The sequence below is a fragment of the Rissa tridactyla genome, chromosome 15 (genome assembly GCF_028500815.1).
Source record: "Rissa tridactyla isolate bRisTri1 chromosome 15, bRisTri1.patW.cur.20221130, whole genome shotgun sequence".
NCBI lineage: Eukaryota > Metazoa > Chordata > Aves > Charadriiformes > Laridae > Rissa > Rissa tridactyla.
In genome coordinates, this window is record NC_071480.1 from 10,936,053 (window position 1) to 11,008,141 (window position 72,089).

Genomic DNA, 72,089 nt, shown 5'->3' on the forward strand with positions numbered 1-72,089 from the left:
CCCTTCGCTCCCCCTCTGCAGGGCAAGGCAGCGGAGGAGACCAACAACAAAAACAGAGAAAAATCTGTCGCCTGTTGGGCACAAAACTGCTTTTGCTTTCTAGTGAAAAGGCAGCAGAGCATCCTCATAAGCACATAGCAACTGGTCAAACAGGCCAGAGCGTGGATGCCTGAGGCTTGCTGGTAATTGTAATAACAAGTCCAGGGGCCACATTTGCATTTGTCCTGGAAAGCCTTTCCAACTGGGATTGCTCAGGGGAGTGAAACACTGATGTTCCACAGTGTCGTATTCAGTTTGTAGCATTTGTAACTCTTCGGCAATCCCAGCCTTTACAGCATGGCCTATCAACGACACCAAATCAGAAAGACAGTCTTTTGTGCCTCTTCTGCACTGCCTCCAAGGCCCTTTTGGCTACTGGAGAGCCAGCACATCAGGACAAGGCTTCTTATGCTGTGTGAAAGAGCTTAGGAGGGGCTGCAGGTGATCATTACCTCCTGAGACCTGTGCCAGCTGCACGCACACCACTTCCCTGCTCACGGCTAGTGCTAAGCCAAACAAAAGCACTCAGGCTACCAGAGGAGTTCGGTCACCTGTCTGACTTTGCAGAAGAGAAGAATTCACAGATTCAGTGCCAGCTCTGTGCCTGTCACCTCCCAGCAGAGACTTGTGACTGTGTGTGACCTGATGCAGCTGCAGAAGGGCCATCTAAGGGCTCACAAAGCTGAAGTCCGAGGCGCAAAGTTCAAGGCAGAGGTCCTGTATGGACAGTGTGTGTGGTCAAGCCCTGCATTCCTCTGGGGAGAAGCAGAGGAGGAGAGCAGGGCTGCACCATGAGCTCTTCGGACTGGATTTGCAAGAGGAAATAAGCTCACTTTGGCAACAACTACATTTTGGGCCACCCACTGGCATCCCTCGTCAGGTAGCTGCGCTCCCTTCCTGTAGCACAGTGACTGACGTGGGCACCTGAGATCAAGGCCATCAAAGCTCTCTGCTCTCAAGACCTATGTCACAGTGACCGCATCTCTGTTCGCTGAAGTCAATGGGAGTCTGGCGACAGGCCTGATTCATCTCCCTCCTACATCAATATTTTATCTTTTAGGTCCATTGACTTTTATGAAATTAGAGCTGTCAGGCTCTGCATGTCCACGAGGGCATGGCTGGGCCAAAAGAAAAGGGGGTAGCAACACTTGGGCATGATAGAAACTGAAACCTCAGGAAAGACTGTGTCTGCCTTGTACGCTTAGCAAGTTAGCAGAATATTAATGACGCATCGCTCATAATAGAGTAAGTGCTTCTGGATGCTTGGATGACTTTGGCAAGGGGCACTTTGAGAAGGATAAAACTGCATTTTTCATTGCTGAGAATCTTCCTCCAGTAATAAGATGTGCCCCATGGGATGCCGGTAACACATTGGCATTGTCTGCAGAGAGTAGCAGGGGCCGGGGGTCTTACATTGCTGAACCGTATACGCAAAATGCTTACCCCTGAATATCGCATTAGTCCAGGCCCAGGATTTACAAACACAGGGACGGCCACAGGTGGGCTGTCCTCCAATTAGTCCATGAATCTAGAAAGAAAAAAAAAATTAAGTAATTTTGTATTCTTTCCTTTGCATATAAAACATCATTAAAATAATTAGAAAAACGGAGGCATTGTATCAGTAACTGACAAATTAAGAATTTGGTCACGGTTGTTCAGGAACCCAGAGCCTTCTTGCAATACCAATAATGATTATTTATAGCCTACTATGCAAGGAAATTAGTCCAGACAAACTTAATGATTATAATGTAATAGTGTCATCCCGAGGGAGAAGTCTAGTGCAAGGTGAAGGCAGTCGATATCTCACACCATTTTATTGTCTCGAGTTACAAACTTTATTGTAAGTACTGTTGTGTATTTTGTACAGAATGTCTCGGTTCCTCTATAACAAATACCCATTTTTATTCCTGCTGAATTTCATTGAAGTTACCCCTGATTTATACTTGAGATCAGCGGCAGATCCCTCTTACTGCTTTACTTATAAATCTCTTAGCTGCCTATTCACAAGGATGTGCAGCTTCGCAAAGGAATGAGTCGAGAGAATGAGCTGGGTGGCAGACTAGCTATTAGTTTTGATGATATTACCATAGCATCTGGAGAAGTTACATGCAGTATGCGCACAAGGTGTGAGACATTCTCTGCTCTTGAAAAGAGCTAACAAAGGAAATACACAGAGGGTGGGAGGTAAGGAAGAGCTACAGAAAAGAGAAGTAGCTGTGCCATGTCGCACGGCAGGTAACGGAGAGAGGCAGGAGCAGACCCCCGTCTCTCAGCCCTCTCCAGCCTCACACTGCCTGTGGGTCCTTTCTATTTCTGCACGTGGATGTGATGCGTCTCTAACTAGAAGCTCAGTCCAGAAAAAGAAAATATTTCTTTAATTATTTGTCAAGAGAACTAGCTTTCTGCTAGTTGTGCAAACAAATTCTTTCCTGTGATTAACACCTGTGTCCCATGCTAAAGATGTCCGTCTCTGCATGGATCAAATCCTAATAAAGCAAACCTCTCTTCTTAGAAAAGGACATGTTTTCCATTCTTTCTGCTAACATTCCTCCTCACAATTGCCCTTGTTTAGCCCTATGATAATTTTATGATGCAGTCCCAACATAACTCACAGTACTTCCCATTATTGTGTGCCACAAGTGTTTACAGAGCCATTTTTGTGGTAGATACCAGCCTTTAGACATTCCACATTTCCTGTTTCACTGGAGCCAATCACACACTGTTCAGTACTGAAATGCAAGTCCTTCGTTAATTTATACACAATGAAGTGCTTCAGTCATTGCAATGATAACATAATGGAGAACAGCCCATTAGCAAAAACTGGCTATCTAGTATGGACAAATTATTTTCTTTTCATGTTTCCATCAAAATTAAGAGCCATTAATAATCTTTCCAAAAAACCCCCAACAATCTACCCCAATCCCAAACTGCCTTTACACTTTTCCACTAGTACCAAGAATGTCCGTATGGGATACCTGGGCCCATCTTATTTTCTCTCACAGCCAGGAAGCCTCTCATACACTGAGAAGAACAGTTTCCACTGCCACAGGGAACTTCACAACTGGTCCAACTCCACTAATACTCTCTTTATACAACCAGAATATAATAGCCTAGTTTTAACAAAAAGAAAGCAAGATTAAATTCAATATATTCTGAAGGAGGGAAAATTCCTAGCAACAGCTGAAAGGGAAGTGGAATTCATAAATGTCTCTTTCATCTTTATCAAATTACTATTCAGTGCAGTTACATTTGTTAATAACAACATCCCTTAAACCACATTGTGAAAATCCATTAGCAAGAAACGCTTTAAAATGTTCAACAGGCTGTAACAGATGATTTATCAAAAGCTAAAACAATTAAATACTATAAGCAGAGTGGGCATTTTTATGGGCTATGGAGCTTGCCAGAGGGCCGCTATGATATATTCAGAAATGGACTGTTTGCATGGCGTAACAACTTTTTTCTTTAACTCAATCATCTACATTAGCAAGGGGTAATGCAAGATAATAGTATTCTTTGAGTTTTTCTTCGTCTCATTTCCGCATGTACTCACCCCTAAAAATGCTGATGCTCATTCCAGAGCCCTCCCCGGTGGCATTTGCAACCCGCGGGGGGACCAGCCCGCGCTCTCCGAGGGACCGAGTGCGATCGCAGCTGGCCGAGGGACCGCGCTCAGCCCCCGCTCCCACAACCGCTAGCGGGCAGAGCCCTTTCAGGAGTTAACTATCCCCAGGAGGGTCAGCCTTACCGAGACCGGCCTGGGGGCAATCGCCGCATTGTTTTCTCTTTCAGCACACCCAGCATTTGCCCTGGAAGTTCACGTATTCCCCTCTCTCATTTCTTCACTTGGTTTTTTAAAACACGCTTTAAACGTCGATCGCTGTCGAGTAATCGCTATGAAAGTACTAGGTACTGAGACTAAATTCAGATGAGGGATTTTGTCACTACCTTCACGCAACAAATAGGCAGTCTTGACTATTGTGCCTGCCCTGCACCACCAAAGGGTCGGTCCGGTCCTGGGGGGGCCGTTCCGGCAGGACCCCCTGCGGCTCCTTCTCTCAGCCGCTTCCAGTTTGCGGCAGAGAACAATAGTGGCACGGGCGGCTCGGCACCGCTCCGCGCCCGGTCCCCGGCCGTGACCGCATCCATCGCAGCCTCCCGCTGCACCAGCGTAAGGAGGTTTCTCAAGACATTTTCTGTGTTGCTGCAGAAGGCAAAGCCTAAATCAGGGACTAGAGGCAGCAGCCGGCGAGGGGGAGGGGGTCGGAGATGCGATCGCAGCTGCGGGGGGGAGGGAAACTGCAGCTCTGGGGTCCGGGTGCCCCGCTGGGGCTGCACACGGGGTGGCCCGGGGCTGTGTTAGGTTTTGCTCACTTGCTGACAGGTCAGCCCGTGCAGGTTCTCCTTCCAGATTTGATCATTCCCTAAATCTGTAAAAAGATGCCCAAGGCAGGGGTCAGATGGTTTCTGAGGCAGACACGCACAGCGCAGCCGAATTCCCTCTGGAGTGAAAAGCTCTTTGCACCTTTAAGCCGTTAGGTTTTACGCACCCTGGCCCCAAGGCAGACCGGTGCCGCAGATGAGCTGCACTCCCTGTTCATTTGCTCCCCCAGCACCTTCCACTTAGGAGGGCAAAACGGTGGCAGAACAGATCAGTGACAGAATGCATCTTCTGTAATGGCACAGGAGCCAATCTGTTAGATTATTTTCTGTCCCAGCTGAGATTGTAGCTCTGCCCTTAGTTTTGACTGAGCACAACTATAAAACACATTTTTACATGGGCCAAAGCACAGAGATCTGCAGCTACAGATGCCTGGTGCTCAGCTGGTGATGTGCAGCACGCAGGGGAAAAAGGAAGTTAGAAACCAAGTACACGTTCCCACCCCACCACATCCCTGCTGCAGAGCTTACGGCTTTCAGGCTTGGGCAGAGCAAAAGGCTAAAATTTCTCGGGTGTAATGACAGACTGTGTGGCACGAAACATTGAAAACTGTGTCAGTGCTTGAGCTGGTGGGTTCAACTCGTCCAGCCAGATGAAAGCAGTCCAGACTAATGCTGGTGAGACAATACTTGGCATCTCACAGACACAATCATTCTTGGCTGTAACATCCCCGTCCTGGTTCGTTTTCTGTTTTCTCTGTTGTTGACCTCCAGTGATGGAGGAAAGGGGCTGGACGCGGAGAGGAAAAAGAGAAGGCAGTGGATGGTGCTGTGAGCAGGAGAGGGGCCTGTAGGGACGGGAAAGAGAGGGAACAGCTGTGGGGCTGGGAGGGAAACGGAGACAGGGGAATGAAACAGATACGCTTCCCCTTTGGGAGGATGGGCTGAGCCAGTCTGAACAAAAAAGGCCTAAAATGAAAGGGAGGAAACCAGAGAAGAGAAGAAAGATGGAACAAGGGAGATCACAGAGAACAACAGGAAGCAGTGCTAAGAGGACCGAGATGAAGGCTGGGGCTTGCTGGGGAAAAGCAAACAGAGAAAAAAACTTCAGGAATATTGTGCAAAAGACAGAGAGAATAAAAAAAAAAAGCCCTATAAAAGTGCCAGCTACCCAGCTGCTGTAAGTGAAACTCCAGTACACTTACGTCAACACCACACCACTGATCGGCACCAGGGGAGGAGGTTTGGGGTTGTTTTTTAATTGCATGGAAAGGCTTTCAGCGATGCAGAACATGAACTCCAGCTTCCACTGAAGTCAAAGGGGTTTAGAGGTGCTTACAGCCCCAGAAAAACAAGACCCAGCTTGATAAAGCCCATGAGACCAGAGGCCACGTTACAACTTGGAGAACAAACAGCCTTTCACCTTGTCTGACTTCCACCCCGAGCCCCAAGTGATAAGAGCAGCCTGTGCAGGGAGGGGGCACACGGCAGCCTCGGCACCCAGAGCAGGGTCACTGCCCCAGCTCTGCCCCACCTGCTCCACAGCAGCCATCCGCTTCCTTTTCCCTGATGAGCAGTGAGGCCCTTGATTTACATACCTAAACCTGAGTAGGGGTAAGAGGCATCCGCTTTGCTGGTTGAAGTGAAATGTTTGGCTTATTGGCATGGCTTGTTTAATTTGGCTCTTAGGGCTCAGTGGTGTTATTAGAGAAAGCAATAAAAAAGCATTAAATACTAGGAACTACACTAAAACAACATGGAGCATGCAATGCAAACCAAAAAAAGCAAGGAGGTTGAGTATGGAGACTGCCATTCCCTCCTTCAATCATCCTCTTCTACATGAATATGGAGAGTGTTCCAGTGATGTTTGGAGGGGTGGAGAGCCCTGTGGTCACGGCATGTCTGGGAAGTGTCAGATCTGTATCTGAGGTTGGCTCCTTCCCCCAGTGCCAGGGTGGCTGCTGAGGTCAGAAGTGGGGGCAGATATTCAGCTCTGCCGCAAGCTGCCAATTCAGCAGAACTGAGCTCCCAAAACTGAAGGCTCTGTCAGAGTCTTGCTTCAGTGCAATCCCCCCCAGAGGCAACAAGTGTCCATCCTCAGCTATATCTCCCTCCAATCTACATAAACCATCATTAAAAAGATATGTGTGCTCCACTGTGCACCTGAAGTGTTCTTCCTCTCCAGGTTTGCGGATCACGTGCCTTCTGCTGCCAAGCCCATGAATCACAGCAGCTGCAGAGATGGATGCTGAGCTATGCATAAGGAGCAAACACCAGCAATGGACCTGTGATTAATGGGGTGAAATCCTCTTGGCAGCTGGTCACCAGTGGTGTTCCTCAGGGCTCAGTTTTGGGGCCAGTTTTGTTTAATATCTTTATCAATGATCTAGATGAGGGGATTGAGGGCACCCTCAGTAAGTCCACAGATGACACCAAACTAGGTGGGAGTGTTGATCTGCTTGAGGGTAGGAAGGCTCTACAGAGGGACCGGGACAGGCTGGATCGATGGGCCAAGGTCAACTGTATGAGGTTTAATAAGGCCAAGTGCCGGGTCCTGCATTTCGGTCACAACAATCCCAAGCAACGCTACAGGCTGGGGGCAGAGTGGCTGGAAAGCTACCCAGCAGAAAAGGACCTGGGGGTGCTGGTGGAGCCATCTTAACATGAGCCAGCCGTGTGCCCAGGTGGCCACGAAGGCCAACAGCATTCTGGCTTGTATCAGGAATAGTGTGGCCAGCAGGAGCAGGGAAGTGATGGTGTCTCTGTACTTGGCACTGGTGAGGCCTCACCTCGAGTGCTGTGTCCAGTTCTGGGCCCCTCTGTACAAGAGGGACATTGAAGTGCTGGAGCGTGTCCAGAGGAGAGCCACCAGGCTGGTGAGGGGTCTGGAGACCAGGTCATATGAGGAGAGGCTGAGGGAGCTGGGCATGTTTAGCTTGGAGAAGAGGAGGCTGAGGGGAGACCTCACTGCCCTCTACAGCTACCTGAAAGGAGGGTGTAGAGAGGTGGGGGTTGGCCTCTTCTCCCAGGTGAAAAATGACAGGACCAGAGGAAATGGTCTGAAGCTGCAGCAGGGGAGGTTTAGATTAGATATTAGGAAGAATTACTTTACTGCAAGAGTGGTCAGGCACTGGAACAGCTGCCCAGGGAGGGGGTTGAGTCACCATCCCCAGAGGTATATAAGAAACGTGTAGATGTGGCACTTCAGGGCATGCTCTAGTGGCAGAGATTGTAGGTTTGGGGTTTTTTTTTTGGGTTTTTTTTTTTTGTGTGTGTATGGTTGGACTCGATGATCTCAAAGGTCCTCTCCAACCATGAAGATTCTATGATTCCATCACTCCAGTGGCAGCAGCTGGGACTTGTGTCAGCCTCCCAGGCTGCAAATATTGACCAGATTGTCACAGGTGTTGAACTTAATTGGTCATCTTGAAATCCTAATTCACCTCAGCTGCTATGGTTCATTAGATGCACTGCAGCTCTTCTACTGCTTGCTCATGGCTTCTACTGCAAAAGATGTTCTTCCATCTCCGCAGTCCTTAGCAAACCTGGAGGCCCATTTCACACAAGTGCCTTTCCTCAACTTGCAACTAGTCGCACCCCAAACAATCGCGTGCCGTAGCAGCCCACCCATCAGCTGCACAGTCTTAAAGCATCTGGGTTCATCTCACGGCTCTGGAGGTAATGCCCAAGGGCCTTGCTGCCAGGTCCGCTTGTTCCCTAGGGATGGCTCCCCATGTAAGTCAGACAACAGTTAAAGCACAGTTTCGACTGGTTTTGGCCAACCACAGGCAGCCTGGCCATGCTCTTAGTGCTGTCTGCCAAAGATCACCAGCACTGCTGAGTTGTTGCATGCAGCAACATGGAAGATGTCATCCCCTTTATCACTCCAGCTAGTGGTTCTAGAAAGATTTTTAACTGCTGCAATCAGCTCCTACACGTCCTTGCTGAGCTCCTTCCAGACTGAATTCTTACACTTGCCAGGCTTTTGACAAGACATCATTTTCCTTTGACCACATAATAAGGGGCAGATATGCCCCATCACAGGGAGGGACTGAGAGATCTCAGAAATGACCCGTCTGTCACCTGCCCAGGCCAGTGCTCACTGCTCTCCCCAGCTTTTGCAGCTCAGTCAGATTTCTTGGCTTCTGCTTTGGCCTTGAGATAGGACTCCTGGGGCCCTGGGATCATTAATTTGCCCGTTTTGTTAACTGATTTGAGCCACAGCTGTATCCTTGCATTTCTTCTGCACCATGAAAACCACAACTCCACGTTATGCCTGGGCAAACGGCGAGGTGATTATTGTAAAGCCTGGATTTCCTAAGGAAACGAAGCTTCACGTGTGATCACAGTGTGTGTGTGTGAGTAGTTCCTGAACATGTCAGACAATTTCAACGAGATGGAGAGGAGGATTTCTCAAAGCTCTGAAGCTCCCAGAGGTGCACTGGAGATGACAGATGAAGGTTACAGACACTATTAGTATCCCCTGAGGGAAAGGCTGCAGTGAGTGCTCCCTCCACATGAGACAGCAGAGACGCCACAAGGGTGAACGCTGTTCATTAGACCTGCTGACCATGAAATTAATAATGTCCGTGTGCCTGATCACCTCCTCTTGCCACTCACTTCCCCTGCCCATCTGGAGCTGGACGCTGCGCAGCAGTTACCTTGACGGCTTTCCTCGCTCGCCTGCCCGTCACCCCGAGGCCTCACTCTCTGTCTGAGGGTACCCGTCTTACCGCAAAACGGGGGACGGAGGAAACAGCGAGAGGACTGAGGCGCAAGATGACGGGAGCTGCAGCGGGGCAACAGCTGTCCCTCGGCACATCCATTGTTCCTGTTCAGAGAAGCAGCTTTAAGAAAGTGGTGTAAATTACAGGAATGGGATCATTGGCTTGAACAATGTCAGCACGTCCCTTCGAGGGCATTCACTCCCCAACACCATGAAACGACAAGTTATTATTTAACAGCAGACCTCACACAGAGGAATGTTTTTCTGTATTCATGACCTCTAACAAGTATAGCAATTGTTTACTATACTCTGAGCAATCCAGCAGTAGCTATAATGTGATAATTATAGAGAAACCTTCCTAAAAATATATTTCTGATGCATCAGCAAAAACTCAGCAGGCCCCTCCAGCTGGCATTGAACATGTGAGTTAAGCCCAATTTGAGAATCGGATCGTGCACTACATGTTGTGCAGCTGTGCACAGAGGCCGGCGAGGAGCTCAGGAGCAGATGCCTTGCAGCGACGGAGGGAAGAGCAAGAAGTAGCATCGAAGCAGACAGGGCAGGAGCCACAGATTCTTTTCGCAATGGTTAACAACAATGGAAAACATCAGGCCCATTTTCAAGATGGATAAACTGAGGTTCTGGAAATCAGGACACCAGTGTTTTCTAATCTGGCTACCGACTTGTTGGTGTCTGGTTTTAGAGGTTCGGTCTGAGTCCCGTCTGTGTTGGGATTTTTCATGGAGTGAGATGAATAATTATTATTATTTTATTTCATCCCTAGACACTAGAATAGCATCTGGAGGTTCCTGCAAGAATCAGCTCTTCTCTGTGCTCAGTGTTAGCAAACTCCAGCTGATGTTCTTTGAGGACGGACCTACAAGGGCTTCAGATGCTGCTACCTTGTAGCAGAGCCACCAAAAAGTCACCCTTCTGCCACTGCTATTCCGAGCCCCGAGGCTGACCTAACCCCATCGCTGCTATTTCAGCTAATCAGACTGTGAAGGAGAATGCCAGGGCACAGGTGTTTGTTTTCTTCTTCCAACACTGCTGCAGCCCAGCACTTCCCTGGAGACAAACTGGATTCTTCAGAGACTCGGAGGTACCTTGGTAGCCCCTAAACGCTCCGCTGCCTCGATCTCCTCACCTGCAAAAAGGCCAAGATGAAAAACCCTAAACCTAGGGCTGCGTTCAGGTTTGGAAAACATTTTTAGCACCTTGAAAGAAGGTTTCTGTGGAAGCCCAAACTGTAATTTATTGCTTCAATTAAAGAAGTGTGTGTTTTACAATCCACAGTCTGTTTACACTTGTACTTCTTATAGCTATCTCTCTAAAAAGAACTCAGCTCTGGTAGCTCATGGATTTGGCACAGCTTGTCGAATAAGCAGGCTCACCAACCTTTCCACGACACACAGTGCTTCTGTGTAACTTTGCAGGCTGTGTTTGACTTGTCTGAACTTGAACAGTCACCACTGATTGATTGGCTTCTAAAAATATCCACCCGCCATGGTTCGAAGTCCAGAGAGCTCTTGTTGATTTAGATGGAGACCTTCTTGCTGGTCAGAGGCTGAGACAGACATCTGACACCCGGGTGCTGCTCCCTCGGCTCTGCTCTCTGCCTCCTGCCCAGCGAGGGACCGGCAGAGACACCCTGCGCCAGGCAGCTCCCGCACTCGGCAGAGCCCTGCTCCGCCACGCTTGGCACCTCTGGGGACCGAGGAGCAGAGCGAATGGCAGGATGAAAGCAGCCCTACGGCTCCCTTTCCCTCCTCCAGCCCCATTTCCAGACTCCCACGCAGCTATTGGTGATAAGTGGCATGAACTGTGGCTACCATGAGCCCAGGAGGTGCTGTAAGTGCCGCCACAGTGATGGGAGAGCTCTGAGAGCCAGGTACGCAGCTGCTGCGAGAGGAGAGCATGGATGGCAGCACACCCGGGAGAAAGCTGCAGACACATGATTATTGCCACGGCAGCCACCAGGAGGAAAGCCAGACTACGATCTCTATGGGAGGCAATGGAAGCCTTGTTGTTTTATAAACCTGCCACTACTGGCCATTAAGCACGCTGCACTGCAGCTCCTAGACCCCACCATCAAGCCAGCTTTAGGAGAGAACTCCATCGCAGGCCGTAGGGCCAGGGTTCCCTCCTTAGGGACTGTGCTGTTTGCACCCCCAGCTACGCACCCCCAGGTTACTACAGCTGAAGCCCCAAAATGTGTTTTGGAAAGGGAAAGGCACGCAGGGGCGGGGGGAGCCACAGTTCGAGGAGAGGAGCCCAAGCGGCTGAAACCTTCCACAGAGGCAAAAGGCAGAAAGGCAGACAGCACGGACGCAGGCAGTCAGGAGCAAAGCAGGGTCTGCTCATTCCAGCAGAGATGCATTGATCCCGGCGTGCGGGGTGCTGGTAAGGAAAGCAGCACCACTGGGTTTGCAGAAGATGTAAAACCGAGACAGACTCTCCACACCACCATCAGCAGGTCTCGGGCCAGGCTGATCACTGACCTGCTGACGTGGAAGCTGACAAAGACAAAGCAGAGCGCAGCCCAATATATACACGGGATGTTGCCACGTTACTGAATGCATCTTAACACAGCGGGATCTTTTCTGAATGATGTATTATAGCTGAGCTAAAACCTAAATAATAAAGCCTACTTTTGGCTTCCTGGAAGATCACAGCTAGACAGATGCCTATGGAATACCAGGCTAATGGAAGAAATTAATGGCATTCTGGGAGTATGAGGGACTGGAGATGATCACTGCAGCCAGACTCCACTTTCACAGCTTCACATGCCACCCCTTTTGTATATGGGTTACACAATAGGACCCTGGCCCCGCTGTCCTGGTGCAAGGTCTTGCAGAACCCAGTTGCTCTGAGGCCCAGAGCCCTCCTTGTTCCAGCATAAGTGTATTCCATGACAGTTTATAATCATTCTGTCGACTAAAGATTTCCTTTCATTTAAATAATATTCTTCCTTCTATTGCACCCACAGAAAGCAATGCCCTCACTTCAGCTCTGCTACGTTGAACGACCCACGGTCCTTGTAAACGTCACCCGTTGTTCCAGTCACCTTCTGAGTTCCGCTTGAGATCTACCCTTCCCAAAGATGGATGATGAGAACCGACCGTGACTTTCCAGACGAAGGTTCAGCTGTTCCTTGCACAGTGGCAGGAGCGCTTCCTCATCTTTTCTGGAAAGATCTCGCCCGATAAACCCTATGATCTCATTTGGCTTTTGTGTTTAGTTTTAAAAGGGGTATAAAGAAGGCTCTCCAGTATTTCACTTCATTTTATTTTAGTGTTTGTTATCTGGAAAGAAGAGGGCAGTTAAACTGCCTTTTTAATTAAATTCCTTTAAATCTTTGAAAACAATAAAGAAAGAAAGATAGCAAACAAAGTAAGGCAGAAGAATTACCATGTGTATGAGCAGAGGTATTTTTTCCCGTAACACATTTATATATAAATCTCTTTTCCAAAAACTTGCAACATTTCTCAGTTGCTCAGTCTGTCTCCTGGGTAACTTGACACCTCACAAGAGGAGCCTTGTGCCTCTGCTCTTTAGTGGGACATGAGTCTTGGGAACTCTATTGAATTCTCCTCTAAATAAAAAGTATTCCTAATTTGTTGAAGGTGAGAAGAGCTTTCAGCACGGCATCCTCCTCTCCTTGCTTCTCTCCATCGTCACACAGTTCATGAAAAGAAAAGCCTCGGAGCAGCAATAGCTTCATAAAACCCGGGGGTTTGAGCTGTGGTCCCTTCAGGCACACAGACTCTTTCTACAGGTCTGTGAAACGCTCCTAAGAATTTACATGAGCAAGGAGATAGTAAATAGGCTTAGATTTGCTGTAAAAGGGTTCAAACCTGCAGTGTCAAATGTTTAGAGCTCCATAAATTAAAAATAAGGTTGGAAAACACTGGCTTAGCTAAAATAATCTGACAAAGGTCCTCTGGCATCAGCACAGCATCTACAGGATGAGATCTCACTGCTTACACTGGATGCGGGAGAAAGCGTGTCTGTCTGAAGTTTCAGACCCCGTAATTCAATCAAATCCATGGTGCAACGGTTCTGACCGTAACAAAGACATTTGAGCACAGAGCTGCATCCCGACTGCGCCCCATACATAGAGCGGTGGGAGCATTAGCCCCAAGAGTTCAGGGCGAGATCAGGGCAGCTGGAAGCACCAAGCTTGTCATCTGCCACTGCTGTGGCTGGCGACGAGCGGTGCAGAGTGGATGTAAAACACTGTAGGTTATCGTCTCTTAAACTCCCAGGGCACTTTAAAAAAATCACGACATTAAGGCTGGAACGTGTTTGCCGTTTTCGTTGGAACTGGGGAATCGGGAGGATGTTGGTGTGGAAGTTGCTCTCAGCCCCAGGCGCTGCAGTGCCCTCTGATACGGTTTGTACTGCAGCAACACCTCAAAGCTCTCTCCAGAACTAGGCCGCTGTGGTAGGGGGTGCTGTGCAAGCACAGAGCACTTTTAATGCACGTTCAGCCTATTGAAAGTACAGATTTCAGAAATGTGAGACTGCTGGGTATTGAGGACCACTTCACTGCCTACCAAATGCCTCTCGAACATTGCCTGCTACTTGCCCTTTAGTAATATCTACTTCATCTTCTCTACCACTTGCCTAATTTCTTTTTTGTTATTGTTGTTTTATTCCTTTTTTTTTTTTTTTAAATAAGAAGACAATGCTTTCTGTGTCTCCTTCCTCAGACACCACCACTCTCCCAGGGACCTCTCAAACACCAAGGCCAGAAACCAAGGCCAGGAATTGTAGGTTGCAGTTAATCTAAAATTGGTGACTTGTCAATTTTAATAGTTTTAATTTCCCAACTGTCTGCTTGGGTTACATACATAAAACTTTTAAATAATATGCCTTCTCTCTCTCCCCACATAGAAAACCACTGTGTTTCTCTGTCCTCCTTACAGTATGTGACCTTTAGCTGCTCTCCCTTGCTTATCAAGTCAAGGAATTCATTCAGCTTCTCAGCAGCTCCAAACACTTACTCTCCATTCACATCCCTCTAAAGGCCCCACCAGCTCCTCGCTCAGTTTAGAAAGATTTATGTGTATGTGCCCCTTCATATCCTTCCTCCTTAGGCTTTGATTTACCATCCTGGCTTCCTTATCACTCTATAGCACTTCCTACATGTTTGTCTTTATAGCTTCTCATTTTCCCTCTTTGAAATCACCAATGAGTTGTGTTTCCTTAACGGCAGTGGGAAAAATTCACCCGGCAAAGAGGCCTTTGCAAGGAACTGTGCAAACCTGAGCTCCAGTGGAACAGAAATGGCATTTGCTACTGACGCTGGCCTTAAGCACAGGAAGGACTTTCAACCCGTATCAAACTTTCTTGCGCAGTTCTCAGACCCTGGCCTGCTTTTACATTTCCTGTGCATTCATTAAAGGAAAGCTTTGTGCCTTCCAGAAGGCATGAGGAAATACGACTTTTTTCACCTATTTTCTTAGTGCCTCCCTCCACAAAGAGCTATTCCAACCCAGCGCCACTTTCTCTAGCAGAGACAGTGCTGCAGCTGCAAAACTTTGCTCTTCACTTTTTTCCCTCCTGGGGTTTGTGATCAATTCGTTACACAATTTGTGTTACCCCATTAAAGAAACGGGACTAAAGGAGAAATGCAAGGTCGTGCTGGAGAGGGCTCTGGCTGGGGTGACCACCACCCTAAGGATCCCCATTAGGGTCTCCTGGAGTCACAGAGGAACCGACCTGGAGGAAAACGATGGATCAAAGAAAGCTGCAGACCCCGCTCTGCTCAGCTGCTCGGTGGACGGACCTGAGGTTTGTGTTCTTGATCTTTTAACTCAGCCTTTGAAGTTATTTTCACATTTATTCTCCTACTCCTAACTACTCCCCTCTGCAGGGATTAAAGTAAAATAACTCACAAATGTTTACGATCATGATTACACCTGTTCCTAGAAGAATTTCACAGTCAATTGAGTCACATTATTCTTTTCATATTGGCCTTTCCTGCCCTGGTATCCAGATTCGCCAAACATGTGAACCAAGTGAGAGCCTTGGAGGTTATGATTTCAGAGTATTCTTTAAAGTGCTTTAAACTCAAATCCTCCCCAAATACAGACACGCAAGCCAGGCAGGTAATGCAATGGCTTTAGCTAGCTGAACTGCAAAAAAAAAGGGGGGGAAAGATGTTTTCTATAAACGTTGCCTCTGTAAAGGACTGGGATGTGTACGGTCAAGAAATCAGGCCAGCTGCTATAAATGTTGCAGAATCCTGGATTAGATCAATTTTACCCAAATTAAGGCATCGCTACTTTAGATCGCACAACTTTGATCCCTTGAGGGGGAACTTCAGTTACCAGTGTGAGTTAATACTGATCTGGGTATGACCGGTACTCAGGCATGCAAGATGTTGGGCAGAAAATCAGGGGAAAATTTTAAGCTTTCTTTGGCATTTATTCAGCCTGAATTTCCCAATAGAAAAACAAAGGATCGGCACTTATGGGTGAAATTCCCCCATGACACAATAAGGCTTGCCTATTAAATAGGAGTTAAGGCACGCACAGTCAGGCCATTTGGAAGTAGACTCTATAAAGTCTAGCTAGAAGCAGGAATAGGAAATAGAGCCGTATTCCTTCACAGGAGGCTGTTGAGAGTCCCCTACTCCCACCAAAATCACCTGGAAATCCCAGGTGCTGTACGGAGATTTGTAAAATATTCCTGGACAGAGTTCAATTTTACGTAAGATCACTGCCTATCAACTTTCAGCCCCTTTTCTCCTGTAACCTACTTCAGCTGTTAGCGCCAAGCAGCAATAAAACTGTATCCATGTTCACTCAGAAATTATCTTGAAACGCCTTCGTGCACAGGGAAATAGTTTCACATCCTGGACACCACATTTCACATGGGAACATCTTTCAGATTTCCAGCGCAGAACAATTTTTCCAATAGGAAAAATGAAGTCGTGTAGTAAAGGCTAATCTAATCTAATATTTATGTTTGCAAGGATCCCCATCACTTTTGAGTGCCCATGAAATAAACATGGCTGATAAAAAATTTTACAGCCTTACTGCATGAAAGAGCTGCCAGCAACGGCACTAAAACGCTTTGCCACAGAGACTGGGATACCACCGTGATATCCTCCTCTAGTTATATGGGAAACACAGCTTATCTCTTCCATTGGGATACAGTAACTTCCAGCAAAACGTTCAATAGTTATAGCTGTGTCCTAAAAGTCTAATTGCACAACACAGTAAAAATAGATGCAACACTAGCACTTACAAAAAGTGTTCTGCAATGTCAAACAACACTGCCAAAAAAACACAATGGCAGGCCTTGGTCCTACAAAGCGCCACGTCTAGGCACTCTGCTTTTTCACACATTTGGAATAGCTTTTCTAGAATCAGTGAAGCTATCCATAGCAGGCAAGGGCCTTTGGCAGGATCAGGGAACTCCTTTACTTGCTCCACCGGTGGAAAATTAGATCTGCTCACTCCTATATATATAACCTCTTTCAAATAATATTGCGTTACCTACAAGTAACTAAAATTAGAATAACAAATAAATTACTTTGTAGCTGAGCTGATAAAATGTGACTGGTTACATATGATTTAATCCTAGAACTAAGATTAAAGACTACTTCAAACAAAGCCTTTGCCCAATATGTCATATAAAATTCTGTTTGGTTTCAGCAGAGCTGAGAATGACTTTAACAACCTTGTTAATCACAGATTAAGAATGGAAAAAGATCCTATTTGGCACCAGGTGTGCCATTAATAACAACTGGGGATGCAGGGGAGCTGCAGAAATGACCTAGCCCCAACGCCAAGGAGAAGCTCCGAGCGCTGGAGCTGTGCCACGTCCGAGTGCAGCAGCCCAGACACGGCAGGACAGAGCGGGCAGAGCAGCCTGCAGGGACGGGAGCTCTGAGCGCTGCCTCACCGCCCCTTCTCAGCTCGCTTCTGTCTGAATTCCTGTAAGCCTATGCTCGATCCACTTGAAAAGCCAGCAAATATCCCTGGGAATCCAGAATTTCCTAAATAAGTGTTTTGTAGCCCTAATGAAGTCCCCTCCCTTTTTTGATGGTTTTTGTGCTTGATGAAACACAACATGAAGCTAATGTTCCTCAGACCACCCTTCCCTCGGCAAGGGCACCACAAGCATTTCTTTAAGCACCCAGTTAAGTCCTTGTCCATCTCTGGGCTACACTCAGCACCTGAGAGGCACCGGCAGAGGCTGAGCACGGCAAAGCTTCCCGTGCTGGCACAGCCAGTGGAGCTCCCGGCTCTCGAGAGCACAGACACCCACCCCTGCGCTCCCCAAGGCCGGGCTCAGGGCCAGGCACCTGGGCACTTCTCACGACAGCCGCCGTCTGCCAGCATCTCGCCTGGGCATTCACGTACCTTCTGCCCCACCTCTTTCCAAGGAACTCCTCTGCAGTGCTCCACAGTACTGGTATGGCCATGTGCCGCCCTCCACCTCTCCTTCCCCAAAACATTTTTCTGCTGGGATGGAAAATCATCTGCTCATGGTTTATGCAGTGTCTGGTCCATGAGAGACTTGCGGGCACTGACACCAAACCAGATGTGATGTAGAAGTGTGCTTGAGTAGGAAGAAGGTCCAGGCCTGCAGGACCCTGAGTTATTGAGTGAAGGCCCGCAAGGTCCTTTCCACTCATCCAAGGCAGCACCCCAGGATCTCCCAGCCCCACCAAACTGCACAGGGGCAGAAGAGAAAATCTGTTCCACATTAAATGTATCTAAAAATCACTTTTAAGGACAACTATAAAAGCTTTGCCTGAGCAGCCCTCCTCATCTTCACCTCCCATGCAGCCTCAAGCTCCCACAAAATGGATCAGAGGGACAGTCTGGTTAAAACAGCCACCCCATGGGTAAATACTGGGCAATGACAAGCTTTCCCACCAGCAATCTGCTAGAGCAACCTTGCAAGCCCATCTGTCACGTTTCGGTTCTTGCTCTGCAAAAACAAGGTCTATATGGGTGGCACACGGTACGTTAGGGTGGTGCCCAAGTATTTAGTCGCCGTTGCCAGCCATAGCTCATTTCCAGCACGCACACAACACCGAAGCCAGCACAGGTAACCTGACCAATTCCGAGTGAATTATCTCCCAGTTGCTTGTTGTAGGAAAGGCAGAAAATACAGGGAGGATGGACATTTCTTTTCCTGTGATTTTTCTCAGTGATGTTTGCCATAGATCTCTTAGAGGTAAAAAGAAGAAGAAAAGATCTGGAATCCTCCCTTCTGCTATGCAGAAGATAAGCTGTGATGCAGCATGAAAGTCCTTCTGAGTTTTTCCTAGTTCCCATTACCACAGTGCCCAAATATCCCATTGTGAAACAAAGTCTCCCCCAGCGAGGTGCAGTGCCAACGCACAAGAAACATCAGGGGGTTTACAAAAGAGAAGAGCAATCCTGGCGCCTGATATTCTGAAAATGCTGTGCAGCCGACCTTTGAAAAGCAATTCCGAAATCTCTCTCATCAAAACAGAGGCTCCTAAAATCACTTCTCGGATTTTATAACGTTGGTCAGATCTCTGCCCTGACAGTTGTGCAGTGGAATTCAAGTTTATGATCCATACTCCATAGCCTTTAGTTGCTGCAATTTAATGCATGCTTAAGACCCAAGCAATTGCAGAGAGCATGCACAGAATTCCCTTCCCGCTTATACTGCATGTGGTTTACATTGTTTAGTTTTTATTGTATATTCCATGCTTTTAGTGCCTTGTGTTTCTATAGCATCTCCCAGGTGAGGGGCTCAATATACTTCAGAAATGTAAATGAAGCTGAGGAATACCACCAAGACTGGCAGAACCCCCTGTTCTGTAACTACTTTGGCAACTTTCAGTTGTCTTTTAACTACCAAGTGGTGCCTTTCTGCTCTTGCATGAAGCCCATGTTCTTCTGCAAAAGGCTGCCAAACTGGTGCAGGACCAGACTAGTTTATCCCTGCAGTTCCTCTGGAGGCGCTGGGTAAGTGACTCTGAGGTTTCTATCCTTTTCAGAGCGTAGAGCCAGGGCCTGCATGTACCCAGTTCCTCGGAAAGCTCTGGAAAGGGGCAGAGTTGAAAAATCCACTGCTGTGCAGCCAGCCCCGATCCAGCCCTTCTTCCCCTGCAAGTCCAGAGGGCTTTACCAGCGTGCGACTGCCAGGACCACAAAAAAAGGAAATTGTCCTGAAGGTGCTGTGATACAGTAAGAGTCTGCGAGCCAGGACTGAGTGTGCTGACAATGATATTTTCTTTGCACAGAGCTGCCACGTGGTCAGCTCCTGGCCATTCTCCTGGATACTTCTTTTTTTCTGGTACAAGTTGTGCCTGGCAGAAGTCGAGGACTTTATGCATTTGCCCAGGATTCCTAGATATCCGGCAGCCAGGTTGGGAGTCCCAGTTGCTGGACTTCTGGCAATCCTTGATTTGTCACATAGACAGGGGTCAACTCTACAACACACATGTGGCCTTGGAGATTTGAGCCTGCTCTGTGCTTCTACAATAATCCCAGTGTCTGAGATTACCGTGCATGTGCGGATCAGCTGCTCAGAACACACACACCGGATGCTTCCTGGAAATGAATTCACTGCGCCAATAAACAGATTTCTGCAAGACTAATTACCTCAACTTGACTTTTAGCAAGTCTTCTTGTGCCTCAGTGTGTCAGTGGGATGCTGTCATAAATCTATGAAGTTCTGCAAAAGCCTAGGACAGATATCATTTCAGTTGAATTAAAAAGGTCACCCAGGAGCAGCAGAATAACACAACCAACTCAATCACACGAGGTATTTGTCACATCTTGTTCCTGTGTGTTGTTCTCAAATATGACTCTCTCTGGATTCTTATTGGGCTATCACGCTTCTAACCATGCCCCCGGTACTCAGACGTATGTTCAGCTCCGGTTAAATTTGACTATTTGTTGTGTTATACAACTGAGCTTTACTCAGGTTATCTTTTGATTGACTCCTCCACTGTTCCCCTCCCAACGTATTTATCTGAGGCCAATGACAGCCAGCAAATACTTACTAGAACTCTTGTCTTTGGCAGCGCATTCTGGCAGTAAGTGTTTTCAGGCAGTTTGAGAAGTGGGTGTCACTTACATTAGCTCACTCTAAAATCTTGACTCACCCTTCATGCATATAATCCCTCCTGCAAATTCTAGGCCATGGATTTTAATAGAGTTTCCAAAGTAGGTGTGAGGGCCGCTGGCTGTGCTAATTTAGTTCCTATTGATTTATCTTGTCTCCTTTCACGGCAGCAAATTGTAACTGCTTCCTTTGCTTCGCTTGATGTTTGCTCCCTGCATGACAAGTCTCTAGCGTTGATGGAATGTGTTAGTGAAAAGCGCCGTGATGTCTGTTTTCAATATCATGGAGACAGAGCCATCATCTAGTGACAGTCCCACTCCGGGAGAGCTGCCTCATTCAACCTCTGCTCAGAGGGGAACGCTGGGCCCTGTGATGTGAAGGCTCCATAGTAAAAGACACAAACCAATCTCCACAAGAGATGAAATAAGCCTGTCTTTAGGATTGCAGGCAAAACTAAACTACTGATCCATCGCAGCCTTTTACATCCCCTGCAGCAGAAGCTAAAGTGGTTACTACCATGAATTTCTTTCTTTGAAGTCAAAATCGGTTTTTGCAGGCTCCTTTTGGTCAGCAGCAGAACGCACCCTCCAGCAAGCGTCCTGCTGCACACCTTAGTCCTTTATGGATTCTACTTTAAAGTTTAAAATCCAATCTTACTTTCAGTTAGAAGTGGCTAAAAACTAGTAGCTCTTGTTTTGTCTCTAGTTGAGCTCCTGTTTCTACAACCGGAATGGACGTGCTCTTTTGAGGTTGCTGCAGTTTTAGAGGGGTGAAAGGAGAGCCTGACACTCCGGTTCACCCTGAGCCACCACCTTCCCCCAAGGCTTCAATCAAGACCTGTCAGGTAACACTCACTCCTGGTTAGCCGGTGGCGAGTCCTTATGCGTTTATTCCCTGCAGACCTCTGTGTGGCAGATGGAGGCAACTCTGCGACTGTGCAAAAAGGAAGAAGTGGTACTCAGCAAAGTATGTGCTGCGCTGTGTCCGGCAGCCACCGAGTCCATGCAGAAGCTGAGGACTCCACATCAGAACCCTGTGGCCCATCCACTGGTTTGAGTGACAGAGCTCGATTGGCAGGAATATGTGGCCAGAAGCTGGGAGGCAGATGGAAGAACCGGATCTCCCTCTTCCAGCAGCAGCAACCTATAATGTGGTTCTAACCACATCAAGAAATCACGCTTGAATTTCTCTTCTCAGGAGTCCTTTAGGCACCAACCTCCAAACCTGCTCAGGGGTGGAGAGGAACCCAGGTGTCTAATTCACTCTCAGTGCTGGGGCAAAGAAGTGGAAGTCCATGGTATAGCAATGGGATTCAGGAAAACTGACGCTACATTAGTGTGAATAAAGGCATCTCAGTCTACCTTTTCAGGTGCACATTTAATTCGGTCTTGCTCCAGTCCTGAGCTCTCTCTGACTCACATGAGAAAGGCCTGTGTTCAGTCGCTTTTAATTCTCATTCATGACTTGGGTACTAATCACTAATTTTTTGCAAATATAGCATGAAGTATTCCCCCTAGGGAAGGGGACATTTAGATGGAGCCTACAAAGATCATACATTTTCTCTTTGGTTATAATTATGTATTACCTTAGTGTTGTTTTTTAATGAACAAAACAAGTGACTTAATCTTTATAATTACACATTTGAAAAAAAATAAAAATTGTTATAGATGCCTTTTGCAGCATACGGTGCCTCCTGCACTGGGAATCCCAGCATGCGCCTCTGAAACAGATACGCTGGGACTGGCATTTGCCAGACTCAAATCCACAAACTTCTGGTTGTGCCAGTTTGTGAATTACAGACCTGACGTCTGCAAATGACTGGTTTTCAAAGTGAAGGCAGCCATCATTTCAAAGGCTGAGAAATAAATATATCATAAATCAGCATATGTGGATTTTATTTATAAAGATCTAATTAAATTTTGTTCTGTAATTTCAATATGCACTGTGCACACAGAGTGTATATTTTTTTTCTTTCTCTTTTGGTCATAAATAGAAGCGATATACCTTATAATTCTCTTCCTCCATAATGTGCCTGGGTTTTGTGCTGGTAAAGTAACATCTTAGCCTTTTGTAGTCTGTTACAGTGCACTATAGAATTTTTATTGTATGTTACAGTCTGGTTTGGATATCATCCAACAAAGCGATCTGCTTCCTTTTAAAAAATAAAATAAAATACTGCATTTTTCATAACGTGTATAAAGCCACGCAGAAATCCAAGCATGGAAAATAAACACAGCGCTGCCAACACCAAGCACTTAGCAGTCCTGTCCTAGGCCACAAAATCACGAGTTTGCCTTACAAATCTTGATATTTCAAAGAAACGTAATTTGGGGTTTCCTCTATTTGCCCTTCTTCCTTTTAAAACTTTTTGGTTGTTTTCAAGCTGTTCTGTACAATCCCCAAAGTTGACCATTTACCTTCAGTTTTAAGGATGCTGAAACTCTCACGTAATTACAGGACCTGAGGAAACAGAGCTTTGAAAAACAACTGTAGCAAAATGCGTGGTAAAATTGCAAAAGCTGGTGATGCTGGAGGCTGAAATCCACTACCTGGCATAGGGCTGACACATCCCCATCCCCATTAACCCTCACCACTGAGAAGTTCAGAGAAATAAGCGGGAGCCAAGACTGCCCTGAACACGTGCAGCAGTTGCTTGTCTCTACTTCCCTTTGAAAAATCCAACTTTTCGGCTTACTGTTTGACAGGCTTTCTGCTACCAAACCAAATTGCATCCCCAGGCTGAAAAGAGTATTTCAAAATAAAAGGAAATATTTGTTTCAACCTAAAATATAATTACTTTTTGCAGAGTTTTGTATTTGTGCTTTTTTTCCAGGTAACACTGAAAAAAAGGCGTTACTGATCAATCCAAAAAAGGCACTACTGCCCCCCAGTTTTTCTGCACAGCTCTTACTCTGAAAGCTGCTGTTCTCACTGCTCTTGCGGTGCTTCCAGTCCCGACAGCAAGCCTCACCACGCGGATCCATGTGCTGGTTCAGCTCTCATGGACAAAGACGTCCATGCACTTGCTTAAAGGGAAGGAAATGGCCTGATGTCCCTGTGTGCTCGACTGAGCCATGCTGTGTGGCTGGAAGTCACCATGGGATCGGAGCCACACAAGGGGATTCTGTGCTGTCGTGGTTTTGTGTACAAGAGTCACACGGAGTTACCACACTTCTACAGGAGACTTCCTAGTTATTGTGTTTGTTAAAGGGCAGAAAGGGGCAACATACCCTCTGCCGCGGCACTGCACCGGCTCCTGCAGGGACGGCAGCTTGCAAAGGGCTGGGCTGGATTCCCATCCACCATCTGCGTCCAAATCCTTAAAGTTCATGGGATGGGCCTCCGTATGAAATGCTCGGGCTTCCCTGGTAAAACAAAGGTATTTCATTGTAGTCAACAGGGCCAGACAAACAAGCTTGAAATGATGGATCATCTGTCTTCTTCAGCCCAACCTCAGGCAGGACTCAAAGGCAACGCGCTAACAAACGCGGCTGCCAAGTGCCTTGCCTTGGCTCTGCCTGAGGTGTGTGGAGCCAGTTTTCACAGGCGCTAAGAGAAACGCTAAATCCCGTGCAGAGCAGGGCACATGGCTCACCACTCCAGGCAAGGCTGCTTTCAGTTTTCTGAGGCACTCGTGAACTCATTTTAACACCAAGATTTGAGCACAAGATCTCTTCCATGATTTACCAGGGATAGGAAACGCACTCTGGTCCGTCTCACCCTCTCGTCACTTCCAGGACCAACACAAAGGAAAGGGATGAGGAGACCAAACCTGCAATCCTTGAGCCCTTCAATACTGGGATCATGGGAAGGTTTCTGGAGAGGGAAGGGAAGGCAGGACTGTACATTTATTCTAATTCAGACAAAGGGCCAACTCTGAACTCATTTCGCTTTTCTCTATCCCGTTCACTTAATGCTGCTGTTGTTGGTTTTCCTGCTGTGCACAGGGATGCAGCCAGGGGCGCAACCTCCACGTGGCCTGGCGTGTCCGTCACAGCACCTACACACCGGCACATGCCTATCACACACGTCCCCAGCCAGGTGCGTGACACAAGAGTGTGTCAGATCACACCCAAGCACAGCCCGTGTCACTCTGCAGCTCATTTCTGCTCGGAAGTTGCCTCGGTGTGCGAGGCAGTGGTGTCTTCACCAAAGCATCCAATACATAGCTGTGGATTGGGCACCTGGAAACCAATTTTCAAGACCCAGTCATGCAAACTATGCACACAAGGAGCCTTTCCTCACATAAGCAACCCCAACAGCACACGCAGGAGCGCCTGGCTCCAAGCACAGATCCATTTTCAGATGACTTGTTATGAAGTACATTAATTAAAGGGCATCTTTCACTGCAGCATTTGTTGCCAGTAGATGGACTGTGTGCAGCAGAGATATGCTTCCAGTGTTGACATGTAAGGGTAGCATCGCTTCAGCAGTGATAGGAAGGTGTTGATGGGATAAAGCCCACCCTCCTGGTAACTCCATCTCTAATCGTAGCAGGCCATGAGCTGGCCAGGCGGTTGGTTTTCTCTCTTCCGCAGTCCCAACATTAACACTAAGCAAGTGCCTGAAGACCCCAGCGGGACTGCAAAGACCTCACTCTGTGCTGGGTGCTGTTCATAAGGTGAAAGGCAAACCTTATGTGCAAGCTAACCAGCAAAAAGCAGTTTGAGAAAGAGATGGAGGGTCAGATCCCTTTCAGATGCCTGATTCCTACTGACAAATCACCTGGAGTTTGAAGGATGCACATTCACGTGCAAGCTTGGGGCCTCAATGCCTTTGTGGAGCGGCTCACACTGACCTCCCTGAGATCGCACAGCGTGGTGCAGCCAAGCAGGGAAAATCAGGCCTGCTTCCTCACCCTCTTCATCAAATTACACTGGTGTGAGCCAGACAGGTTCACCTTGGCAAGTCGGAGGCAGGCCAGTGGAGCGTTTTAGCAGTTAACAGCACAGCTGCCATGTCCACAACCATCACAAGGGACCCCGCTGGTCCCACAGGGCGCTGTGCCCGGTTCCCATCAGCTGACGAAGGCCTTTTGCTCCAAGAGGAAAAAAAAGTAGCATGATTCTCTGTGAATTTCAGTGGTTCCTTAAATATCCCCTCACATCTACATCAGGTCACACCATTAGTCAGTTTGACACATAAAAGGGCTGTTTCGCAAGGCAGCGCTATGTGCCATACAGATGTGATCAATCACACAAAGCAAATAACCAGCTCCAACAAGTACCCAGTTCCAAAAAGGGCAAATGCCACCCCTGTGCCAGCAGCAAGCCCATGAGCCTTCCCACCCACACGGGACAGAGTCTTCAAAGCAGATCACAGGATCTTGTGAGAGATGGGTCTTGTGAACGTGATCCTAATGCCACGTCCCCAAACACTGAGTGTCCTACGCAGGAATGATTTCTGTCCTGAAAAAACAAGACAAGTTCTGCCCAAATTTTAGGCCAAAGCAGGTCAGCCAAGCTGCAAGGCTCCAGAAGCTGTCCTAATATTCACCTGCACTCATGAGGCACTCATGAAGTCATAACGTTCACTTGTACATGGTGGCTAAAGACCTGAAGAAGGCGTCAGCTCCCCCTGCCATAGTCGAGCTCTCATGCTGTAGCATGCAGTGTACAAGGGAATAGTTTGGGGCCAACGTGAAGTGAAGAACTGTTCAGAATGTCTTGCTGAAATAGCTCCTGAACTCTATGAGGATTTTGTAAGCAGCACTGTAAACAGTTCTCTACTAGGCTTTAGCCCCCAGCTTGTAAGGGCAAACCCACAATTAAAACAGACTGCGAAAACAGGGAAAATAGCAACACAAAGCGCCACAAACCTCCTGAGAGGAGAAATTCTTCATCCTGTGTCTGGGCAAAGACTGAATGCAGATGTAATGGCAGAGGCTTCCGCAGCTTCTTCTGCAAGGTTCCCCACTGGGTCCCCGGCGGCAGGAGGGCAGCCCTCCGCGGGAGCCTGTCCTGCGGTGCCTGGGGCCAGAGACAGTGGCAGGGCAGGCAGGACAGCCTGCGGATCTGCCCCGGGGGCAGCCAGGGAGGGGCCTTCCAGATCAAGGCTTGTTTCTACAAACTCCCCCTGTGCTGTGTGGGCCGTGCCCAGGTCCCAGCCGAGGGTAGGTGTCTCAGGCCAGGGCTCAGATCTGATCGGGGTGGGTGGGACACAAACCTCCCAAGGTATTTCCAGCCTTACACCAGCCAGCACTCGCCTTTCTCTCCCAACATGTGAGAGGTTCGACTTGTATCCTCATAACCTCTGCTCTAAACAAAGTAGCAAAGCCATTAAGTAAGACAAAAGCAAATGAAAAAATCTGGATGGTGAAAGAGCCCATGTGTGGGGAAAACACACTATTGACCCAATAGGGCAGGGAGCAAAAATTTCAGCTAAAATTGTAGCTTGGGACAGCCTGGATCGACATGGCCCGTGGCAACACATTTAGACTCCTGTGCCACAAAAGCTCCTTTTCTGCAAGGCACCACAGAGCAATATGTGCAGTAAGACGTCTGGCAATACCCAGTATGAGGATGGCAAGGGTAAATCCTCTCCGGGGAGGAGCCAAGCGCTCCAGAAGCACTCAGCCAGGGTAGAAATAGAGCTATGGCACTCTCCATAAAGAGCTCTCTTGCTAATTGAGCAAGCAAAGGCTTTTTGGAAGAAAAACAAATATATCTGCAGACAGGCTAAAACAATAAAGGAAAATTTAAAAGGCTGAACAAAGGGACCGGCAAGTGAGCGACAGGAGTTCAAATCTCAGAAGCAGCTGCCTGCAAGCGGGCAGCGCAGGCTGCGAAAACTCGCTGCCTCCATCCTCCCGGCCGGCCGAGGCCCTTCACCCGCCACGCTGGGGGAAGAGGAGCCGCAGCAAGAGCTTGCAAAATCGAAAAGATTTTTCAAATAGCAGTAAATTATCAAAGCCAGAATCTGCATCTGGGATTTAAAAAAAGCATTGAAGCTACGCACTGTCCTTGGGGAGGAGCCGAACGCCAGGGAAAGCCAAAGCTGTCGGGTCTGAGCTGTAAAGAGAAGCACAAGGGGGACCTGGGGACAAGAGGTGGCCATGAAAGCACCCACAAGCACAGCAGGGGGCTCGAGCCCCCACTTGTCCCTGCCTTTGGGAGCAGGAAATATTACGTAGCTTCATAGAATCATAGAATCATCTAGGTTGGAAGAGGCCTTTAAGATCAAGTTCAACCATCGACCTAATACTGACAAAACCACCACCAAAACATGTTCCTCAGCGCCACATCTACCCATCTTTTAAACACTTCCAGGCATGGCGATTCCACCACTTCCCTGGGCAGCCTGTTCCAATGTTTCATAACCCTTTCAGTGAAGAAATGTTTCCTACTATCCAGTCTAAACCTCCCCTGGTGCAACTTGAGGCCATTTCTTCTTGTTCTATCACTCGTTAGTTGGGAGAAGAGACCGACCCCCACCTCTCTACAACCTCCTTTCAGGCAGTTGTAGAGAGCAATAAGGTCCCTCAGCCTCCTTCTCTCCAGGCTGAACAACCCCAGTTCCCTCAGCTGCTCCTCATAAGATTTGTGCTCTAGAACCCTCACCAGCTTCGTTGCCCTCCTCATAGACCTTCATCATAAACTTCCAGACAGAAGGATGCGGAATTTATTCTTCCTGTGATTCAACCATCTCAAACAGCTTTAAATCTGCGGAGCTACAGTGTGGGGATGTAAAACTCTGAACCCCTCAGGAGCTCTTGTGTCACTGCAAGGTGATGGCTGGCGATGGGAGCACTGAAGAACAGCCGACCAGCAGGGAAGGTCCCAGCACTCTGTTATCCACTGATGCCCAAACTTGCATAATGTAGGAAGTAGTCACCAAGAATACGGCACAGCAAATCACCTATGTCCAGAAGAGACCTGTCTACAAGTTGGCCATTTTCTCCAACACAAACCAGAAGCCTTTGACAGATACTTTAAGGAGGATTACATTGAGATCCTCAGCTTCAGGGAAAATTAAGAGGTGCCTAAAGCCATTTACACTGCCTATGTTTAAGCAGGAGTGTAGGGTTGTGCTTATAGCCCTGCATTTCCTTTAATGTCAAAAGAAGAGACAGGCTTCTTACGACATTCATGGATGCAACCTTCAAAAACACCATTAATGGAGCTGCTTTCCCCTGGCCGTACAGGAGCTAAGGGAGATGGGCACCTGGCCTTGCCAGCCATGTGGAGCAGAGGGAGCAGCCCCAACCTTCCCAGCCTCTGGAATCAATTACTTAACGCAGGAACCCACCTAGATCCTGGTCTAACTGCTAAATTAGATGCTAATTACTCCCTTGATGTTCTGTTCTTCCTGACACCGCAGTGAGAACTGCTGCCTGTTGCATTACTGCAGTGCTGCTGAAGACACTTCAGTTGAGGGAGTGGTTTGGTCTGATTGACTCAGACCACCTCTGTTCACACACCGTGGGCCAGATTTGCATGGTAAAATCCAGAGTCGTTCTTTTGAAATGACGCATTTCATAAGTAAGACTGAAAACTACTGGGTGTTTTCAACATGGTTTTTCTGGATTTACGGCAATGAAACTAAAAGTTAGAATTTGCCTATCCTTGACAATTAATTAGGAGTAATACAGGGTGTGAATTTAAAGCACAATAGTTATTACTAAATTGCTTCTCAGAATACAACTGAATTGGAACAAAGATCCTCTTTGTTCTGGAATAAAATGGTAGAAGTTAGGAGTAGGTACTGCAGAGTAGTATCTTGTTATTTCATAACTGTGGAATAACAAGGATAGCAATGAAGATTTTGCAAGATGGTCATTTTACGCTTTACCTTCTGGGCATCAGAGAAATTACCCTCCACCTTATTTTTTTTCAAACCCAGCTGACTCTCCTGAAAAGAGTTTCTGTTCATAAATACAGTGTGAAATTCTACAGGGCTCACCTGCACCATTTCCTTTCAGCATTTGCTTTTATTGCTAAACTCCTGATTTATTTAAAATGGGGAAAAAAAAAATCACACAGAAAAGAAAAACAAGCATTTGTAGGAGTATGGCAATGTTTTCCATACATGCTTTCCCCATGAGTCAGGGTCCATCCTGTGTACTGACGCATCCTGCAGACTTGCACTAACTTGTGGGGCAAAGCCGTAGGTGTGCACAGCCCAGTCCCACGGAAGACACCCAGAGAAACCAGAGAGAAAACTAGGCATCCCAGGAACTACCATATAGGACACGCTTTCCCAGCAATTTTTTCCCAGGATATCAGCATGCTGCTCGTTTTGCTCCACACAATGAAAACTGCATATGTACTAGAAAGCAACTCCTTGGTGTTGGACTCAGGACGTTTGGGAGGAGCTCTGATGTCTCTGCAGAGGCTGCAATTGTAATAACCATAATCAACATTGCTCTATGTGTCTTGCAGTGCTTCTGCTGAGCCCAGGAAACACAGGCTTTTCTTAGCCCGAGAAGTGATCCAAACTAAGAGGCTGTGTATTCAAAGCACAATGGCTATTCCTACAAAACGCCACACCTGCACACATTTACTCTGGAATAAAATGTGACTTGATACTATCCACTTTATCCCTTTGGACAGTTTAGTTGCATTGGCTTTAAAAGCCGATTAGGCTTACACAGAACAACGCTCTATTTATTCCACAATGAGTTATGCAGGAATATAGACGATGGAATGAGTCCATCCCTAAAATTAAACTCAGAAAAGCACACATTGAATTGCATATATTAATAACCAGTGTATATCATTTCAGTGCTCAGAAGACCAAATGGCCCTCCTGATTAGGTCAACTTGAGTGACTATCTGTCAGCAAGATTTCCACCCCCAAAATATCATTATCTAATCTGAAAGCTAGGCAGTTATTTTTCAGTGTCTTGGACTATGATTTATAGGATGGTGTATCAGCCCAAACCTCCTGAATGATCTTAATTAAACTCTAAGGGTGAAAAATTAATCACCATACTTACTTTATTATGCATGACCAGTAAAAAAATTAGTTCAAATTTACATAATGTCTAACTGAAAATTATTTAGTAGTCACATTGAGACTCAGATTATGATTAATTATTTAACTTGTCCTTTTATCATCAGGGAGGAGCAGGCGATATCTCAGCACCAAGTTTCTGTAGGAGGAAAGGGAAGGGGCTGCTTTGGTGTATTTCTGCCTTTCCCCACAGGTGGCCAGGCTCGGTACCTGCTCTGGTACACTGCGATAATGCCAAATGTCTGCTCCTCTCCCCAGAAATAGCTCTCTATCAGCACTCTGTCTCCAAAAATACTTTCATCGGTAATATATAACATACACTGTATGTCACTAATTAATCTCCAAGCCAGCCCTGTCTGGAAAAAACTGTTCTTGGTGCTGAGCAGGATTACGTGCAGGTTTCTCTAACAGGCAAGAGAACATGATGGGACAGGAGCTTCCCTGCAGATACCTGTCCTGCAGGTGCTCCTGAAGGAGCGTCACCGCCGCGTGCACAGGACCCCGCTTTACCACCACCATCCTCTCATTTTGGGATGTCTCTGACACCTGCCTTGTCCCTGTAGGGCACACCACAAGCCCTGCACAGGGCTTCTGGGATGAAGCTGTTTCCACCCCTTGGGTCCCTTTGGGGCACCTGAGTGACAAACTGAGCCTTGAAGAAGTGGGTTGGTGCCAGCCAAGCAGATTGGTGGTGCTGGGGTGAAATAACCCCTCTCCACTCTCTGTGTATTGTCTTGACTTCTCCCTGAGGGAAACTCATCCAGGACATCCTCATGGACCTCTGTGACCTCCTCAACCCATTGCAGCATCTGACAGTGAAGAAACAGGCTCTCCCTCTGAGGAGCTGAATAAACTCCTCCCTGAGCTCCTACCAGCAGCTGAGAGGAGCCAGGCAGAGACACAGCCACCTCCCCCAGTCTTTTCCCCATGTCCCATCCCCAGCTTTTTCCCAAGACACACCCTGGATGTCTCTGCCAAGTGCACGCACTGAGCCGGGGCTGGCAGGCTGCGCGAGCTGGGGACCATAAATCATAGCGCGGGACGTGCTGCAGCATTGCCGAGAACAGAGGAGCATATTGACAGGTCTGTCCACAGTATCAATACATCAACCCAGAAGAGATCCCCCAAGGTAAAGACAACAACCTGCTTTATCAAATTATCCCCTTACTGAGCAAAGATTGCAAATAGGAGACAACTGTGTGGGCTAATGCCTTGGTACGAAACCAGATAAAACAGAATATAGACCGGCATGATCTCTGCAAAACACAGTAAACTATTTATACTGATTTTCCTTAAGAATACCAATAAGAAATGTTGAAATTAAGAAAGTATCCCAAAGATTAGTCTCATAAGGAAGTTAAGGAGCACCTGGTAAACGATTACCTGCTGCATTGCATTTGAAAGCTGATACGGAAAATTATTACACCATGAGAGCCCTTACTAGTAGTTTCATCATCTGCAAGAAATCATTGGCCCATGACAATATCAGCTGGAGATTGGCCTGGATCCTCCTTTCTAGCCCAAACGAAATGGCTTCCAGCCGTACGCCGCATGGTGTAACATTGCTCTTCACTTCTATGGACACTGCAGCAAGAAGCCGCAGTGGTGGACTTAGAGCGACCGTGCTGCTCTGGGCTCCACAAACACAGACAAAGGGCACTCCCCGCCCTCAAGATCTTGAGGAAATGATTTAAGGAGCATGAAGGTTTTTACCATCACCTGCATCTACTGTCTCCAGTGATTCTCAATAATATAATAATAATAATATTCATTGGGAAACTGGTGCTTTTGTAATTGCTGTGCCTGCTCCAGCCTACGCACAGTTTTCTCTCTTGGTTCGAACACCACACTGACAGGGTGAAAGGTAGTCCTCTCTGCTTCTGCCACAACTGTTTTGAACAGCTGTCTCAGCATTTCCTTACTACAAAAGGACAGTGTTTATTTCATATATAATGGAAAACTTTTGTTTATTGAAAACTAGATTTTCATTAATGAAAACCACTCAATCACCACCTTCATAACAGTTGGTAAAACGGCCAGTGTTTTTAAAAACTAGAATAAAAGGTAAAATGTTTAATTTCAGGACTTTCTAAGGAAAAGAAGCTTTCCATTGAGTTGTCTTCTTAGATGTGGTAATGTCTGTTTTTTAAATTCTGAGAAGAAAACTATTACTTAACTTGGAACTCTTCTTTACAGGACTGAAAAGAGGGGGGAATGCTCTCACCTCTCAGATGAGGAAACCGAGGCAGAGATCGATTAACAGAAGAGGCTGGAGATCACCCACAGGGACAGCGGCTTGGAGATTCCAGATTTTCTGGCCATCCACTACATTACCGACAGCATCACCACACAGAGGAGGTTTCATTTATAAGCACTCCTTCCTTCTGGCCTGTAAGTCACCAAGGTGACAGCATGCACAGGGGCTGTGTCCTGACACTGCCGGGGCCACCTCTGCCAACTTCCCCTGCTGCAGCAGGACCGGCGGCATCTCCGAGCTTTTCTAAGTAGAACAGTAAGTGGGAAGGTAACACCATAAAGTAACTTACACGCAATTAAATCCCCTCATTTGATATAGCCCCAAAAGCTAAGCCCCACCTCGTAACACGCTGTGTGCCTATGCCAAAGTGCTACTGGATCAAGGCTCAAAAGCAAAGTAAAGATCTGGAGGCTAAGACTTCACCGGACCCGTAACAGGGAAGAGAAGTTGTTAAGTCAGTCCAGTGTATATTTATATACCAGTCTTCAGAGAACAGCAATGGTCAGTTGTCCTCATCTGTTTGTGTGCCTGGGGAGAGGTTTCCAGTTACACAAATTTATTGCTGGGTGACACTAACGGATCTGATTTCTTGAGAGAGATAATGCAGTCCAGGACTTTCTGGCAAGGAGCAGAAATGTCAGTATGACAAGCTGATCGCTTACTATCTCATAACTTAATACATCCTGTGCGTGTTTGGGAGGATGTTTTTGATGAACTAGCAACCCAAATTAGCAAGGAATTTTTAGCATGTGCCTGGTCTTCTCATACACCAGGTATCAGGATTCACCTTGAACGGGGAGATCATTCCCTAAGCATGACTCCATTTGCACTGGCATTGCGATTTATGATTCCAAGGTGCTTGGAGGGATAAGTGGAGAGGTGGGAATGTCCACAATTATTCAGGGAAAGCAGATGCTATCAGACAAGACTGCGCCATCACTTTCGAGATCACACAGCTCTCTTCTAACAGGACAGAGAAACAGCTGCCAGCACTGTCTGCCTCCTGATGGCCAGGATAAAAAAAATGGACAGTAATGATAAAAAAAATGGACAGTAACATCCTACTCTGCAAAATGCAGATGACAGTTTTGGAGTGGAGTGCTGCCTGATCCCAGACAACTAAGTCCTTCTTTTGTAAATCCCTGCGAGAGCAGGAAGCGGGGTTGGTGATTTTTTGCTTCTAGCAAAGCAAAGGACCCTGCAGGGCCAAGTTAAACATTGCAATGGTGGAATTAAATATTGCAATAGTGGATGATAGAGGACTGGAACAGAATGGCTGACATACGTGTTGACAGTTTATAACTCAAACTGTGAAAGAAGAGGGTAAGTTTAGGCCTACTGCTTTGTTGTCTTACTATAGGCAGATCCTGTTTACAGGACTGATGAACACAACAGCTAGAGAAGTGAAACTGTTTACTGGTAGTAAACTGCTGATGCTCACAGCTTTTGCTCCATGTGCCTCTCATGTTGCTTTCCTATCCTTCCAAATATAGTCTTCTGTGACAGGCTTTTAAGCAGGAGACTCATCCCAAAGGGCACTGTGCAGTGCAGTTTGGCCTTTGCGTATCACTGGCACTCAGGATATAGAAAGAAATAATCTTTCTGGAGATTAGACAGGAATCCGTACCAACTCAGAAACAGGGAAATTAATTGCTGGAAATAATATTACCAAACCTGTATACCATGTGAAGTGCATGCTTGTGCAGGATGTTTATGTATGCGTACGTGTGTATCTTTACATAGTAGGCTTGGTGGGTGTATGTACATACAATCTGCCCAGAATTTCACACCTTAAGTTAACTGGGTGGAGGGTAAAAAAGGCTGTGGGGAAGGAACAGAAGGATGCACCCATTTCTTCTATAAATTGGATGATTTGTTAATCTAGGGAATTCTCACTGACTTACTGGCCCAATATGAGTGCTGGCCTACTGACCAACCCACGAACTCAACTCCTGATCCTCTTTTGTAGCCACGGTCCATAAACATCCTTTCTGCTTCCTCTTCCCTACGTTACATGGATTCAGATCTAGAGCTATTATAGAGAAGGACACAAAATAATTTCCAAGAGCCAGTGATAAAGACAGAAAAGAAAGTGACAGATGACCAACCTGCAATTTATCAGCACAGAAAAGGTACCTCAGGTACTGCCAGGGACCACGAGACTGCCCACGGACTGAATATGCTTTAAGAAAAGCAGCTGAACAAGCAGACAACAAGGTGACAATCACGGAATCACGGAATCACGGAATCTTCAGAGTTGGAAGGGACCTCTAGAGATCATCCAGTCCAACTCCCCAATAAAATACATGCTCCTCACCTCCAGTACTAAATGAAATGCTGGTCCACTGAAGTCCATGGGAGTTTTGCCATTGATGTTACTGGGGCAATTGTTCCACCCTGGACCTTTATTTCTTCTGTTGACAACACTGTAAACAGCCTCACTAAGTTATAAAGTGGAAACATGCCCAAGGCACTGCTAGTGCTACATTGCTGTAGGTGGTAACTAAACTGTAAATAAAGCTGTAACTCTTTGGACTTTGCCTACAACGTTTTTTTCCTGACTGGAATTCAGGCTTGATACAGAGCAGGGAGAACACACTGACTTTTAAAACCTGCCAGGGCAGACTGACATGGAAGACCAGGCTGATGCCAGGAGCACAAGTAACTGACCTCTCCATCTCAGAAAATGTTAATTGTGCTCTGCAAAGCTCCAGTGTATAAAATGTATATGAGCAGATCTGAAAAAAAATACAAGTAAAATCTCTGACATCAGCTGAAAAAAGAACATGTCAGATAACAGCACCCTGAGCCTAGGGCTTTTTATTCCAATCCACATAGATCTTGCTGGAGATAAGCTGACTTGGGTTTGGAGGTGGCTCCTGAGCCCGCACCTCCCAAATCGCTGGACTCTCCAGGAACCTTCCAAACACCCAACACCTTTACAGAGAAGGCACCAAATCTCCTATTTTGCGAGGGAGAGATGGGGATAATCAGACTGATAGTTATAAAGCTGGATCTACCTTCCTGCTCTTGCTCACAATCTGGGATTCCTTGTGAGAAATTCTTCTCTTGTTTTATTTCCCAAAGCTGTACTATCGGAGCAGCCCAGCACCTGGGCGAAGCCAAGCCTGGGTGTTGACCTGGGGAAGGAACGGTGAAAGTCATAGCTGCACTCAGAAGTCAGGTAACAGAAAGGGGAGAGGAACGGGTCCATCATACCTGTTTAGGAAAGACCTTGGTTTCAAGTTTTAAACAACAGAAGTATTAGTAAGGACATTATTCTGACATTTCTAAAAGCTAGCAGAAAACCCTACAGAATAATGAAGTTGGACATGGTGATCCCTGAAACGAGTCTTTCTTCTCCAGTTCATACTGCAAATTCATGCATTTCTAGCCCATGTCACTCACTCAGAAGAGCAGTGTGGTTTCATGAGACAAGTTTAGCAGATGTCATGCTGACCACGAATACTCCTCGAGCTATGTGAGCGAACCCCTCAGCATAATGCCAGCAGTACACAAACCTACACCTGAAAGACATACAGGTGTTTAGATCTCCTAATCTGAGCTCCAGATCTCACTCAGAGCCATCTTGGGTTCCTCATGCACCTTTTGATCTAATCCTTGTCCTGACTTGTATTGGTGATATTGCCACTGGCAACTGGCAAGGTCAGGAATGCAAGAACAAAGAAACGTAGAACAGAGAGAGACCATCCAGGCCATAAAGCCCAACTTCATGAAAAACTCATGAGCCTGGAAACTTATCTGCTGCTTCTATCCATTTCTTCTACCTTGTCAAATAAAAGTTTTTACATCACCCTGTAAACAGACTGGTACAGCCATTTTCAATTTGTTCAGTGAAAGTCTGGCAGGTTTTTTTTCAGTCAAAAAATTTTCGTATCGATGAGACTAAAATTAATTTGAGCATTTTCGTCTTTCAGATTAACAGGAAACTAAGTTATTGTTAAAAAATTGAAGCTGATTTAAGTTAGCAAGTGCCAGAGTAGCTGGCATCTCAAAGACAAGGTTGAAATGATCTATTATGCCCAGAAGATCTTCCCTGATTTCCCGGGCCTTGCACAACCGCCTGGCTCCTGCGTATCAGTCATGCACTGGACTTTACAAGGGGAGAGAGAGCACTTAGCTATCCTGCACACGTCTGCTCGTCAAGGCAGCAAACAATGGAAATACTAACACTGACTGTCCAAAGGCAGATGAAATAAGAAAGAACAAACTCTGTCAATACCGCAAGAGTCAAGATATTATAGAAACAGATGCCAGTAAAGCGGACAGAAAAAGAAACATCTATTATTATTTACTGGGAACACTATTATTTTCAGTAGCATCACACATAAAATGCCTGCTCCTGTTCCCATCGAAGTTAAGAGCAGAATTCCCACTGGCTGGCCCAAGGATCAGGCCCACTATATATTTTAAAAATTTAGATCAGCAGCTTTCAAAGTCTCTAGAGGGTTTTTATGATGCTGCCTAATTAATTCAGAAGCAAATAGATTATTTCTCAGGAGGTGAAAAGCAGGAATTATTTAAAAGCTGCCTTTAGGCAAACTACGAGAGAATAAGAAAAATGTAACTACTGGTTATGTCAGATTTCATTTTCCAGATCAAAATTCATTTTGTCAGCTCCTTTTCTTTGTTGTGATTCTTTAAAGATGTAACGAGAACCCTGCATGTATGGGAAAGAAGGTGCTGCTTTGCAGAGCAATGCAGCTCCAGATACCCGAGATCTGCACTTTACTGTACTTTTCCCCACCTAATATCTTCTAAATGGGACTGGGAGGGGAGGGCAAGGCAGTCAAGTAAACAGAAGACAGAGGTGCTTCCCCCTCATCTCCAAGTTCCCTCTACATGGGACGGGAATGCTTTTCACACACTGAACTGTGCAATGCAAATGATATTATGGGTCAATTATTTAAGTGGCACATGACTGTAACCCCTTAGACTAACTTCTGCATAAAAGAATAATAAAGGAATCCTTATCCAGAGGTCTTGTCTTCTAAATACGTGAAGATAGGGTTGAGGGGATAGCAGAGCTGCAGATAAAGTCCCATAGTAGGTGAGTGACAGAACTAGAATTAGCCAAGGCCCTCTGCCGACACGGGCTGCCTCCAGCTTTGCAATCACAGTAGTTTGGCACAGATCTGCTGAAGCAACTGAAACTACGCCTGGCCACACCAGCTCTGGGTTTGCCCTGGGAAGGTGGCAAGCGTTTTTAGAAATGATGGCTGGAACATCAGGAGACCAAGAAAGGCATTGAACACCCAAGTCCTGGTGGAAGTCAATAAACCCAACTTCCATTGTTTCCCTCAAAACAACCCAGCTGAGATGGAGCGTGATAGGAGAGCTCTCATCTTAATACATCACGTATTGGTAATTTAGAAAAGCTTACTTAGTATTAGCTCTGTGTGTAAGAGGTTTGTGCCTCTTAATCCCATCTAAACTAAGACACTGCTTTTTAATTCAAGGTTTTACAAGGGAGAATGTTAAGCCCTGTCCTGCACAAAGAAGCAAATGGTGCAGGCTGGGGAGCAAAGGAGCCCAGGAAAAGCGCAGCAAGTCCAGCATGCTGCAAAACTCAGCTGTGTGGCAGCCCACAAGGATTTGACCAAAAGTCTTTTATACTTTGCAGTATTTCTTCTAATTTGCTGCAGTACTGCTGCAGAGGCTCTTCAAAACTGCTTTGCCTGAAGGACGTGGGAATCATTCCTATGCAACAGGACAAGCAAAGGCCTCTGCATTATTCAGTCCCACTACACTGTCAGCCTTGTTGGTTCTCTCCACGCACAGAACGAATTTCACCCACAGCAATAAAAGCCCAGCTTCTGGAAACCACTAGGCTGGAATAATAGTGTGTCTTTGCAGCGGCTGCTGGCTCCCAGCACCGCCGAGGCGATGGCTGCCGCTCCCCGGCCATAGTCTGGCTTTACAAGGGAGCTGGTTTTTCTTTTGGGGTGGGGGGTGTTACATGGGAATTTTGAAGACCTTTAAATATTCAAACTTGGGCTTAACCAGTCAGATTCAGAAAGCACTTAGAAAACACCAGCATTTGAGAGGGCTGGCTCAACCTCCTGTTTTTCTGGGATGCCCTCCAGGTACCTGAGGACTGTAACGCGGAGAAAAGGGGAGAGTCAATAATTCACGCTTTTACAGGACAAAATTCAGATAAGCCTGAGCAAACCAAGCCAGCCATGCACTCTGCTGGGGCTTAGCTGCTTCAGTCCTTAAATATTTTTGGCCGACAGCTCCTTTGAATCCTAAAGGGAAAATTAAGAAGCCTGCTGTTTTAAGAGGTTTTGCAAATCTCCTTCCTTTAATTCTCCTCATGTACTCTTTCTGGGTGTGTTCTCATTACAACTAGGAAAGACCTGAAGATCTTGTTTCCAGGTTCTTCTTTGTGGGGCAGATTTGAATTCAAGTCATAAGAATGTGAAAACAAAAGAGCTAAGGTTGAAGAATTTCCTTACTCACCAGCTTTCCCTGGTCTTGACTTAGATCTTGGTGACTCTACTAATTTCTGTATCTTTTCACAACTAACAGAGCCAAAATTGTATTTGATGTGAATGTGCTGAAGGCAACATATTTACAATATTTCTTTATAGAGTTGTCTATATTTGAATATATTTGCTGCCTGGGCCTTAGACAGCCATGAAGAAAATAAAGGGCCGATCTAATTCCTCTGGAGTCAATAGGAATTGGTTTTGACTATGGTGGGTTTTAGATGTCAAGTCTATACAGTGAAGCTGGTACTGTGGCAGTGAAAGTCAGAGTGGACTTCAGAGACAGCCAGCGACAAAGGACTAAACCCCTCTGTGCAATTCACTGACGCCTCTGGAATATCTGAGAGACGCAAAATTCCTTTGCAAATATCACACAGGTGAAGCGCAGAACACAGAGCTGTGCACAGTCACTTTTCAGGTGTCCTCCCAGGAAGTCTGGGGTGGGATGGAGAGACAGAGGGACAGGGAACATCCCTGGGACAGGCAGCTTCCAGTTCTCCTCTTTCAAAAAAGATAGAGAAAAAAGAAGAGTAAAGGAGCAAAAGAAAAAAACCTGCCTGCTGAGAGCAGACCCTCATTTAGTCATTATTGTAGAAGCCTTGGATTAGTCTAAAGGAGATTCAGACAAGGACATCTATTTATGATTATTTTATAGCCTTCATAATGTTCACAGCAAACTAATGCAAGCAAGGACTCATTTCTGTTACATTCAAGAAAGTGTTTACGTTGGCAGAAAATGGATCTCTTCAAAGCCTATTAACGCAGCATTACAAAAGACAGAAAAGTTACTCAAACTGGAGACCAAACCTGTTTACTTTGATGAAAGAAATGGTTAAGGGCAACAAGGGGTGCAGCAACATCTGACAGGCCAATACGCGGAGCCCAGTCCTGCAAACGCTTCCTCTTCTGACAAGGCCAAAAATCTAAATAACACAAATGGTACGAACGCACACAGCAGCTCTGTTATTTCTAGCTGTAGTTAGGAATAAAACCCATCAGGCCATTTGTCAAGGTGCAGCCATGCAAAACACAATGGCATTATCTTAAATGACACGTAAATAAATAACATTTCCTTTAAGTTCTTTGGTTGCTTTAGCCGCATATTGGCAGTCACACTTGCTAAGCAGAAAATGGTTGGTTTTTAATAGGCTCTCCTGGGAGTGACGGACAGCAGGGACACTTCAAGAGAGTTTATTAGTATTTTATCACTCTGTCTCCCTTGGGTGGCTTGTGGATTAGCCACGCCAAGAGAGAGACACTTGGGTTGCCTCCAGGCAGGACAGCTTGCTTCAGCAGAGCCTCTTGGTTTGTGTGAATGTGACCGTGCTGCTCTCAGCAGGCAGCCGGAGCGTCTCCGTCCCACATTCCTGACACCAGGACACCACTCCCATGCTGGGACGTGCAGGGCGCAGACATCCAGGCACGTTGCGTGGAGCCAGCCTGAATAGGAATTGCTGGCCCTGAGCCAGAGCTACGAAGGCTGGTGAGACCTGAGCTGACTCCTGCAGTCATGAGCGCAGGGAGCCAGGTCAGGTCCAGCGCTGCCCCAAGGCATCACCCTTGGCCAGGAGCGCTGGGAAACATGGCACAGAGAGTAGCTCAGATCCAGCAGAGTTTATTAGCACCAGCTAGACTTCTGTCGTACCTGGGTATTTTATACTGCTCTTCCCAGTACTCATATTATCTAGTTTCTTTCCTTACCTGAACTATCCTGGTCTCTAACATGTAATGGTGAGCTGACCATGTTTGAAATTAATTTATAAAAAAATTAAAATACTCTCATGAGTTACAGCCAATCTGCCGTGCAACAGTTTTCAGCCAGATGGGCAGGCTATCATGACCATCTAGTCTGAGCTCCTGATTAACGTGGGTCACAGACTTTCCTACAGCCAGATTAGCTCTGAGATCTATCAGTCAACAAAGCACTGGGCCAGTGTGGTTCTCCGTCACCTACACGGTGGCTTGAGCAATGCAGTCAGGCAGGATGGGTCCTTTTGGCTAGTACACAGCATTGCCGTCATGTGAGATTCAGAGAGGTGCAGAGGGCCTCAGTGCACTGGCAGTCTGCGGGGAGCTGTCGAAGGGCATCGGCTCCGGGAGCCGGCGCTGAGCTCTTGCAGCCAGCTCCCATTGGCAGGGGCCTAAGTCACAGAGTCCTGCCCCTGTTCGTAATGAAATCAAGTGGAGTTTTGCTTAAGTAAGGGCTGAGTCAGTCATGAGTCAGGATTCATGGACTTGGCCCAAAACACACATACATTTAAAAATAATTGCCTTGAGTGCTTGGATAGCTTTTCAGCAACACTGGGGAGATGTGAATAATTTTGGTCCAGTAGGAAGATCAAAGAATGCTGAAAACATCCATGTTCCCCAGCCTCATGGGCACTGTCCAGCCCAACCACAGGAGCTGTTCGCTTCCCAGGGTGAGAACCTCAACCCATGGGTGTCAAAGAGTGAAATCATAGCTACTCTTTGATGTATTTATATGGGTGGAGATTCCAGGTCATGCAATGAAATGGAATTACTCACACCCTTTTGTTCCCAAGGATTAAAGCCTTTATCTTCATATTCTCAGCAGGAATATCATAATAGTTTGGGAAAGAAACCCTAAGATCTATACCAGTTATATGCTACTGTTCTTTTAAATATATATGATATGTGGTTAGCCTTCAGGATAGAATACAGCGGCATAAGAGCAAACAAATGAATTAGCAGTAAAGGATGGCGCATGACTGTGAACAACCGAGTACGGCCTATCAGTATGGGCCCAATCTTTTTTTTTCCTCACTCCCACGGAGCACTCATCACTTGTAATCATATGGGAAAACTGCACAAGCAAAATAATGTATTGTTAATATTCCTATGTTGATTCTTTTCTGCCTGTGATATCTTGCCCTAGCTTGAACAGCCCCAGGCACATCTATTAGACTCACCCAATGGAGACAGTTCCTTATGGTTTGAAGGTAATGAGGAGATCCGTGAAAGTGTCTGCCTGTTTGGTACCAAGTTCATATTTCAAACGATGAGCATGACCCCAACATATAAAGTAACTTTAGGAACAAGAACAATAACTCGAGCTAACAGGTATCAGCTATTCTGTAATAACTATCTTTGTGCTTGCTCTCCCCGCTTGGCAAATACAAAGTAAGCCAAAGTAGCTTTCCCCTTCCACAAAAAAAGGGGATAGCTGCATTGCCTTTACTGGGGTGAGAGCACGAACAAGGCAATTGTGGTGAAGAACTTGACGTGCAGGAGCTTGTTACGCTGCGGTAACTCGCCCGTACGTCAGAGCCCTTAGCGCAAGCAAGGCTCAGAACCAGTGCAGATCATAAGGAAATGGAAATAGGTAATATCGGGTAGTCAAAGCTACAGAACCTCAGCACTTCTGTCATGGATCATACAGGCAAAGCCTCATGCTGTGTATTGAAATCATGCTAAGCCATTTGGCATTGTGGTAATTATTTGCTTTGGTGACATCTCCTTGTGATCTGTCTTGGCTAGCTAGAAGAGGCGTGAAACGGAGCAGCTATTAGGACTAATTATCATTATTTGCCTTCAGCAGGTGCTGAGAACCACACCACAGAGTGGTAGGTGCTGCACAAGACACAGCAAGGAACAGCCACGCCACAAAGAATACGCAACTGAAGTGAGTGGTATGTGTCAATTCACAGTTTTAAAATATGTCTTACGGTATCTGTGTGCTTCTCAGTCATTTAGTAAATCAAAACTTAACCACAGTTTCTGTAGGACTTTACTACGTACCCGTAATAGAATACATAATTCTCTTTTTATTCCTCAAGCCAAGCCATTAGGTGAGCATCGTGTATCCACTGCAAAAGAACGCGATGTCTACTGCTCATGGTTGCAAGGAAAAGTGTAAGTATCTTGAGCACACCCTGAGGCAGAGACAGCAAATCCCAATTAAAGACTGAAATTTAAACACCTATGCCATGACTTTATGATGCCAGCTTTGGGTTTGGTTTGGGTTTGGTTTAGTTTGGTTTTTTAACATTTGAGCAAGATGGAAACTTGGTAAAGCCCAGAACAAGTTAGGGAAAACAGCCGACAAGAGACAGGCGAGTAACTGTGAGTGAGGAGGAGAGCACAACACGCAGCAGCCGTGCCACGGGCGCTTTACTGGCTATTCAGCATTTTGCAGACTTATTTAAGGGGACCTTAATAGGGGATTTCATGCTCTATTCCTTCATTGGACAACCACAAATTGCACTCATCTTCCATCAGGGCAGACCACTGACCATAGGCTCAGAAAAATGCTTTCACAGAGATCCCAGTGAGAGCCTCTTCCCCATCCTGCCATTACTCGGATAATGAGCGTGACCCAGTTGTGACTGCGAGAGGGCCAAGGACTTGCGAAAGACTTAAGCACATGCTTAAGACTGAGCACAAGAACAGCTTTAGTGAAGTTAAGCACATTTATGAGTGATTTCATAGCGTTGGGCTGAACTCTGCAACTGCTCGGCATTTTTGCTGATTGCATCTGCATCAATAAAAGGATTGTTTCAAGAACATGCATCAGCTGGGTGTTACATGGAAGGGAAAGGTGAAGAGAAGAGAAATCAAGGAGGAAAGTTGGTTGCTAAGGGAAAATTAGGGTCTGAAGAAAGACTTTTTGGCTCTTCCAGCAATTACAAAACCTCCCCAGCTCCCAGAAGGGAGAGCTCAAGTGAGCTGCCTGTCATAGTTGTGACTCCAGTATTCATAAAGGTCAGCCTGGCTACAGGAAAACACAGGCACAGCCAAATGCCAGGCATTTGTTTGGCTTTAAGAGTCACTTACTGCTTTGAAAACTGCAAATGAAACTCAGCACGAAGCTGGAGCACACCAGGACTTGAGCTCTCTCCAGCAGCACGGAGCATGTGGCAGGCTGCCTGCGTGCCAGCAGTGCTTGTGGCCCAGAGGTGGCCAGGCATGGGTCTGGGCTCCTCACCTCCTCCCAAGCCATCGCCCAGCATCGCTGAATCCCGCAGCGCCCTGGGAACGCCGGCAAAGACTCCATGACTTGACAGAGGTTCATCCGTGGTGGAGGACAGGGGACAGGACAAGTTACTGATCTGAGATGTGGCACTGGGACTTGATGAGCAGGGCCAGGACTCACAGGACCTGGTTTTTATTCCTGGCCTGCAGGATGACTGTGGATAAAAGCTCGATTCCTCAGTTTCCCCCTCCGTAAAATGGGGTTAAGGGTATTGACCTTTTGTAAAGCACTGTCAGACAGAGATATTCTCGTATTTCACAAGAGAGGTAACAGTGCTATGCCTGGCATTTATTTACACGCTTTAGGGCACGTATGGCTTTTTCTGTGTGTGTGTGGTGCACTGTATCACGGGGCTGCTGTCTCTGCAGAGCACCGCTCTAACAGAAATCACCAGCTAAACGAATAAACTGTGTGTGTGAGCACCTGAACTATTGCGGTTGGTCAGTTATTGGAAGGATGACCAGACTGCAACAGGAATTCCTTCTTCTTTGAGGGCAGGCAGCCAAAAGATCAGCATTTACCAAAAAACGCACAGACCGGGCATCCCAAGCATTCCTCACAGGAAGCGTAAGCCTCTGTTCCGGCCTGTGTGTTTTGGGGCGGGCACGGCACCATGCAGGGTATGAGCGGGCCAGGACGGGCCCACGCAGGTCACCCAGAGACATGGAGTCACGGGAATTGCGCTTGAATCGCTGAGCCCAGGATTTGCCCCCACTCCCTGTGAGGGTGACCATGGCATGAAGGCTCGGAGCAGGTCCCCAGCTCTCCCTCCGGCCGGCAGCCGCTGGGCAGCTCAGCCCTTCACACGCAGGCACTGTACCGATGAACTGAACAACTTCTCTCTCGATATTTTAAAAAAAACTTATTTTTGAGTAATGTCTTTTTTTTAAAATCTCCACTAACTGCTGTGACCCTTTAATCCTTTCATCCCTTCCTTTAATTTCATAAGTCCCGGGGGTCAGGTCCCACAAGCCCACGAAGCCAAACCACGGGCATCCTCTGGAAGTCCGAGTGACCAGAGTGCTGATGGCAGGACTGGAAAACGCAGGCAAAACGCTCGGTTCCGTGGGGATCCCGGCAGCAGGGAGGAGACGACTCCCTGGCTTTCTCCAGCAATGCAGCTATTCCCAACAGCAGCAACATGCAAAAACTGGGGTTAAAACGATCACACTCGAGACGACGGGCTATATTTAAACTCAGCGGGCAGAGACCCTGCTCCAGCTGGCCCAGGATCAGGTGGTGGGACTGGACCCACACCCCGGAACCGGGGAGGGATCCCCCAAAAGAAGCGAGACTGGCCATGGCACTGCACGGCCCCGCGGCCAGCCCCACCGACCACTTCCACGGCCACTCGCCGGGTGGGATAAGCCACCCCCTGCTCGGGAACAGACCAAACTGGGGCTGCGGTTTGCCACAAGAGGGAGCAAAGTTGCCGGTTGGGCACGGCGGGGAGAGCTCAGTGCCCGGGCTGGGGACCCCCGGGCTGGGGACCCCCCACCAGCCCCCGGCCTCTCCTCACACCTCGAGAAGGTCACATCAATGCGCGGCACTTCCAGCAGGCAACGTGATTTCTACCAAAAAAAAAATAAATGGTTGCACGAATATAGAACAGGCAGAGGAATGAGCCATGAAAACCAATCAAGCAGTGATCAGCATCTCCAGATTTCACAACTAGGTATGCGTGTGTGTGTACGTATAAATATATATATATATATATAAAAACATATACATGTCTATATAAAATCTTCCATTATCCCTTAAGGTATTTTATTGTTTTGTTAATTCCCAGGATGTAATCTGTTTTGCATTAAGTGGGATGTTAAGCATCTAATTGTCAAGTGCTGATAAGCCATGGGAAATTTTATTACAAGATAGGCATCAGCTGAATGGAGATAAAACACGTCAGATGTTAAGGTGCGATTTCCAGGTGAGATCAGTGTACGTACCTGGGAATACCAGAACCCGGGCATGCCAGGGGTGAGCTACAGAAGTGCTACAGGTGGAAATGGACAAATTGAGGAGTTTTAGATCAAAATCAGCTATTACCGACTGCTCCACATTCCCAGCTGTGCGTGGAAGTGGCAGTTTGCACCTGGGCTGATGTCATCATTTGGAAAAGGCCCCAAACTTCATGCATTTCATGTAAACCCTGTCATTTACACCTACAAGTACCACAGCATCTAAAAATACCATCAAGTACCCATAAGTACCAGAGCAGAGACTGTAAACATGTTTTTCTGACCCCTTTCATCTCTTCAAATGAGACAGAATTTGCAGCTCAGCCCCAGCCTGACGACTGCCCATCCGGGAGCCAGTCCCTCACCAGCCAGCCCTGCTGTGTGTAGTTCATGCCCTTCTGAGTGAAGATCAGAGACATTTTTGCAATTCAAACTGAGCTTATTGTCAGCCCAAGTAATTGCTTGATCTTGCGATTGCCAGCATTACCTTCCGCTTCCTCCTGCCTGCGAACGTCGCACCATCTCCTATGGCAGGCAGTGAGGTCTCCGGGCAGAGACTCCCTTCTCGTGTCTGCCACAGCGGCTCCAAGGCTGCGTGACTCACGGCATGTGCTACCATCCAGCTAGTATCAACATCCAATATTAGAGTGTCACAGGCTACTCCGGGTCCTGGTCTGTTGGTTTTACTATTAAAATTCTTTAATCATCAGTAGGCCATTAAGCAACTTTGTCTGGAGCAGCACAAACACAAGGGAAAGGGAAGCGTGTCCCCTTGGCGCTGGCGCGTGGGTAACAGCTCCTCCACCAGACGCAGCATTGCGTCAGCCGGGTCCTACTTATCTCCATGACCTCCTGACACTTGCCGCTCTCTGTCATGATTTTGGAATGGCAGAAGCAAGATGCAGAGATTGGGTTTTGTGATGCTAACACACTTTGAGCTTTTTAACCTCGAGTACTATTTGTTTTGCTTGGCAGTTCCTCTGCGACCGACCATGCAGGGGCTGGACCTTGGAGCAGCCCTGTGGTTAGGAGCTTCTGACCAGAGACTGGAAGTGACTGTAAGCCTGTCCCTAACCTGCCCCACTGTGAGATCTCTGGCTCCTGTCCAGTGAAGCTCAACAGGTAAAGGGAAGGCCTAAAAAGTGCTGTGAACTTTGTGTATTTACTGGGAGCTAGAGAAGAGGACAAATAAGCCCCGTCCGCCTCCAGCACCTGGCTGGGGCAGAGGCCCCCTGCTTTAGCTGCCATCTGAGCTCGGCGGGGACAAATTGGCAGCTTGTACCCTGCGATGTTCATGCAGGAGTGGGAGACAAGGACCATCAGGGAAGCCTCACTATCTCCCCCTGAGCTTCAGAGAGTGGCCACAGGGGAGGCAGCGCAGGTCGGGGGAAGAGGGAAGGAGGCCGGGAGCGCTCCTGGCACCCTCCACCCTGGAGGAACCTGCCTTCATGCCCCCTGTGGCACTCTCAGTCCGCAACCAGCTGAAAGATTCCCCAAAAGCTTTAGCAGGGGTAAGGAGAAAACACTGCAAAACCCCAATTTAGGGAAGAGTCAGGAGCTCTAATTCATTAAAACAAACAAAACCTGAGCCATCACTCTACACTGCAGTTCACCCTGTGCTATCACCTAGCCCTGGCCGAAACAATTCTGATTTCTTAATGTTTCACATCCCCTTGCCCACCCAGGAATGGCCACAGCAGGTACCACACAGGAGCATTTCAGAGAATCATAGAATGGTTTGGGTGGGAAGGGACCTTAAAGCCCATCCAGTGCCACCCCCTGCCCTGGGCAGGGACACCTCCCACCAGACCAGGTTGCTCCAAGCCCCGTCCAACCTGGCCTTGAACCCCTCCAGGGATGGGGCAGCCACAGCTTCTCTGGGCAACCTGGGCCAGGGGCTCACCACCCTCACGGCAAAGAATTTCTTCCCTTGGTTTTCAGGCTCTTAGTCATTTCGGTGCCACCTGCATTAGCATTTATTACTCTCCAGAGGCAGCAACTGCTGTTGGTGGCCTCACAAACGGCCCTTCCAGGGCATTTGGCTACTCCAAAACCAGTGTTTAGCACATCCTGCTGTTATTTTAAATCACGGCAGCACAGAGGAGAGATTCACATCCCGGTTTCGTGTGCTCCTCCTCAGCAGCTCCTGCCCTCTCGAGTTCTGCAACAAATGAGTCTCCATTTGTGAATGGCTCAGCTGAAATCACCTTTTCCTCCTCTCTGGACTGCCCTGACAAATTTCTCATATTCTCTAGGTTCTGGTTGCAATGTCTTTCCTATGCACAATTCTTTTCTTTTTATTTTATTACATGTAAAAGATGACCATTTTCAGGTTACTGAAATTTCCTGATTATACATTGTTAGAAAGCAACTGGCAGTAAGTTCAATTCTAGTTCTTAAGAAGCTGCTTTTTTTCCTTTACTTTCTTTTCCCATTTTTGCCTCAGAAGGTGGGAGAGGAAGCCAAGGAGGAAACATTGTAAAATTCCTACATATTTTAGGGACAAAAAGCAGTTGTCATTTCAGAAGGTATTTTTAAGAAACATTCACTTCGTCAGTTGTCAGGCAATTCTGTTATGCACAGTGCTGCTGCAGGCAAGGTAACGACACAAACCAGTATTATATTGTACATAAAAATAAGCTTATATTCCCAGCTGAATCTGAGCTGCCTTCAAACTAGGGCTCTGACAGTCCTGACTGGCACTCGGGGCTGGTGACTCGGCAGCCGCTGGTGACTCAGCACCCACGGAAATCGATGGAAGCGCCTCCAGCATTTTTTATAAGAGCTGAATCAGGCCCTAATTGCATTTTAGCGGGGTAAGTGAAACGCGCTTCTGACAACTTCGCTTTGTAGCTTCGAGTCATTTTTTGTATCTGCTCTGAACTAGCTTCTACTGTCTTTTGACAAAGACAGCATTTCCCCACTGGCTTTTTGACCTGAAATGGGCTGAATTTCAACACTTGGAGCTATTTGAGATCAGATCTTGTATGTGTTGCTTGCAATTACTGTAGGGATCCGAGAGACTTTTGACATGAAATCCTTTGGCTTCACGGCTTCAAATCAGCATTTAGGAGCACAAAACCTTTTTTTCTCTCTCTCTTCTCTCTATCTCTTTTTTTTTTTTTGTCTCGAGGTGAATTGTACATTCTTTGGGTCAGAAAAAGCGATCTACTGCTATTAGGACTCCTAGTACCTTGTTATTAAATCATTGAACATACAATCAGGCACTGCCAAGGCAAGTTTAACATGACCTGTTTACTGATTTGAAGCAGACTGCGCAGGCTGATGGGTCGCTCTGTGGGCTGTTCCCTGGCCAATAATCCCCATTCTCCCCATTTACGTACAGGCCCTCTGCTATCCTCGGTGAATTTTTTACTGGCAAATAAAATATCTTAGAAATACCTAAAAGCCTGCCAAGCTGTAGCTATTGAAAAGCGCTGTTGCTGCATTAACTGCTAAGTTAGAAAGACTTAATAAATTCAGATGACAAGGCAATTTCTTGCTGGCCTTCCTTTCAGCATAAGCCCTCGCCCAGCTCCTTCCCCGGTGCGGTGGAGGTGTACGTCTGCCTCTCAGACATTTGCCAATTTTATCTAGGATGAAATTCTTAGTGGTAAAAGCAGCTTGTTAAAAAATGTGAGGGGGAGGGAGGAAAAATATTCAGTTGCTTTGTAAATAATTTTGCTCTGCTTTATTGCTCCTGATGTTTCTGGCTGCCTGACTGCAGCCCAGCTCTGTATCTCTTCCCCACGTACCACCCTCAGGATCCCCACAAGTGATGGCTCAACGCTGAGTTACCCTAAGCCAGTTATGGTGACCCCACAGCTCCACGGCAAAGTCCTACCACAGCAGTGGTGGGCACCTGAAAGCCACGTATGATAACTGAAGCCATCCTGAAGAAACATCCTCCTGAGTTACTGACCACCTTTGGGTCTGACTGGAGATCACCACGCACCCAGCCATCAGGTTTTGCACTGCCAGGGAGGAGTAGCAGCAGCCTGGAGACGGAGATGCCGCCTCTTCTGGCACTTGAACCACCAATTCCCAGCCTGTGTATGCTGGGCAGCCCATCGCACGGGTGCCAGCCCGGCCGCTCCGTGCCAACGCTAGCCGCTCAGCTTGCGTGTGGGAAAAACACAGCACACCCACACTCAGAGTCACAGGCTCCAGTCCCAGCTGAGTCAACTCAGCCCCTGGTTTTTGCAGAGAAGATATGCAGAATCTGATGGAGCTTATCACGTGTGTGCGGGCAGGGAGCGGCTCCTTGGCTTCAAAGAGCAGATAAGGCCATCAAAGTGATTGCCATCTTTAAACACTGCCTACTTACTCACTAGACCTGATCACCGCATGAATTCAGACTCAAAGCCTCTGACTTCAGCAACCACGTGGATGCGTTTACTGCTTGCCACTCCTGTTAGCTCATGGAGTCAGTGCAGCCCTGGGGAGAAGAGAGTCACTCCTGCTTTCTGCTTATGCATCAGCAACACTTTAGTTAGAGGCTTTTGCCCTGAGACGCAACTGTTGTACCTACACGACGTGGTACACTGAGCCTGGGGAGCAGGAGCCCCGGGAGGGCTGTGAGCGGGGACTGACTCCTCTTCTGTTCTCCAAGAACGTCGCACGGGTACGTTTGGGAAGTAAAGGAGTTGTGTTAGGACACACTGTGGGTCTAGACAGTGAAGACAGCCACCTGGGAAGGAGAGGAGTCCTGTTTCATCCCAGGAGCCCGTTCCAATGGTGTAAGTGGAAAGAAAAAGCAGGCAGGCAAGATGACAAGTTCCCCACACTGGTGAGAACAGAAGATGGGAGGCACCACCCTCGGAGGCAGATGGGATGCCAGAGGGGAGGCAGAAGCAGATGAAAACAAAGCGAACCTTCTCGGTTGACTCAGGGGCAGGAGTAGGGACAAGACAATCTTCTGCCAAGGGCTCCACTTCACCCAGCACCACCTCCAGAGGACTCAGATGGAAAGAATTTCACTTGCGGGCAGGAGGGCAAGTCAGATACAATATCTTAGCACACTACCCCGCCCTTCCCTAGGCTTGTCCTAGGTTTTGATATGCAGTGTGCAAATCTGGAATGCATTCATAAATAAATGTCAAATTCTCAGATGTATTGTCAGCCTTAAAGAAAACGAGCAGACTTAATTAAAAATCCCACTGTTTCTTTGACTCATGACCTGAGTCACATCTCCAGCCTTGCTGCTTTTTATATATATTTAACCCACATGCATAGAAATACAATCAATACTTTTCCACTTCAGGAAGCCAGCAAGATGATACTCCAGTGTTTGAGAAAGTCATCTGTAAGCTGTAGCAACAAGAGGTTCAAGATCTCTGAGGAATCCCTGCGCAATACGCTTAGGTGATAATGATACGCAGATTGCAATTTATTGAAATCACAAGATGCCATGACTCCGCTCCCATGTTTCTTAACCAAAGATTATGTATTTTGCTGCACTTCAAATATTTTGCTCCACCAGGTGACGGCACAGACCCATTGAGATCCAGATGCCTATTACTAAAAATCTCCTCATAGTGGGCTGACACATTTAGCCCTTAAAAAATAAAGTCAATTTGTTCCAGAATCAAATTCCTCACACCCATGTCTGTGCTTCCTTTTCTGTCCGCTGCGAGTTCCTGTATCTCTGACCTGCGGGAACGCAACACTCCCGCCTGGCGCCCAGTGTTAGAAGGAAGCCAGTTGTGACCACCTACCCCACAAGCCATTCCCATGGCTGGCAACGGCCCATTTTTTTTCGGGCTTCAAAGGAGTGGCTGAGGGCTGCAGGCAAGATGCCGTTTGACAGGACAGGTTGGGCTGCGTTCACGGCACCCGTTCTTGCTCCCGGGGAGCCAGGCGGGCTCTGTCCCGGCGCAAGGCCCCAGCAAGTAGCTCCTCTGCCTCCAAGCAGGACCCGTAGTGTCTGTGTGTCTCCAAGGCAGATAAAAGATGCTCCAGAATCCCACCCCTGACCACAACTGACGGAAGACAACAGAACCCGCAGAAGGCACCTAGCCCTTGCACACAGAGGGTTGTACTTGCCAGTGTTACCCTGTGAGAAGGCTTCATCCAAACCACAACAAAGCCCATGATTTCCATGGGATTTGGCTGAAGTCTGTTTTAAAACCCTTCCTTTTCCAGGACAACCTCATTCTGGGCCCATTTTGGCTTGTCACAAAGCCAGTGGCAAACGCCCAATGATTTCAGTAGTAGATGTGTTTCATCAAAGCTTATCACAAACAGGGTTAAACCCTACTAAAGAAGGCTACAGACATCACCTACCCATCAAACACACAAAATAACCCTCTGGCTGGTGTGTTCTGTTGCTGGTTAGTGGGCAGCAAACTCTCAGGAGCTCAGCAGCAGCCCTTCCTGCTGCCCAGCACCGTGCCCAGCACGCCAGGCACACACAGGCTAGGTGACCCACCAGGATCTCTTCCAGCTGTAGTTGCTATTATTAGAGAGTTCCACCATTTCACTGTATCTTATTTGCTACTAACAAGGTTTATCCTTAAGGCTCGCCACTAGAGAACAGGCACTTAGACCTTGACGATACACATAGAGAGAACAAAGACAACGGGCCAGCTGCTGCGGTGGTGATACTTATCATTTTTCAACAATGGGAGCGGACGTGTAAGAGCAAGCAGAATACACCTCAGGAATTTTGCAAACTAGGCTGTCAACCTCCAGCGCCAGGAAATCTACCTGTTGCAAAACGCAATCTAAACACCACATCCCGGTAACGTCTGCACTGCCTACTCTTGGCTATGATCAATAAAAAGTCGCCATCTCCTTTTTCAGTAAAGCAATGTGGTCTGTATTTAGGCCCATGTGAGGAGTTTAGCACCTCTCTTATACCGCCTTTTCCCAAGAAAATAAATATTTTACTCTAGAGTGGCATTTAGCAGAGACATCGTCTTGGCTCAAATGCCAACACTTTTTTGGTAGCAAACTGAAAGAACCTCCATTCGAGCACCAAAGTGCCCAGACTGTGACACCAGTGTAACCATTACCCCAGGGAGGTTATTTGCCTTCTCATCTGTTCTACCAGACACAGGCCCATGCAGTAACAATAACCTCATTTAAGGCTCACTGAAGGGCAGCGGGAATTTTCCTGTCACCTTCCAGAGCCGTATTAAAACATAACTCACTGACCAGTTTTCATTCATTTGCTTTTTTGCTAAGCATGATTTTACCTAAATCAAGCAGTCCAGCTCTGCTCAGTCCAGAACATTATGATGACCTTTAGTCACAGGATTTAAGAATGGACTTAAAAGCTTGGCTGATACCAGAACTGAGCGTCCATTTTGTTCATTATTCATGGCCCTAACGGTGCTGGAGCTGCCTTCTGAGATTGCCTGCTCCGCGATACTGCTTTCGACAGGCGGAATCGCCAGCCCTTGTTGGCAACCGCAGCAATCCCCCTCCACTCTGGGAATGCATCATTAATTGTGGAATTTGGATACTAGTGGATGTCCTTACAGTTTCCAGACTCTCACTGTTGAGAAAGCAGAGCCCGTAAAAGGACTTGGTGGAGCTATTTCCTGCTTAGAAAACAGAGAAAATACAAATCCAGCAATTTAGCCCACTTTGGACCTATTGAAGACTGAAGGTCAGGCTCTAACCTCAGCTACTCCACTGCTCGTCCAGAACGCACGCTGAAAAGTTAATGGAATTACTTCAGACGTTCCCCAGCACGGCTGAGATCAGACACTGGCCAGCGCTGTCTGGGGCTGGAGATATTCTGAGCCAGACTCTTCACCCTCAGCCTTGGGAACGTTTTCATAATGGAACACGATGTTTGCAAAAACTAGTCCAAAGGTGGCTTCTCCATCTGTAAATATGTCAAGAGTGAATTGGCAAGGCGACTTCTCCGACCCTGGAATGCGCAGGAAATAGCTGTGACTATACTTATCCATAAAACAAATAGCTTAATTCCCACCACCAAAATGGTCTCTGACATGTCATGCTCACAGTAGCGTTGATAAAAGGCCGTAATACACCGTATGCCCCGTAAACGGCTTTGAAATCTCAGCCCAAGCGTTTCATTACGAGCTCATTAAAAGATGACTGTTCCCTCAGACTGGCTGTGGTCACACAGCAGAACAGGAGGTAATTGGAACCACTTCCCCGGTCTTGTATAAATGTGTAACGTAGCAGTCAATGTAAACCTTCGCTTCGGTTGCCAATGTTGCCATACAAATCAGCACACTAGACTTGGCAGGAGTTCAGCCAAATTTGGCACAAGCTCTGAGCCAGTTCGCTTCACAGTTGTTAAGAAAAACAAATCTGTATCATGAACGTGCTTCAGAGCACTCACGTTTCTGCTTTGTTTTGGCAAAAAAAATAAGGGGCCGATTCTGCTCTGATTTACTTTGGTGCAAACCCAGAGTAACTCTACTGGGTTTGATTCTTCCAGGTTTATGCTGGTCTGTGCTCGAGCACAACGTGGCTCTCAATCTGACACAAGGGAAGATTAAATTAGGCGAGATAAGTTTTTTTTTACCATGTCATTAGCATCAAAATCTTATTCACACAAATTAACAGCATTTTTAGCTGGCAACATGCCACTCTGGATTAAGAAGAGACAAGCAAGAAAGAACTTAATTTGTTTTTAACTTTGAAATAATGTTCTAATTTATGTCCACTGAGGACAAGTATTATTTTTTGACTTGTGGTTTGGTTTGGTTTTTTTCCAAAAAATATTACTATCTGGGAAAAGCTATCATTGTCTTAAATTTGGGTTATTTTTTGTAAGGAGAGAGATACTGGTAGTTCACTAGTTATATTTTGCAATGTCAGATAAAAGAAAGGAAGTTAAATATCTGACAGTACAAAGTAATTTTGTTTTGTAAGGGATTTTAAGAGAAATCAAAACTGGATCAAAGCTATGTTCAGTACTACAGCATGTTTATCGTGAGCAATTTATCATTCTTCCTTTAACGTGGGCTAACTTCAAGAGCCAATAAAGTGGCTTTAATTTAATTTAGAGTCTGATTAATTTCAGTAGTGAGGACTGGATGCTATTTGAATCACATATATTTTATTTAATATAATGTTAATTAAAGGCCTAATACTACACTTTATACACTTGCCAGCCAGCGACAGCACTACACAGCTGCAGAGAACAGTTACAGCCTCATAACAACATCCAACAATAGGCACCTCCTTATAATATCTAATTATTCATTTCTTACTAACTGCACTAACGTTTCAGAAATGGATTTTCTATACTTTAATTTCTTACAAATAATACCCTGGCTGTAAACTGTGCCCGCTTCAGATGCCACAGCTGAGCATCCCTCTCTGCAGGGATGCAGGCCGAGGGTTTGCCAACCCAGCGTGCCGCGGCGCTCAGCACAGCCCACAGCGCATCCTCATCCAGCTTCAAGGTAGTACATAAAAAGCTTTAAAAAGTAAAGTAAAATATAGCAAAAAAACAGAAACTTTGAGGAAGAAGATGACAATCTGGGAAAGCAGTGAGGATGCCGGTCCGACCACATCAAGGCTCTTTACAAGGCACGGTCACAAAATCTGGGAAACGCCAAACATCAAAGTTCAACCATTAGAAATTCGTGTCACTGTGGCTTTCAGTAACTCAAAAAAGCATGTGTTGGGAAGGGAATGAGAGCTCAGCTAAAATGCAAGGCACTTAAAAAAAGATATTTTAAGTCTATGTTCTGTAACAAAGAGAGTAGCATAACTGCAAAGAATATCTCGTCAGGACAGTAACAAGAAAGCCATGTTAGACGAAATACCAGATAGCGTGGTGTTTGTGTGGAACCTGTCAGTAGCATTTGTCCCAAAATATCCCCTGACACTCAATAATTTGAACATATATCATCTCCTTGAAATGAAGCTATGCTGAAAGCATAAAATAGCAGTTGCCTAAAATAGGGTTTTCTGCACAGCCGTTACAGGAAAAGAAGGAATGTGACAGGCCAGTGCCCGCCGCTGGGTGGGGAGGGACAGAGACCTCTTCTCTGCTATCACACACCCACTGCATTACGTAGTCTCCCTTTTAGCTCGATCAAACTCCATCTTAATCATTATTAAGACATTTCTGCCACCTCCCCTTTAGCTGAAGGTGGCTCCAGAACTTCCCTGTTCTGTACTTGGAGACTGTCCTCCAGTTTCCAGCTTAAATTCATCCATGGCCAGTTTATAAACACTTGTCCTCCGGCCAGAACTGGGGTTCAAACTGATTCAAACCCATTGAAATTAATGAGTTTTTTTTCCCCATTGACTTCAGCGAGCCTTGAATTAAGGCCCTGTGTGTGGACAAAAAGGTTTAGGGCAGTTTTTGTAAAAGGAGAGTTTTATCCTGTTGATCTTGGCCTCTCTCCTCAGCCTGCTGTGAACTGTCTGCCTTATTTTAATGCTGTATTCTCATCCTGCTCTAGTGCAAAACTCCTATTGAAATCCAGGACAGTCTTGCCAAGTTGTTATTAATTACCGTGGTTCTCCAGGCTCAGTCCTGCAAACTGATCTGCATGAGCTCAGAGGTCCCTCTTCAAGGATCTTCTTTCAGGATCTGGGCTCTAGGGCTACAAAACCAAGCACTAAAGGGACTGATCCGATTTGGTTCCGCTCTGCCTGCGATCCTGGTGCCACTGCAACCCAAAGGAGCAGGCAAGCCCAGCGCTGCTGTTTTGGTTGGAAGGCAGGGGGCCAGCAGGGAAACGGTCCTGTACAGGCAGCCTGGCCTTGAAACAGAGCTTTCCGGGCCAAAATAACAGCCTTTTTGCTTGCTGGAGTTGAAGCACGCTTCAGCTGTGCTGGAGGAGGGCACAGTTGAGCTCCGCTCCTGCCGACGAAGGGCAGAAAGCTGCGCTTCACCGCGAGGGCCACAGGCTGGGGATGGGAACAACTGCTGTCAAATTTGGCTTCTGTGGCTGGAGCACAGAATATTTCTTATCCTAAGAAATGGCAAGATGTCGCATAGGATGTGCTTGAGGTCAGAAGTGTATCGATACATGGGCAATTTATTGTATTTCCAGCACTGGGAAATCCTTCTTTTATTACAAAATGGGATCTGGACGAGTTTGCCCTGCCTTCATTACTGAACCTAGTACTTGGTGGTGCCAGGACCACATTAAAAGCAAGTTTTGGATACACTTGTGTTGTTCGTTTTAGCTGAATGGTGAAAAAAGCTGGAAAAAGCTGCTTTGCAGTGGAAACAGAAAAATCTCAACTAGTTTTTTAAAAAAGTTATGAGTTCTTCAATTAGACCACAGGCATTTTATAAGGCAAGCAGGTCAGGATGTACTTTACTCCCTGAACCTGAAATGTTAAAATAGTCATGTTAGGTATTTGCATAGAAATATGTAGGATGAGTTTAGATCTCACTAATCTAGCTAGTCAGATGCCTGTAAAAATAAATAAGAACCTAAAAAAGAATGACATCAGCCACAACTACTTATTCTGCTCCAGATTTGGCAGGTAAAAATCAGCAAGAAACCAACTGCATTATGCTGCCTGGGCTCTGCGCCTATTTCCCATCATGTAGGGAGCCAGGCCAAATCCTTGACACAATAGCAATTTTTGCCCAATGCCAACTATTCCCAGCCTGGCAGTGAGAATGCAGAGCCGTCTCCTGAGGTCATGGAACTGTAATGGCATCCAAATTGCAACGAACATCCCTGCTCTAGGAGGCGAAATGTCTGTTGCATGTGAGACCATTTCCACCGAGCCACCGGATTCAAATGCAAGCTGTCAGAAGACAAGTTGCAGTGACAACAGACCAGGACACCCTTAACGGAGTCACAGCTCATGCCAAGCAGCATGTAACACAGGGACCAGTGGCCTCCAGAGAGCCTGGAAAACAACTGGGTCAGAAGTATTGCTAAACACCCCAATATCAGGTATCTGTGCGAGCCATGACATAGCAACTGTCAGTCCCATTAAGTGACAAGTGACTTCTATTTAGATGTGCTCCACTCAGTCAGTGCCATGATAACAAAAGCACTTTACTGCACTACGTCCTTCCACGGGGACAGGGACATCTGACAACGGCACAGTAAAGAGTTTAGCTGCTAGACTGCAATTCACTGCAAGCACAGAGGAGCTCTTCCTCACCTTTATGGCTGATCATCATGTCCTCTATATTGAACAGCGGGTGGAACGGCACTGGCTTAATATTATACACCTACTGAGATGGACAAGCTAAAAAAATAAAATTACGTGTTATTTATCTGCCACTAACCAGCATGCCCTGCATGTGTTCTCTCTGTAAAGGGAGACTTTGTCTTCATGCTGGAGAGTCACAGCAATGGAGATGAACCTGCTCGCCTGGGAAGATGCCAAGCGCTTTATAAGTAATTCAAAGTCAAAGCGTCCTAAAAGCTCGCTGTGACATGAGTTATGGTATCCTCAGAGGTGTAGGAATGTGCTGGAGCACTCAGAAAGACAAAACGCAACACTGCTGAGCACCTGTGTCCACAACGCACTTGGACACACATTGGTAGTAGTAACTACAGGTATTGTCACCACGAAGCCTGGGACATCCCTGGCCTGTGCTAAGTCCTGCCCAGGGCCACAGTGTCTCCACCCCCCCGCAGCTCATCGCTGGCTGACACCGGTAGTGCCTGTACCTGAAGGGGGTTAAGAGGCTCTGTGCCACTGCGAGGCAGGGAAGCCACAGCAGGACGTGACAGGACAGTTGTGATTTTGGGGAGCGTTACCATCTATTTTTTCATTCTAAAAACATTGCTGCTCACTTCTTGTGCACATTCCAAGTACCTCTGGATTCAGCACAGTCTCCGTGATGCTGCTTCAGACAATCTGCTCTTCTCAGCTGCTGGTACCAAGCTCTCAGGCTGTCTTCAGCAAACCTGCTCATATGAACCTTACTACAAATGCAATATTCCTTCCCCTGTCTGCCCCCCCAGTCGCCTCTCCCTGTCCTCGCGCCCTCCACTGTAACACAACAAGGTAATGCCAGAGCAGTCTAGGGCATCGCAACTAAATACGATAACTAACAAGAGGCCATATAGCCAGCGGCACAAAGCACTCTGATTCGCATCTCTCTGAATGGCAGCATCTGTACAGGCTGGACAGAGGGGAAATCAGGTTCTTCGCCGTGTGTCCTGGCCCTGGCAGCAGCAGTTTGCATGGTTTCTGAAATCCCATGGCCTAGCATCAAGCTGGCAAGAGAAGAAATATCCCCATCACTCTCTTTTACTTAGGCATGCAATCTATATTCTTCTGCAATCAGGAGAGAGACGAAGAGTTCTTAGAGCTTTATGGAAAGTGGATTGAAAGTTATCCAACCATTTAAAAACTACTTTAAGAGCGATCCAGAGTAGCAGCTCCACTGATGAGTCTCTGCCTGTCAGCATCGGCAGAAAGCTCCCGCTGCCCGGGGGAAGCGCAGGGACTCCTCGGTGGACAGCCCCATCTCCCACATGGGCAGCGCAACTGCTCCTCAGCTCCGTGAGCAGGTCACGGGCACCAAAACAAATGCTAAACGCGTGGTGTGACCCCACAGCACGTTTCAGGGTAGCCTGGCCTACAGAAATAGAGGGATACGAGCCTGCACACAAGGAAACAGTGCGGAGTAGCTGGTACCTGCACTAACGCATAACCCTGTCAGAGATGATTCACATGGCTGTAACCTACTTCCACACAGGACTCACAGCAGTTCTTTCCAAAGACTAAGCAAGAGCATTACACTTTATGGCAAAGCCACCTCCCACTGACTGAGTGGAGCACTACAGCATGCAAACTAGTCAACGGAGCGCAGCTGCTGACCCTAGCAGGCATGCACGAGGCAAGCCCATGCCGAGAGACCCTCATCTGCCTGCACGGCAGAAGGCAGCAGCACTTTCCAGGGCACAGTAGCCGCAAGGTGCTCCTCTGCCCCCGGTCAGGAAGCTCCTGTCCTCCCCTCTTCCTGCTCAGCTGAGTTAGATGGGAAAGGATTCCCAGCACCCAACAAGCCGGAGGCAGACAGCCAGGTTTCCAAGCCCCTTTGCCGAAGGGGAGACCATGCTTCTGCTTTTATAAGTGCTCTGTGATCTTGCACTTGCAAGGCTTCTAGAGGCTTTTTCCTCCCACTGCACATTAGCAATTCATTGAGTGGTTTCTACAGGCCTCAAAGGGAACAGACAGACAAACTTTTACCATATGGAGAGATGGAGTGGAAGAATTGCAGAAATTTCCCTGAGAGACCATCGTTAAGCCCAGAGCAACAGGGTCAATAACCCGCTGCACTCTCCCAAAGATGGCACAGCCAGGGGGAGGTAAAACGGTCACAGGTAAGAAACTGGCATCTCCCAAGGGAGAAGAGGTGTGCGTCTTCCAAAGCTCCCCAGACCCGTGACCTCAGGTAAGTCATTTCTCTTTCCCAGTTTCCCTCTCTGTAAAATGGTGATAAAACTTCACAGGAGGCTCAATTCATTAATTCTGAAAACATTCAAATACAACAGCAAAGATTCTCTGTTAATATGCAAATCCACAACTCGGTGAGTGAAATTCGTAGGGGAGGAGAAATCACGGGTGGGGCTGAGAACATCCAGAATTTGAAGTCTCCACCAGCAACCTCCGCCTCCTGCAGTTTCCTGGAAAAAGTCAGTTCTGATACACGCACTGCCCTTGCAAGGTGAATTTTGTTCAACGGTCTAATATTATTATTTCTAAATTTACTAATACTGGATATAAAACCAACTGTATTCATGAAAACCTGCAAGTTTACAAGCTCTCGCACATACAAACAGAAGCCATTCCAGACACCGTGCTGTATTTAGAAGGCTGCTTTGAAAATCTGCCTCTTAGTATCACCTTTGGTTGTTAAATAAACTCGTCTGTAGATTAACCACAGCCTGCACAAAAATAGTTACAAAACGGTTTTATGACTTTGAGTAGAAATGGGTGCTGGTAAAGAAGCACGCTCGATTTTTTTTCACTAAAGTTGAAATGTAAAAAAAATACAATATAAGCTCTGTAAGCAGATTCTTCATGGTAAATAAATATGCAGAGATGCAGAGAATGCTAAGTGATCATTTTTAGAACATTTATTTTTGGCAGGATAAACACTTTCAGACCCCAAGCAACTTCCCTGTGTGTACAGAATCTCCAACTGCGAAAAGAAAACAAATAGCAGAGATTCATTTGTTGTAATCAGGATTTTTTTCATGACTGTTTAGAATAAAGCTGGATCACATTTGAGTGGCTTGGAAATTCATTGTTTAGGCATTAGTCTCCAGTGGTAAACATCCTACAATATGTGTATAATACAGCAACTATTTTTGTACTTCAAAGCCTTCCCTTGTAATTTGGGAAGGTGCAGGATACAAACAACCTCTTCTTTTCCCCTGTAGGGAACGGTGGCTTCGTTGCTTGTCTTTACCTAGCAGAGATCCCTCATCGTCCTGCACTGGGCTCCATCTACGCACGTAGAAATTAGACACAAACACCAGACAGCAAATGGCACCCGAGAAATAGAACTCTCTCGAGAAACATTAATATAATGGGGGGACTGTACAGTCCAGGAGCCTTATTATTCCCCCCCTCTTCTGGGCACAGGGTTTTTTTAAATACAGGAACTCACTGTTGACTCTTCAGGATTGAATATCCTGCAGATGAGGAAATCTGGGACAAGGACAGATGCTCGGCTGGTATGAAAGGCCACAGCTCCATGGCCAGTGCCCGACTGCAGTCCCAGCTACCATCGCCCCCTTCTCAGAGGAGGTAACTTTCATCACTTTAGATAGAGGAATGGAAAGTTCAGGAGCAGAGTTGAAAAATGTATCCTCTTATTTTGAGCAACCTAGTGGAAATCTGGCTGCTCAACACTTCTGAAAACACCCATCCAAACTGTCCCACACTGAGTGTCCAAGGAACGAGCAGCCAATATTAGTCAACGATCTGGGAAATGTCAGCTTGCCAAGGTCACGTAAGTCTGCGGCAGGAGAAGTAACAGGATCATCTGGCTCTTCTCCTGTTTCTCAGCCACAAAACTTTCTTCCTCCCCTAACAATTACATATGTGGGTTTCCTTAACAGTTTCTTTTTACATTCCTGTTTAAATAGCACAGGGAAAGGGAAGAGGAGACTTGATGTGGAAAATTAGTTTTGGAAATGTTGATCAGCGCGGATTTGCCAACTTCTGTTCCTCCAGTCAATTCATTGTAGATGCTCTCAGCTCTCACCAAGATGCTATTTTTAGGCTGTACGTCAGATTTCACAACTGAGACTGACAGGATTTTTCTAAAGGCTACTCCCTGAGAATTAAAAAAGAAAAACAACGTCGAAATTCTGCTTCCCCCTTTGTGCTGCTGGGGCTCCACCACAGCTACTCCAGCGCAAAGCACCAAAGGGACCCAGCCCCACAGGAGAGGCTTTTTCAGCAAGCATCACGAGATTCCCTGCAGGAGGGAGATGGGCGGGAGATTTCCAGCACAAGGGAGACGTGCAGGTCTTTCACATCTAATGAGGCACGTGGAGCCTGAAACCGTTCTGGGGAGACCCTCTGCAGCAAAAGAAAGCACAGACGCTGAGCGGGGCTTCAGCAAACACAGCTTTCTAATGGAATCCTTCAGCTGTTGCCGGAGCTGCCAGGGGCTCCTCGGGGGCAGAGGCAGCTGCGGAGCCCCCAGCCCAGCTTGGGCACGAGGGCTCCCCGGACCTTCCCCACCACTTCTTCCCAGTGCTCGGTGGTATCCACTCAGCTGTAGCCTTTAAATGAGAAGGCCAGAAATACAGAGGTGGCACCTTTTGTTACAGTGAAATGCCAGCAAAGCCTCCAGCAGCAACAGCCGGCTCCGTTGCGTTAGTTGTTGAGCACTTGTCATGCTGTTGGACACGCATATTAAGAAATTATGGTTTCTACATGGTTATTTCCTGAAGCTAACAGGTGTCTAAAGCCAGCTTCCAGCTCCGCTTGCCATCCAAATATAAGGAACTTGAATCAGGTTTAACTTTGGGGTTTTTTTTAGAGAGAGACTCTGTGTTTAAGATGTTTGCTATAGCTCTTTTGATCAGGCCAGGTACGCGCTGACAGAACGGGGCTGCAGTGAGGACGTCTCCTCTGCACGTACATATATGGCTCAACCAAAAAAAAACATTGCTGCAAAAGACTTGCTATTGCAATGCTGCTAAGCATTTTTATTCAATATCCACAGGGGTATTTGAGACTGCCTGATGATAACGCAGATTGTTTTGAATAGCGCAGGGCCATTTATCCGTAAGAGGCTTTGGACAAGTAATCCAGCTAGATTTCAGTTTGCAGATCAATATGTCTAGATATTTGATTGCGCGGTTCTACGTAGCGTCAGTGTGCTAGCCGAGGGCGGTGAGTTCACACAGGTGTAACTGAGCGCAGAATCTACCTCCCAAGGGTTTTCTGGTGCTTCCTGAAGCTGACAAGATTAATTTAGCGATTTGGAAATCTGTTGCCAAGCCCAAGTCCCCAGAAGACTGCATAGCAATAGGAAGATTAAAAGCAGATGGTTCAGCAACCAAGGTTTTACAGTTAAACTTTTAACAGACTTAAAATTCTTGGGCTTCATATCAGCATCTTCATTCTTTCCTTCAATTCAGTGTGTGTTACTATCTTTTGAGCACTTCCATAGGATATGAAGCCAAGCACATCATGCTAACAATATGACCACAAAAGAGATACATACCTTTATGATAGGCTTAATAAGAGGTTAAGGAAATGTTGATTCTAGCTCAACCAAAGCACTATTGCAATTAGACCATCTCCACGCTGTTAATTTCCACAAAAGGATGCTGGAATTTATGAAGAGAGAACATTTCCGGGAGGGGCTTTAGCAGCTGTTAAACACAATTTCAAGCCTGTTGCAGTTGACAAAGCGCCTCCTCCATTAAGGTGAGGCATTTGAAAAGGGTTAAGGGTGGCTCCTGGGAGACGATGCCCACACGCTGCTCTGAGTTCCGAGTTCCTGTTCCTGTCAGACCCACACGTCCAAGGAAGAATGTGCTTGGCTGAGTCTTTAGTGACTTGCTCCAAACTCCCAATTAATGTCAGAAATGAAGGGAGGAGAAGTGTCTGCCATTTGCCTACTAGAAACCTTCCCTCTCTGCAGAAGTGGCACTTAAAACAATCCCCCAGACTTTCCACATAAAGCCCAACAAATACAAAATACAAATCAAATACACAGAAAATCTCTATTGGGCATTCCTTCCTCTCTAGTAGCTTAGAAAAGATCTTTATAACACAAGCCCAGGATCACAACTGACTTTATGGCCACCCCGTGCAGAAGCTGAATGCCGGTGCAGAGCTAGCAAGGACACGACGACCCTTTCTTCATGTCATCTGCACTGAACAGCCTCAGGATTTGCTTTCTACAGGTCATTTCAGTCAGCTCTCACGGAGGTACTCAGGAGGGACAAAGCAGCAACTATTTCTCTCCATGAACAGCAAAAAAAGAGCTTTACATTAACAGCCTTTCTTGCCCAGAAAACCCTGTGATACCACAACAGCCTTTCACAGTGCCAGCCTTGAGGTTCCCGGCTGCCCGGGCTGAGGCATTGCAGAGACGGGTTTCCATCTCACAGGTCAGGCCCGTGTCAGCACACTCCCCGCTTCAGAATAAAGCAAGAGTAACACAAGTAACTGCAACGCCTGATACTGAAGCCTTCAGCCAGAGAACGCAGCTGCCCTGATTCTTCCCATCCCTGAAAACGGACTTGCAGGAGTGTTTCAAAGCCACCCCACGGTTCTGGGTGCCCACTGCGTGGTGCCGTTCTGCATGCCGCGGTGAGTCTCGCTTTACCCTCTCCCAGTGTCACTTTGAAGGCAAAGTTAGTTGCAAGGACAAAAAAACTGCACCTGCAAAAGCTGAGGAGGCCTGCTTTGAAAAACCAAACCCCAAAATACATTTGGACACATGACTATAGCGGCCAAACCTCAACTTAAATCTTCCATATGAAGTGTAAGGAATCAAATAACCATCCAGAAAAGATGTCTGCAAAATAACTTGGCTCATAATATTTTCATTTGGGTTAAATTAAAATAATTGTAAATCTTCAGCGCACAGCACGAGAGCTTCATTCCGTGTAACACTGTACGTATCCCATTAAGCTTTACACTCAGTTCAGTCCTACAAAAATGCTTTGAAAACCAGAGCAAGTTGCCTTTTCTTGGGCAACCAATCACAAAACTGCAAGAAAGCAGAATAAACTCCGTGAGTGAACTTTCTCCATTGCAGTTAACCAGAGCTAAAAGAGGCAGGAGAACAGGAGGGGCAGAAGAAACATTCCTTGGAACGAAGTGGAAAAGCATCATTACACGCTGATCTCTTGGAGCGGCGTTAAGCTTCAGCTGTGCATGAATTAGAAGCCAGTGCCAAGTTGACTATCTCACACATAAACATGGTTTATCTAATGATCCATTTGTAATGATTTCCAAGTTGTGACTTCCTGGGCATGCTGGAGGTTTAAGGAAAGAAGGTATCCGGCCTCAAAGGCTCCTCACACTCAAAGAATTGAGCCCTGCTTGCTGCAACTGAGCTCTGCGGGGAGCAAGAAACTTTGGACATCATTTGCCAGGCTTTCTGCTAAATCCAGAGGATCAAGAAAAGCAAAGGAGGTGAAAAATCACCTCCATCCACAGCCCTGTTAAATCACTGTTCATCACTACAGCTCAGATTTTGATAATGTGATCAGAAAGCTCAATCCACACATTGGAATGGGAATTTACAGCACACCACGTGTGCAGTTGCCTGTGAAAACCATGCTAACTCCTGACGCCCCTCCCCTCATTTTGGAATATTTTGCCTCCACCATCCTGTCTTGACAACCCAGTCCCTCAGGGTATTCACAGAATTGGTGTGAGCGAAGCATAGGAAGAAGAAGGGTTTTTGCAGACCCTGCCTTCACTCTCCAGGCTCAAGGATGGTCCCAGCTGGGTGAAACACAGACATGTGATGAGACCGCTCGGCCCCTTCCCATACACAGCACAGTTGCATCTGATCCCGTGGGATGATTCCACAATGCAGACGCTACGCAAAGGTACCGCAGAGGTCCATGTGGTACTCCTGGACTAGCAACAGATCACCTGAGCTCTGGTCTTCATCCAGTACAGGAAGCCATCATGGAGACCAACCCTGCGTAATACGGCAACTCCGGCCGGCTCACCACAGTGTGCTGTTGTTGTGTGCTACCACCGCACGGGGAGCTGCATCTAGATCTGCTAGTGAAGGACGCTGATATTCCCTGCTGCCCTCATGAGCATCAGTCCGAGTTCTCCCGGAACCCCTCAACTCCTCCTTTCCACAGCACTGCGTTTTGTAGGAACTCAGCCCTAGCCATGCGGGTAGAGCAGAGTCGGCACTCGCGCCTGGGTCTCATTGAACCTCTCATTGACTTTGTGATGCTTGGAATTAATCACTCCATTTCTCCAGTCCAGCTATAAACAGAGTATTAAAATTCCCACCCCACAGTTGTACTGGCACCAAGTGCCAACCTTAAAGAGGGTTTAAGAATTTTTTCTAAAGGTGGCACAGAAGGGCAAAGGTTAATGATTAATTGGCACAGTTCTGCTCATTAGTTCTTGTAAAGGAAGAGTTCAGAGTAAGTTAAACCCCAACACATGAATTTATTTCCAGAGCTCTTTCTGAAATTGTTCCTTCATATTGGTGCCAATAAATCTTACATTCCAGCCATGCTTCTCTAATAGATACAGACATAAATTCTTATTTTTAGTTGGCCAGATTCATGACAAAGAAAAAAGGAAGAATTAAGCAAAAGCTGCAGCTAGCGTTTCTCTATCTCTGTCCTGCAGCCTTCTTTCTCATTACTCCTGCAGCTCTCGTATTTAGAGGCAGCCAAGCTCTCCACATGCAGCTTTAATGGAACACCTATCCCCCAGCATCCAACTGCAGCGTTCAGCTGGGACCACAGCTGCAAATAAAAACCATTGTACACTTCCTGAACAAACACAGCAATGACAGTGTGGATAATACCTTGTACCGCTGAAACAAGAGCCATCCAAGGATTTCAAATTTACAGACATTCATAATTTAAGACGATCCACATCCCCCTAAAAGCGACACTGGATCCTCACTTTGCAGATGAAGAATAGAGGCACTAAAAGATTAAGGGATCAAGGGGCACAAAAGAGTAAGGCCGCACTGGACAAGGTCCTGCTCACGAGCCCATACATCACAGCAACTGGACTTTGTGATGGTTTCTGCAGGCACTGTAACCATTGCTGTATGCTTCTGAAGTTTGCATATCAATTTCTGGTTTATTTCCTAAATTACACTCTTAGATACTGTCAACCCACCCCTATTACGCTCACCACCTTCTCTGATCTGTTTCCTACCGGTACCAATTATGCAGTCCATACCAAAGCTTTGGTGCAACAGCTACAGTGTTTAAGCTCTTTTCTACACATTAGATATTAGTAATAACTTACTAAACATACCCTACTTTTACTGACTTTCCTGCCCGGGCAGTGTACTTTCTGACACTGTACAAGTTATGGCTTTTATGAGATGAGCTCTCCTTTCCAGGAGGAATCTGGGGTGCCAGTCTTCCTAAGCAGGGTCTGTTCTAGCCTAGGTTTTTCATTCAGCACATGTTCTGTTTACTGAATAACCCTCAAAGGTTCAGACCCCGGTTTAAAAGTTTTAATTGATGCACACAAAAAAGTTAGATGAGGCACTGTCTCTCCTGATGGGTCTCTCCCTGCAGACCGTGAGACTGGGGAGTTTTAAAGAATAGATTTTACTCTTCCCCTTCACCGCCATAAAGCCTACCTTCTCACTCTATAATTAATCCCAGTGAAATGAAACACAGCAGCCTAACGGATTCACCTGTTGTAGTGCAAAGTGCAAAAAGGCTGATTGCGTATACAACTTCAGAGGCGCAGTTCGGCTTTTCTAAAGTACCTCTTAATGAGCATCTTGTACATGAACATCACAGAGCACAGGACAGGACAGAGAGACAACAGAACAAAAGGCTTCTACAACAGTAGGCAGAGGTGAAGCAGCGCTGCAGGATGCTGAATTATAAATGAGAAAAGCAAATGTAAAGACAGTCTGTCTCATGAAAAGCCAAAGCCAAACACAAGGCTTACTCCAGCCAAAGTACCAGCTGAAAATAGAGAACCCGGTTTGCTTCTGAGATGACCTGAAACAAAGGGCTAAACTCACACCCAAGGAAGAACACTGGAAGAGAAACCAAACCTAGAAAAAGCCTCAGTAGTACGGTGGTATTCTTGTAAGCGCAACAGTTTTCCTCACTCCAAGTCACAGCTGTAACCAGGCGGAGTTATGCCGAGAGGGGAAGGGAAACATTCCCTGCTGTTGTGGTCTCGTTTGATGTGTGCATGGTTCCACCTTTGGGGAGAAGTGCTGGGTGAGGTTAATATATCCTCTGTGGTCCTTTCCACTTCTGTGATGCAGAAGGTGTCACTCTGGTAACTTTTAAAACCAGATACTTATAAAGGCTACCAGAGGACTATCAAGGGTGCAGTCAGAATAGGTTCATGAAAGAATGACCATTACAGCTACTGAGTGAGGCTCTTCACTGAGTGTAAATAGGTGTAAATCACAGCAGGCAGACAACCACTGCGCCTCTGGGCCAGCTGCTGGCCACCTTCTCCCCCTCCTACCCTTCCCTCATCAACAGCTGAAGGAGGGCAGAATCAAGCTCTGCCTCTCCCCACCAGCTCACTATAGGAATAACCCCTGCACAGGGATTGTTCTAGCTAAAATCTCAGGTCCATAACTCTGGCTGAACAAGGGAAGCAACAAAGTCCTTGTACAAGGCAACCAAGTCCTTGTACAAGGTGACAAAGGTGAAGAGAGTCCTTGAAAAGCATAAACATCACTCAGCAACAACTAAAACAATATGCATTATTGACATTCCTTTCAGGTCAATAACTAGAAAGAAAATTAACTCTTTGCCAGCTGAAACCAGGACAAGCAGAGACAAAAGAACAACATCATTATGGAGAAGAAATAACGATATTTTGTACTTCAAAATTGTACGATACAAAGCTGAGATTTTACTGATGGACTTTAGTTAAGGAATTAGGCATCATTATACAATAGCAACTTGAATATCCTAGCACAGGACTTGTCACAGGAAAAATCATTCAAAGCTTGGCTGCATTTTAGCTATACCAATTAAAGTTGTACAACACAGTATGACATCAGATAGCAAAACTTATTCCAAGCAAGTATTTATATAGTGCTATTAAATGACAAGGATTTGGTTTAATTGGTGAGTAAATGGAGCTGGAGGTTGCTAAAGTAGTCTCTAGCAACCAAGAAGATCACTGAGGCAGAACAAATTGTTTTACTCTGTTTTGCGTGTCTGCATTTTAAGCCTTCCAGACGCTACAGTAAATGTAATAATAACATTGTATAATGAAGATGGGTAGAAATAATGAGTTTGGGGTGAGAGGGTGAAGCACTGACTTGTATAGCAGTATTTCATCAGGGAAGTAGAGAGAAGCTGACAGAATTTCTGCCTGGAAAGGGATAAGGAAAAGTGGATCACTGCGATAAACTAATGGAAATCCAGAAACAAAGGTGGCAGTTTAGATATGTAGGACAGCTTTACCCAGACTCCGTGAATTGCTGCAGTACCAAGAAAACTTGACAAGAGTCAAAGCTCTAGGAAATAGTGAAAAAAGGTTTGGAAAGCACAGACAGACAAATCCAGACTTTTCATAAGCTTTCATGCAGCACTCACTTGAATGGACAAGGCACTGTAGCACCATCCTTTCCAAAAGAGTCGACCCAGAGGCAAGATCAAGAGACTGCTCTGGCAATATGAACACGTCCTCACAAGTACTGATCTCTTCCCTCAGCATCTCTGTTAGCAAAGCTTTACTCCTCCACATCTCCAAAAGAAGCTGCAAATACCATCTGGGCAGATCTATCGGTCAGGATAATTTACACCAGCTGGAAATCTGACCCACCTATTCAATGCAAGGGAATAGTCACGACTTCTTTCTTGCTGCATTGACTAAGATCTCCCCAACCCTACTCTGAGAACTCTCTAGGCGTTGGGATATTGACCACAGAAAACTGAGTGGAAATCCCCAGTGAGGAATAAAACATATGTCTAATAAATGGTTCTTCAGGAAAAAAAAAAATGAAAAAAAAAAAAGAAAAAAAAAAGAAGAAAGAAAGAGGAGGAGGAAGAAAGGAAAAGGTTTGTAGTTGTGAGATCACAAGAGTCCAACCATATAAGTGATGACTAAGTGTAATCTTGTGTTTCAACAAGATGAAGAAAAACATGTTTTTGAAACTGTTGAGTCTGGTGTTCCCAGCCAACAGATACTCTTTTATTGGCCTGCGAGTGACCCTTTCAACTTGGGCTTTCCTCCAGCCTGTGGGTCCACGGCAATGATTAGAAAGTAGAAAATCCCTGCTACTGGCCAGCTGTGCTCCAAATTACCTTACTCAACTGTGCCTATAAATGCAATTGCTTGTTTCCATGGAATTGCATCAGAATGACCTGTTCACCCCTCGCATAATTCATATATCTGCGATCTCTGTCTCTGTAGATAAAAATCTCTTTCTTCTGCAGATGTATGAAAGCACTGTGAGGACACAGTCAATTCTTCATTAACCAGGGAAATGGAGGGAGCAGATCACCCAGATACAGCAAAACCATGAAGAGTGCAAAGCATAGGTAAATTATGTCCTAAAGTGTACAATAAGAATATGGAAATAGGGAAGAGTTTAGTGGTGCTGCTGAGCATAGGCACCATGTATCAACATAAACTGGCAGGTCTACACCAGGCAGCACAGCACATGTGGGTATGGCATGTTGAGCCCTGCTTAACATCTCCAGTAGTTGAGTTACCATGGGACAGTTTGATGAGGGATAACTACAATTCACGCTGGCGGTGTACAAACCATACAGAGAAACACTGTAAAAACACAAGCCCCAGTTCAGGTGAGAGCAGCAATGTCTCCGGCTAACCCGGAGGAAGTGCTTTCCAAGCTGAGTAACTGAGCGCTCTCTCCTGCCTCGGTTCAGCCTCTCTTTTCCAAATTCAGGTAGCATTCCCTCCTTCTCCTGCTCCTTTTCTCCTTCCTGGCTCTTCCCCCACAGGCTGAAGGAAGTGGTACTCATAATTTCTATGTTAAATGAGTGCTGTTCCATCCCAAAGAAGCCCCCAGCAGAGCAGGCTTTCCTGTGGTCCAAGCAAAGGGGAAAGTCAAGTACAAGCAGAGGCACAGAAGGAGGAAGTTTTGGTGGCTCAGATGAAAGAAGAGTGTCCTGGTGCAAACTTCAGTTTGGGCCACACCGTGAGCCTCAGGTGGCTACAGGACAATGTTTGGCAAAAGCCTGTGTGATGTAGATAGAAAATTTTGGATCTAAGACCAAGGAAACCCATAGTTCAGTTTCAATAGGATCAGGTCATCCATGAAGAAAGATACGGACAGAGAGGAGGAGAGGTGAGAATTCACCTCTTTTGCTTTTAAAAGAAAAGCCAGAGAAGAGGAAAATCAACTAAATGTCACAGCCAGTGAAATAAGTAAAATGCCTGGGAGGCTATTTTCTTGGTAACAAGCTAATGTAAGTAGACTTTTGTATTAGGATATAAATGTGACTTCCACAAAGATGTAAGTGAACTCCCTTCATTCAAAGGCTGCCGTAGGATGGACATTTTCATGGCACTCCCTCCCTGCCCCACCAGACCCACCACCGTTTCCTGTCAGGCCCTTCACACGGCAGGGCAGCCCCGCTCCTGACAATGACTGAGGCTCAGGACTATTGTAACCAAAAAATAAAATATGTTCCCATTAAAAAATGTGGATGATAGCAATTAATTCCACATTTTTGTGAATAAATATCATGTGTTTAGTGCCAAAGCAATTTGGCTTGTTCGTAGAAGCTAACAGTGACACATAAATCTATTTTCCCTGTTGCTCAACAGACCATCTCTCTCTGCCGACCAGATTTTGCTGTGGAAGAGGTTTTTTCTTTCTGTCTTTCAGTCAGGACCTTAAATGGTACTTGCCACCCATCTTCATGTCAACCTGTGGGTTACAGAACTCATTCAGAGCTACAGAAGTCAAGGTAGTCCTGTGACTGTTCAGAGTTTTCACCAACCACTGACACCAATGACTTTATTTCCAAGGAGTGATGTCATTTGACTGGAGTCAATGACCAGAATCTCTCCCTTCTCCTGCAGCCAAACCCAGCAGAAGAGATGTGTTGCGAGCATCCCTGCCACCACGGCTAAGCTGAACCAC

At 46.6% G+C, this 72,089-nt stretch overlaps 1 long non-coding RNA gene across 1 annotated transcript; it reads right to left on the reverse strand.

The window, feature by feature from the left end:
- Window positions 1-920: 920 nt before the first annotated feature.
- Window positions 921-32,498, reverse strand: LOC128918127 (uncharacterized). The gene is made up of 3 exons (XR_008469445.1): window positions 32,397-32,498; window positions 23,449-23,583; window positions 921-1,567 (listed from the first exon to the last, which is right to left on the reverse strand). It is a non-coding gene; the product is annotated as an uncharacterized LOC128918127 (long non-coding RNA).
- Window positions 32,499-72,089: the final 39,591 nt, after the last annotated feature.